The sequence below is a fragment of the Vigna umbellata genome, chromosome 9 (genome assembly GCF_029865625.1).
Source record: "Vigna umbellata cultivar VRB3 chromosome 9, Vumbellata_1.0, whole genome shotgun sequence".
Lineage (NCBI taxonomy): Eukaryota > Viridiplantae > Streptophyta > Magnoliopsida > Fabales > Fabaceae > Vigna > Vigna umbellata.
Window position 1 is genome coordinate 13,001,451 of NC_142173.1, and position 71,480 is coordinate 13,072,930.

Consider the following 71,480-nt stretch of genomic DNA (forward strand, 5'->3'; position numbering starts at 1 on the left):
TCACTTCACATCACAGATCTAACGAAACCACACCCAAACAGTGTCAATTAAGACAAAGAAAAGAAAATGCTAGAGAGAGATTCATACGCTTTCCGCCGCCTAGGACGGAGTGAACGGGCTTCTCCCTCCCGAAGAGACGGAAAACCTTATCCTTGATCGAGGAAGTATCCTTGATCGAGGAAGATTCCTTTTTGTCGGAATCGGAATCCGAAGAAGAGGAAGAGTCATGGCCATGGCCATGGAGCTTGTCGGCGATCTTGTCGAGCAACGATTCCCCAGTCGCCGGTGCTGCAGTGTGCTCCGATTCTTCCGCCATTGTCTTCGAAAAACCCTAAATCTTCGAACGCGGAACCGCTCTTAAAGGGATCGAAAGGTTTTCGCTTTAGGCTCGTGCCGATGACAAGTAACGTGCGAGGCGCTCGGTGTCCCTTCTTATAGTGTTGTGCAAAACGAGGTTCAGTGCCGAACCTCAGGTTCGGTACACATTTGAATCTGGCACCAGTAATAGAGAGAGGGAAACCGTAGGAATTGACGGCGTCTCTGTTCAAAATCACACTAGTGTTACTTTTCCCCCTAATAATCAGATTTTACTAACAGTCTAAAATGCATTAACTAAAAATAAAATTCTAGAACCGATTTTCTTATGTTACAGTAGCATTGATTAGCGGGTAAATTTATATTTAAATTTGAGTATTTTTTATTAAAATTAAAATTCTATTTTTCAAATACGTATAGTTAATGTTGATATTATTGGTAATACTGATTGTTTAAGTACAAAAAATACTAATTTTAATGAAAAATGTGCTTAAATTACATCAATTAATATATTAAACTTATGTTTTGTACGTTGTTTGATAAAAACAGTTATTTTCTGTATTTTACTTTATCTGTCTAATGTACACATTTCCGAAAATAATTAATCATATTCATTTTAAAATAGTACTGTTTTATTTTATTTTTGGTAATTTTTTTTAACTAAAATACATTTTTTTATAAATTAAAAAAAATGATAATAAAAATAACTGATTAAGGTATTTTAAAATGAATATCAGTAAACAAAGGTGTTACTAAAAATGTTTAATCTTTTGAATATTTAAAGTTAAAAAGATTTTAAAATTAGATTGTGTTATTATCTAATGACTTATTCTAGTTTAATATGAAAGGAATTTTGGTGCATAGTTTTAATTACTAATTTTTTGTTCATATATTTAAAAATAAACAAATTTGATACATAAATTAAATTTCTGAATTTTGATCTGTAGATTTAAAAAGTAATAATTTAAGGAAATTAGAAGAGCGTTTAAATGATTGAAATTAAGGAAATTTATTAGTAGACTATGAATTGAAAGAAAAAAAGAAAGTGGTTGTGCAAGAAAATGGTGACGTGTATGGCGGTGATACTTTAGAAAAGTGGTGACCGACAATATCAAAAGTTGTGGGACAGGTGTCCCTTATTGATTGGGACTCATGACTGCCGTTGGGTCATGGACGGTTACTCCTTTACGCAAGACACATTCTTACAAGCAAACGCCTACACTTTTTTATCATATATATATATATATATATATACATACTCATTTTCGTACATTCTTCATTATTTTGAAAAAAAAAATACAAATTATGATGTTAATAAATTTTAATCGAGAATATACATGATTAAATAATTAACTGTTAATTTTTTCTTTAAAATAATTAAAAAAGATAATTTAATTTAATATAAACTTATGGTTCGAATTTATGTAAGAAATTTTGTACTCAATCCATCTCAACAAAAATGTTAAATTCAAATTTATGAATGAAAAAATAATATTAAAATAAAATTTTCAACAATTAATTAAGTTTCAACCACTTCATATTAATATATACAGAAGTTAATATTCTAACATAGATAAATTTGTTTGGAAATTTTCTTTGATACTTTTAACTAAATGCAAGAATACCTCTGTTGTACAAGATACTTTTAACTAAATGCTACTTCTATAAATAAACGATGCTTAACCCAAAAAAAATAAAATAGAGAAAAAGGTGAAAATGCTTGTGCTTATAAAAACTATTCATTAAAATAAAAGTTATAAAAGTTTGGTGAGATGCTTAAAAATAATATGACATAAGGAATCCATGTAAAGCAATAGAAACTCAAATATAATATTTATAACAACCAACGTTAGAGATGATCTAAAGTAATATTACAATCACCAGAAACAAAAATAAATTTATCCATGTTTATAACTTGGACTTAAATTATGTTATTTAATTCCTTGAAAGTAACTAGTCCTTATATATTTTTTTGTCCTATAAAAATTAGTCACTCTTTCAATTTTAATACAATATGTAAATTTTAGTTTTAATTCCCATAAAACATTTTTCTTGAACTCTACCAATAAAATTTTGAAATTAATATTTGTAGTCCTTAATATAAATAAATAACACTTATCTTATGGATTTAAAATATTTTTTAACTCACTAAAGGTCGATATTATATTATAACACTAATATTAATTACTTAAAGCAGGCTTTTATGTTTTTATTCAACAGATAAGTAGTAAATTTTTGTCATATAATATCATTAATCCCATTTAATGACTTTTAGTGTTAAGTACGTAGACTAAATACAAATAAAAAAAAAAACTACGGAAACCAAAATCAAAGTTCATGTATTAAATGAATAGATTTGTATAAACAATACATAATATTGTCTTACTATATAATAAAATTGTGCTTGAAATCTATATATAAATTTATATGGTACATCAATATTTCTTCTGGAGCGTGAAGGATGAGTCCATATATATATATATTGTTAAATGGGGTTTCAGCAATATTTCTATAAGATGTCCAATGTAACAGAAAAAAGGTTGGTTTGAGCAACTACCATTCACAATAAGCTTAACATTCACATTTAACAGCAAAAGGTTATCTTGGTCGGTCGAAAATGTTGAAGTGAAGTTGGAGGAATCAACAATAGATGCAACATGTTTTGCTAAAGTGCAAAGACATATAACAGGGTCCATGTTCTCCAAATCAAGCGTTGCAGGTAAGCCACGACACGAAGCATCAGGACTAAGACTACCCTTTGCTTTACCTTAATTGGTGAGAAGAAATCCTAAACTTGTGAGATGAGAATGGATAACCTTATTTAGAATTCTTGAAGTAAAACCTAAGAGATATGTGTGAGATGAGAATGTTTATAATTTCTTTTACTAATTTAGGACTACAAAAATTAAAAAAAGAAAATTACCAAAAACAAAAAAAAATTTACCAAAAACATAATAGTCGATAATCACAAAAATTTCGATATATTAAAAATATTGGCATCAATAATAAAAAATTGTCAATAATTATTTTTAATTGGTCAAAATTCATTGATAATTACCAAAATCAAAATATGTTGATAAAATTTGTCGGTATTCGTGATTTATTGTTGTTGTTTTTCTTTTTTCTTCTCCTTCTCTACTACTAGGTGATTACTACTACTTGTTTCTTCTCTTTAGCTTCTTTTTATATTTCTCTTCCTTTGTTGTTGTTATTGCCATCATAGCCTCCGGTTTTTATCTTTGTGGTCTTCTTTTTTAATACAAGAATATTTGTAATTACCAATAGATTTTATCGACGGAAATATTGTTGGTAAACCCAAATTTACTATAGAATTTTATTGATGTATTTTAGAATTTAAATTAACAAGAAATATTTTTGTTGGTAATGTATTTGACGGTTAATTTCATCAGTAAATTCCATCGATAATTTGTAATTCCTATTATTAACAAATTAGTTTATCAGTAAAATCGTTGATTAAACGAGCATCAAATTTCCTGATGAAATATTTTATATATTAAGAGGAGACGGGTTAAAAATAGAAAAAAAAAAGAGAAAGAGAAAGGAGGAGGGGGAGGGGGAGGGGAAGAGGAGGCACAATTATGGTGGTGCCACAATGATGACTCGGCGATAGTGGCAATCAAAGTTGTAGGAAGAGGAAGAGAAAGAGAAAGAAGAATAGGAAGAGGAAAAGGTAGAGAAAGAGGAGGATGAGGTAGCGATAAGAAACGTAAAGGCGTGATAAGAAGGAGAGAAGAAAGGAAAAAGAAGAGGAAGAGAATGAGAAAGAAGAAGACCAAATTGTGACATTTATCAATGAATTTTACTAACGACCATATTTCGTTGGTAATTATCGAGGAATATTTACGTAAAATTTTCGATCATCAGTAATTATAAACAAATTTTGCTATCGTTGCTAACGTTTATTGATGACCATTTTATAGATGGATTTTTGTTGTTGTTGGTATTTTGTCTGTAAACTCGAATTACCGAAAAAAAATTTGCTATTAAATATGGATTGTGTTTGCCGGTAGTGAAATTTTCTTGTAGTATGTTGTTGTCGTGGCTTTCGTTGCTACCATTGTTCCCATCATCATTGTTGTTGTCGTCTCTACTACTACTATTGTCGTTGTCTCTACTGCTATTACCATCATCGCCTCTACTGCTACTACTGTTATCGTCTTCTCCTCCTCCTCTCCTTATCCTTTTCCTTTTCACCTATCTCCGATTAATTTATAACAAATATCTTGTAAGATTTAATGAAAATTTAACACCCAATTTATTAACAGATTTTATAGAGAAATAATTAAAATCTAAAATGGAAACTTTGACATCCATTTTATCAACAAAATTTAGCTTCAGAAATACTCATCACAATAAAAGTTTTAAATTCTCAACATATCTTAATTTGTAATAAAAATTATAATCTACTTGATGAGTCTATCACTAATGTATATTTTGTTAATGACTAAAATTCTAAAACCCATGGATAAAATTCATTTATCAATTTTATTTTAATGATAATTTTTTTCGGTCAATAAATTTATAATTTATTATTGTGTAGATTCATTATGTAATAATTAACATTTATTAATAAATACTTTTATTTTCTCAAAGACATGAAGTATAGTATAAGTTCATATTGAGCTTAGTACTCCACCTCCATTTGGTTTAAGCTATTCTTACAAAAAATTAATGTTCCTCTATCAAAATACAAATTGTGAGATTTTTAGAAATTTGAGTTAAATTTTGAGACGTGGACATTGGGTTATTGATGAAGATTAATGACATACTGATTCACAGAAAATCTTTTAATCCTTGTGCATATGAATATTAGTATATAAATTATTATGTATTTATAGGTTTTCAAACTCTTTTAAAAATTTAATAACCAAAAAGGAATAATTAATTATATAAATATTATACTGATGAAAAAAAATGTCATGATAAAAAAATAAGATAAAAACAATTAATACAAGAATATAACGTGAAAACTTCAAAATCAGAGAAAAAATCATGACTATTATCTAATGACAACTAGATAATAACATTGTGCGAAAATATTTATAATATATAGACCATTTTCTCATGTCGTTTGACTCTAAGTACATCCACACCTACTAAAGCAAGAATTTAACCAAATCTCATAACACTTTACTACAAGAGTATAAGAAAAGTCAAATAAAAACTTAAAGTGTTTTTGATTAGGGTCTCGAAACACTATGAACCTTAAGTTCATTATATAGGTACTATCACCCATTCAATTTCTTATCTTAGGTGACGTGGGACTTTTCAAAATGTGGTATTTTCAACAACCTAACCATCCTCACAATGATTAAAATAAACACATCTTCATTTTTAACCCTTGACAAAAAGTATACTCACTTAAAATTAAACCATTTTAAGAATTTTCTTTCACTGCACACTTGCATCAATGCTAACCAATGTCATGTATAATCACTACATCCTACACCAACATTAGCTAACCATATAACAACTAAGAATATCTATTGAACCATGAGCTCTTATACCACTTTAAAAAAACATCATGAAGAACAACATCTTTATCCTAAAAAATTACCCTACTAATAGAAAAATAAAATAAAACAATCAACCAAAAATGTAATGTGAAAACTCCAAAACTTAAAGAAAAAAACAATTGTTGTCTAGTGACAACATAAAAATAACATTATGTAAACTTTTTTACAATATATAAATCACTCTGGCATATCCTTTGACTCTAAGTACAATTTAATAAAATTATAAAAACATAAAATATAATATAAATTTAATTTAATTTAATTTTAATTAAATTTAATATAATAAAATATAAATTTAATTTTAATTTTGATCTATTATGAATAACGGATACTCACAAGTAGTATAATATCGACACTCAATTTTTTTATAAATATATATTAAATTATTTGTTACGCATTAACATGTGGATATCTATTTAAACAATCCATTTACTATCCGTAACACATTTTATTAGTCGATCTTACTATCATGAATATTTTTGTCATATTTAATCTATATAAAATTTTCTAATATGTATATTTTCATCAATCCAACAATATAGTTTATGTTTTATTTTAATAATTATTTAATGGTTAATTATGAATAAATAATCGTATATATAATTATCATTTGCTTATCTGAGTCATTTGCATGTGTAGTTAAATAGATAGACAAAAAGCATAATACACTGGTTTCAAACATAAGGAAAGACCCTAAAGAAGAATAATAATAAAAGTATAATGCGACAATGTGAATATACGATTAAGTCTAAAATAGAATGCAAGAAACGTAGTGAGAGTAAGATCTGTTGGAGAAGTACTTTGATTTATTTGGTTATGGCGTGATGAGGAAAAGAGAAAGAGGGAACCACGAAGGTTATGAAAAAAGGTTATGGGTTAAAAGTGAAAGCATGTGAGTGGGGACAGAAAAAGGGAGAAGCTGAAGACATCGTGTTTGGCTTGCAGGAGATTGAGTATCTCCAAAATGAAAAATGAATGAATAAAAAAAAAGTACTGGAATGTTTAAAATTAAAAGTGGAGAAGAACATGGAAGCAATGTTTACTATGAAAATTAATGACTTTAAGCATCTATTACTTGAAATTACTAAAGTTTCTAAAGAGAATGCTAATATTTGCATGTCCTTAGTATTTTATATTTTAACTTAAAATGTGAAATTATTTGTAATGTAATTATAATTACAAAATTTAAAATATTAAAAAACAAAAGTCTTACAACAAATTTAATTTAATTGTAATGTATTATAATTAAAAAAATTGAAAAATAAAAATAAACTATAATTACGTAATACTTGAATGAACATAAATTTGTTAAATTAATTTAGAAATAAAATTAATTTTCATTGGTTCATTTTCTTAGATATGTTTTATCATTTTAACTTGAATTTGTTGGTAAATGAACTCTTATGATGCAAATATATAATATTTACATAATTGCATCATTTTACTAATCACGCGTTAGATAGTTGATAACCAATGCTGAATTGATATTACAAGACTACAAATATAATGAAAAAAATTACTCATTCCACACCCTTGTCTTTGATTGTTGACATTGGGAAAAAATCTCTTTTTTCATTATGATGATGAGATTGTGAAACACATAAGTGTAGGACACTAAATATTGCATACTAAATACCTTATATTATGCATTGGATGTTATTTACCATAAATTGGATGAGAAGGTTGTTCATAAGAAGAACTAAATATCTTACATCAGACTGTGAATCCAATTTTATTTATTGTGTATATGTTTGAATAATAATAATAATATAAATTAAATAATCTTTTTTATTTTATTTTTTTATCTTTATTACACCAATATTAATTTACGATATTGTTTTATTTTCTGTATTTTTCTAAAGAAAAACAAATAACATTTTAATAATTTAAATAAAGATGTGTTAATTTATTTAATACAAAATGTCAAGTTTTTTAATTAAAAGTAAATTAAGGTTTTTCTAAAATTTAGCTTTATATTTAGTTAATGTTATATCAATACTTGTTTTTTTTTTCATTTATTTGGCTTCGTTCTTTCAAACCATTTATTAAAAAAATATAAAAAATAGTATTACTTATATTTTTTTTTTTCATTTTCTTTTTCTCTCTCTTGAAAGGATCCAAATACTACATCATGTTTGGTTATATACTTCATTATGATTGGTTATTTTCTGCATTCTTTTCTCTCCATTTTTATCCCTATTTTTTTATCATGTTTAAAAGGGAAGAAAAGTTTTGTTGTTTATAAAAAAAAGTGAGAGATTGTTGTTAAGATCGAACAGGAGAATCATTCGATCAGTATTTTAGTTTAGTTGTAAGATGATCGTTCAGTATAGGTCTTTTGTAAACCGTTTGGTCAGGAGTGAGTAATTGTACAATTTTAATTTTTTCGTTATTTTTCTTGTAAGACTGACATGTAATATTATTAGATGAGATTATTCTATTGTATGATTTTACACTGTATTTTTTTTGGATGTTACAGTTTCAATAATAATTAATAATATGTAATGTATCTTTTAATTTTATTAATGTGGTTTTATATTTACATATTTGTTATAAGTCTAATTATTTCCTTCTCTGTAATTAATAACTATTTTTAAAAAAAATGGTTATTCTAATTTTTAGAATACATTTATGACCAATAAAAACATAATACTTACCTATTTAAAAAATTCTTTAAACGGTAATATATAATTAGCTTTAATGATCTTACTTAATGTGATGTCGTTTGAATTTTGAAACCGCAATATATATTTATTAAATACATTATTTTCTACTTTAAGCTTATATACCATAAAAATATTTGTATTAAATAAAATAATAATATTTTATGGTTTAACATCCACCTATATGGGTATATATATATATATATATATATATATATATATATATATATATATATATATATATATATATATATATATATATATATATATATATATATATATATATATATATATATATGGGGTTTGCTAACGCGCGTACGCCTGTTTTTCAGTTGGTACATTTTAGCAATGTGTACCGGGTTTTAGTAGACAAAAATATCCTTATATATCATGGATTCTAAGTTTTAAGATTAAGGGTATTTTAATAATTTTCATTCTCAAAATTAAAAAAAAAAAAAAAGAAACCCCCCAAACCCTTACTCACCTCTCTCATTCCTCTCAACCCTTTCTCTTTCCTCTTTCTCACTCCAATCTTTTCTCTGGCATTCCTACTGTAGCCTCAATTGAAAAAATCAGAAACACTTGCTGTTAAACAATCTTACAAAAAAATGATTTTATAATGAGTTTTCATCTTATAATTTTTGTCTTATCTAATTTTATCCAATTTTCACAAGCATAAAGGAATTGGTAATTGACGTGGAAAAAATTCAGAAATACTCGCTGTTAGACAATTTCTTACAAAAAATGATTTTATAATGAGTTTTTATTTTATTATTTTTGTCTTATCTAATTTTATTTAATTTTCACAAGCATAATGACATCAAAGGAATTGGTAATTGGCCTGGAAAAAAATCAGAAACACTCAGTTGTTAAACAATTTCTTACAAAAAAATGACTTTATAATGAGTTTTCATTTTATAATTTTTGTCGTATATAATTTTATCTAATTTTCACAGCATAATGACATCAGAAAGAATTGGTAATTGGCCTGGAGGGCTTTTTTAGAGATGATGATTCAACAAATACAGATGATGAAATTAGAGAGGTTAGTGAAGATGGTGAAATTGAAGAGATCTTGAATGAACCTTTGCCTTGAAAGTGAATATGTCAATGACTCAATTCTTTACAAAAGAAAATTTTTTAAAGGCATGTGTTTCTGATTTTTTTCAATTGGGGCTACAGTAGGGATGACAGAGAAAAGGTTGGAGTGAGAGAGATGAAAGAGAAAGGATTGAGAGGAATGAGAGAGGTGAGTAAGGGTTTGGGGGTTTCTTTTTTTTTTTTTTAAGTTTTGAAAATGAAAATTATTAAAATACCCTTAACCTTAAAACTTGGAATCCATAATATATAAGGATATTTTTGTCTACTAAAATCCGGTACACATTGCTAAAATGTACCAACTGAAAAACAGGCGTACGCGCGTTAGCAAACCCATATATATATATATAAGATCTCTTCAATTTCATCATCTTTACTAATTTCTCTAATTTCATCATGCATATGTTGAATCATCATCTCTAAAAAAAACCCTCCAGGCCAATTACCAATTCTTTCAGATAAGACAAAAATTATAAAATAAAAACTCATTATAAAGTCAATTTTTGTAAGAAATTGTTTAACAACAAGTATTTCTGATTTTTTCCAGGTCAATTACCAATTCCTTTATGCTTGTGAAAATTGGATAAAATTAGATAAGACAAAAATTATAAGATCAAAACTCATTATAAAATCATTTTTTTGTAAGATTGTTTAACGGTTTCTGATTTTTTCAATTGGGACTATAGTAGGGTGTTTCTGATTTTTTCAATTGGGGCTACAGTAGGATGACAGAGAAAAGATTGGAGTGAGAAAGATGAAAGAGAAAGGGTTTACAGCAATGAGAGAGGTGAGTAAGGGTTTGGGGTTTCTTTTTTTTTTTTTTTAGTTTTGAGAATGAAAATTATTAAAATACCCTTAACCTTAAAACTTAGAATCCATGATATATAAGGATATTTTTGTCTACTAAAACCCGGTACACATTGCTAAAATGTACCAACTGAAAAACAGGCGTACGCGCGTTAGCAAACCCCTATATATATATATATATATATATACACACGTACTCTTTTCTCTTCTCTTACATATAGCTAAAGAAACTGAAAGAATGAGTAACAAGATGGTATTCTTTCAAATGTTTTGTATCGCTGTCTTATTATCTTCAGGTAATAAACTTATTTATGTTTTGTTTATCATGTTTTTTTAGTTGCAAGTTTTTTCATAACATTTTAGGAAAATGACACTTGAACAACCATTTTTGACAACATTTAGACACGCGCACACGTGTCAAAATCTGAGTGGTCCATTTTCATTTAATTTTTCCAACTGGACCACTCAGATTTTGACACGTGTGCGCGTGTCTAAATGTTGTCAAAAATGGTTGTTCAAGTATCATTTTCCAACATTTTATACGAATAAAATGAGATATACTATTAAATTACAGAAATTAAATTGTTAGATATGAGATGATATAAAAATAATAAGAAGAAAAAGGTTGATTAAGATAAAAATTGTAATTAGATATTGTATGGATTTCAGGTGAAAGCAGATTAACAGCAACAATTTCTGAGACACAGTGCGAATTTGGAGGAGGATTTTGTTTGAAAGTTGGGGGTTGCAATAAGCATTGTAAGTTCATTGGGTATAAGGGTGGTGAATGTAATTCTCCTGGTAACGACTATTGTTGCTGCTCAAGATAAAAGGTCTTACTCTTATGTAATACTTTCAAAATAAATTTTTTATTACTTTATCTGTATCATAACTTTCCTTCTCATGGAATATCAATAAACTCCTTTAATTTAAATTATTTCTATCATTATATATTTATACCTATATATATATATATATATATATATATATATATATATATATATATATATATATATATATAATAAATTTTAAAAATATGTAAAAAAATCAAAATTTAAAAAAGAAGTTGGAATGTCACCGAATTTTATAATGAGATGGGGAAAAATTTTCCAATTATTTTATTGTGACATAATTTTTTTTGGGTTAAATATGTTTTTAGTCCCTAAACTATTGGCGTTTCTGGTTTTCGTCCCTCTTTCAAAGTAAGGTACAATTTGGTCCTCATTCTTTTCGAAAACGTTCGTTTTAGTCCTCGAAAACTAACACCGTTTAAAAAGTTGGTCCTCATTTAGCAACAAAATGAGGACTAAAACCAAAGTTCCGAGGACTAAAACGAACGTTTCGAAAAGAATGAGGACCATTGTACCTTACTTTGAAAGAGGGACGAAAACCAGAAACGGCCAATAGTTTAGGGACTAAAAACATATTTAACCCTTTTTTTTTTCATTCCATTTTTATAAGTCTAACAGCTAACGAAATCAAAATGTGATTTTTCTCAGCATTTCCAAGGTTTTTCTATACACCTAAAATCTTTTTCTTAATGCTTAAATTATTTTTCTTATAAAAGTAATTTTTTTTTTCTTTTTTATATTACCCAACCCACCTACTATTAACTTTTAATCTTACTTTTTCTTAATCTAAACCTAACGTTACATCTCCTTTAAATAACGTTTCATTTGAATTCATCCACTTAATCTACCTTAAATATATTGTCTGAAACTAACAAACTATCTTGTGTTCGGGTATTCATGTCGGATCAATGTATAAAACTGAATCAATAAAATGCAATAATCGATTAGGGCAATCGGGTACGGAGACTGAATTACATTTTCGTGGGTATCCGACCCGTTTGAAATAATATTTTAATATTTATATGGTTGATATAAAACTAAAGTTTTATGAACCCTAAAGTGAGGTTACAAAGTGATTCAGGTGTCTTGCTATAAAGATACTTTCTATTAGATTGGATTAAACATAAAATTCAAATAATCGGATATAAATTTAAAAATATTAAATTCGAAATGTGATGGATTGATTAAGTTGGATTTGAATGCTATACAACCTTACTTTCTATTTCATTACTTAATAATACAAACAGATTATTAATATTATTTTGACCTATAACTGAAATTAGGCGGTTAGATATGACAGTTTATGATTTTTTTTTCTTTTTCACCTATACTCCTGTAATTTATACTATTATATGAAGATAATTTTTTTTGTTTATCATTTTTTCCTCTCGAGTTTCTTTAATCTAATCATTTTTAAAATTAAATAAATAAAAATTATCTGTAAAATAAATAATTATGTTTTGTTATTATAAAGAAGTGAACACATATATGAGTATATGTTTTCAGTAATCTATATTTATATATAAAAAAGTTTCTTTTTAGTATTTATATTTGTTTTCTAATTTTATCATTTAAATAAATATTTTTAATTAAAGTAATTATTTTATTAATTTTACTTTATAATTAATAATTTTTTAAAATTTAACTCTTCTTTCTTTTGACTATTTTTTTAAACTTAACATTTTTTAGTTATAAAACTCTTACAAAATAAATAAAAATTACTTACAATAAATTTGCAAAAATAATTTTAATTTTATAATAATGATAATAACAACAATAATAATTCTATTACTTTTCATTAACATGAAAAAATATTATATTACATATAATACATATGTTTTGACTGGTATTAAATAACGTAAATACAACAATTAATGTTAAAAGATCGTTTTATTATATGTTTATATAAGATAAACAGTTTAAAATTATAGTAGAAAATGTATGCATATTTTTAAAATAATGGGGAAATTATAAGGATTATTTATATTTAACAAAGTATTTGTAATGTATACTAAATCAAACAAAAATATAAGTTTTAATAGAAAAAATATATTTCGAAATCAATAATAATAAATATTTCTAATTTAGTGTTTCTTTTTTGGAATTTTAAAAAATATATCTGATGCATATTACGTATAAAAATTTAACATTTAATGTAATTTTAAATAACATTATTCTTTCTTAATATTCCCACTTTTATTATCAAGAATCCAGATAAATATTTTTTTTCTTTTTATTCTTGTTATATTTTAAAAATATTATGCAATAATGTTACTTAAGACAATTATGTAATATAATTAATATAAAAATTGATAAATGTTTCTCTTTATATATATTTAATATTTCTGTAACATCCCAAAAATACATTATAAAACCATATCATAAAATACTCACATATTAATAATATTACACTTCAGTTCGAAAAGAAAGAGTATATGGTTCGGCCTTAACCTTCACTTCTTCAAGAGCCTCTTCCAGCAACTTCTCCTTCTACTCACATCCACAGGATGATCATTGCAACAGAAAACAACAGGAAGGACAAAACAGACAAGACAAGAAATAGGGTAAGCTTATGTAATTTAATTAATTCAATACACATATAATTCAATCAATCCACTAATCATACATTAATGCATGCAATGAACGACCACTTGACTCTAACTGTCAGGACTGTATGAATTCTGTGTAGCTACGACGTTTTTGCACCCGGGTAATGTAGTAGCTGAGATGTCCTCAACAGCTGCCACCCGAGGTTAGTCTGTTCTTACATCGCCAATCTTAACCTTATGGACTAGGACCTCCTGCCATTCTCACCATGATTTACTCCTCTCTACTTGAGAATGAGTAATCATAGAATATCAAGATAAACGCCACCTTAGCATGACCACATTCATACTTTACCAATCCATAACAAATCTTGAGATATTCCTCCCTAGAATACTCTTTCACATCCATACCATTCAAATCACATCATACTTTAAAGTCATCATACTTCATTATCAATACAGTCAAACCAGACCAATAAAACCAGATTCCATCTTAAAACAGAGCTTAAAGAGATAACCTAAATTTTAGAAGTAAGACTGACATGAGAGAATATTGTTTAGATTATCATAACCGAACGCTTAGTGTAAGACCGAGCGACCTTTCACTTATCCATAGAACAAGACCCAACGGTCCATACGAGACAAGACTTATCATAAGCCTAACACTTATAATAATAAGAAACGTTTCTTTGATACTCAACCATTTTGACCGAAAGGTCTTTACTAACAAAACTCAAGGAATGTATGGAATACTATAGAATACATACAATTAAACCTGACTGAAGGTAAGTAAAGTTTTTATCAGAGACCTAAGAGTTTAAACCGAACACTACAAACTAAGGCCGAACACTTTGGAGTGATGCCAAACACTCTTAATACCCAAAGAAGATATATTATGGAATATATTGTATAACCGAGCACTTATTTCGAAGCTGAATACTACTGAGACCGAGCGCTTGATTTGTGACCAAGCACTACTAAGTTAGGTTTATGACCAAGCACTACTGAGATTATACAATGAAGGAATATATTCTAATTACAATTACATATGACTTATTTTCAACAAAGGATAAATATAATATTTAAGAATTTAGGTATTTTTGAATATCTTAACTAAGCTGATTTAAGAAGTACAAAGGAGAAACTATACTTAGATCAAATGCTCATTTACATATATAATAATATAAACCGATCGGTCATTAACTAAATTCTCTACAGAAGAATTCAGTTTGGACCGAACGTTCAAAGGAAAATCAAACGGTAATTAATGACTATCGGTGTCAAACACAGGATTATATAGAAAGCTGCAGATTGAAGATCAAACTCTATCTCAACCCAGTCTACCTCAATTATAAATCATCCACTCATAAAAACAACATACAGTAGCACCAATACTTCATATTCATCAAATAATCAAACAAACATACAACCATTCAGAACAAGAATCATAATCAAATTATATAAGCTTCCATTACCTCTTAAGCTTAGCCGTACGCTCCCAATTTATATAGGATAATCCACCACCAGAAATCTTACGCTCCTACGGTCACAATTTATGAACTTAAACCAAACAAAATACCAGCAGTGTGCTCAGAATGAGATGGCAAACTCATGCAACCAGAAACTCGGTTTACATGTGATAGAAAACAACAGTGCTGAGAGAGGGATGAACTTACCAGCTCAAACCATCAGTTTGATCGGTGCAAAGTGAAGCTCTCGGCACCAGGGAGACTCAGACGTGGTTTGATTGAAGATTGGAAGAAGAAAAGGGTAAGATTTTGTAGAGGGAAGAAGAAGGTTGTAGAGAGAAGGAGGAGAAATGAAGAGCTCAGAATATTTGGGAGAGAATGGTGTATGCAGAAAAGTGGCACAAATTTTGAAAACTTTAACTTATAAACTACCGTCAAAACCGATCGGCCACTCAGCTACTCACACTTGTCTTCCACTTTCTGATTTTCACTAACACCTGTCTTCCACTCACACAGGGTTTTTAAGGGTCCTGACACTCTTACTGTGCTCAAAAATTAAAATCAAGAGCTTAGACACATATTTATTTCTGTCTCAATTTTCTTACATGTTTTTTAAGAATAAAATTATGATATATCCATTGAGTTAAGCAAAAAGTAATTTTTAATTATGAGATGGAGTGTTGAAACACCATTATCTGTATGCATTATTGTTTGTTCAGATAGAGAGAACCAAGGTTGGTTTTAGAATTTTTTTTCGTTAGTTCTCAAACAACGACTTAACATTATATATATATATATATATATATATATATATATATATATATATATATATATAATATGAAGTAGTAGTCATTTAAAAATAATTAGACTCAATTATTTTAATATTAAAAAGTTTTAATATAAATAGTTATGTGAGAAATGAGTTTTATTATTTTAAAACACATAATCTCTTTATAAGGATAAAAACATAATTTCATTTTTTTAGTGGGTAACGGGTATCCGCGGGTTAGATAATATAATACCTGCATCCGACCCGTTTATAAGCGGGTATTAAAATACTCGTTACTTGTAGATTACTGCGGATACAAACTATCCACCGCAGATTTTATCTGCAAATATCTACAGACGCAAATTTTTTTGTCATCCCTAGTTGCATTTCTTATCTTAGTTTTCTATATGACTCTCTGTTAAACAGTGGTTCCAATGGCATACCTGATCATGATTCCATTGTTTGTAGGTGCAAATAATGTCCTTTGATCTATTGAAGTTATTTGAGATTTGATAGGATTGTTCGGTCATTTAGCAAGTAAGGAAAGCTAACTACTAGTTTTGATGTTGCTAATGTTTGAATCAATTGTGTTGCATGCTTGAATTGGTTTGAAATTGATAAATTGGTATATGGAATTGTTGAATGTGAGCTTGCTTAAATGTCGCTGTTTTGTAGTCTAATTTCATGTATTTGGAGTGAATATGTGTTTACGATATTGAAAGGACCCTGCATTGGTTTCTTGTTGAATGTACCTATTTCAGGTTGTTTGAATTGGTGGATTTGATGTTGTAATGAGTTAGGAATTTTTGTTGAACTGTAGTGCGGTAAAAGGATAGGGTTATGGTTGGTGTTTAGTCTAAAATGGAGTTTTGCTAGGTGAATTTCTAGAGGAGTTAGTTTGGGAAGGAACTTAAAACTAGTACAAAAAATGATTTTAACGTCTGTTATTTAGGGATTTTAACGTCTGATCCCGCACCGACGTCTTATTGGGAGACGTCAATGTAGACGTCATTTAGTATAAGTCAAACGTCTATATAGACATCGGATAGTACAGGTCAGACGTCTATATAGACGTCGCATAATACAAGTCAGTCGTCTGACTGTGGGCGGCCGACATTTAATGTCCTGGACGAATTTGGCTCTGTAGTCTATTAGACATCTGCATGTGCCCCGTTCAAAAACACAGTGGAGGGAAATGGAGGAGTGCACCATTCAAAAACGCAAGAATCGCCGGCTAAAAACGCTCAAAATCACCGGCCAAGGACACACACAAGAGGGGCCGACGTCTAAGACCTATTTAGACGTCGGTGTTGACTGACGGACGTCTAAGGACAATGGAACAGTCACTTTTTCAGGCAATTTGGCGTCCGGTGGGGGATGGGGGGCTGACATCTAAATAAGACTTTAAATGTCGGTGTGGCGGAATCAGACGTCTAAATGATAACTTTTGGAATTCTGACTACCTCATTGGTATCCAATGGTTGGCCCCGACGTTTAAATAGGTTTTAGACGTCAGACACTCTGAACCCAGACGTCTAAAGCCAATTAAAATATTAATACTTTTTATTCATTCGTCTATTTTTGGCGTCTAATTGCAGGGGCGAACATGTATTATTCTTTAGACGTCGGAGACCCCCCAGCCGACGTCTAAATAGTGATTTTAATTACAACAATGCTATCAATAATTTTTTACATTGGATATTCGGTGGTCAGACGTCTAAAGGGTGACATTAAAGGCCTTTTCTGTACTAGTGGAAGGATTGAAGTATGTTTTTTGGTCAATTAAGACTTATTTAGTCTTTTAGTTCAACAAAATATGATATGTATGGAGTGAAATGTAAGGTATGAGTTTTTCGGTTATAGGTTTGATCTGATGGACCTTGTTCTTGGCCAAATAAGCAAATTGGTATTCAATGTAAGTCATAAACATGTTTTTTAATCGATTCTAGCATCAAAAATACTAGTTTGGTAATTTGGATAGATTCTGAGTGCATTTAGATCAAGTTTAAAAGTTGTTATCATATGGTTTAACTTTGAGTAACACTTTGTGGCATTGAGCACAACAAAACTCGAGAACTACTAAACTCTAGGGTGTTGAGTGCTACAAAGCCAGAGAGTTCTTTGGTTTATTGGTGCTACGCGCCACTTTTTCACTCCAAGTTTTGACCTCATTGCTCCATAATTCGTTGGACAAGAGGTTATGATCGCTGGGCGAACGTGTTTATATGAACAATAACATTGGGTGGCAGGAGATGGGCGTTAAGCATGCCCTGATTTAGTTTTTGTTCAAGCTTTTTGTGTTGTTTTGGTTTGGTTATATTAAAATAAGTTCTTTTATATCCTATATGTGTACTATCATAATGATGATGTTACATGGACTGAAATATAATTGTTTCATAAATGACTATAATATAGTAGTTATATTTCAATATCTTCTAATTGTTGATTAATACTTATGTAACTTTTATTTGATAGTTTTTTTGCTATTAAGATAAAATGTTACAAACATAGACTAAAATATTACATAATACATATGTTTTCAAATGCTTTTATTTTCTAACTGTACTATACCCTGGTGACTAATCGGCGGAGGTGAATTCGGAGCCAAAACAGGCAACCAATCGACTGTCAGACAAAAGCTAACCAGAAAAGGTAAATATCATTAATGACCAATTAATACGTTTAATGGTCATATTAAGGACGAATATACGGTATTTATGAGTGATTGACAGATTATATTGCCAAAAAATATACTGCACTAATGGTTAATCAATGGACTTGGCTGTCACAAGTCCTATAAATATACAATTGGTATCCAGGTACAGAAATCTTAATCTATTATAATAAAATATAGACCTTTTTATGAAATATATCTGACTTGAGTCGTCAGCGTGTTTTGTGCAGGTCAACCCCTGATCGGTACCAGGAAAGGAGCAACAAGTTCGAAGCGGGGAAAGGAGGAGCGGAATATTGTTCTCGGTCTACTTTACCGAAACATTTTGGCGCCCACTGTGGGGCCGAGCGACATCCCCATGAAACCACGAGGAACCAGACGTGTAGACGTGCGCTCAGCCTCGACATTGCTATTTCGGATCAATACCAGGTTTTGCAACAAGAGTACAAAATTCCGTAATAATTTATAAAGGCATGTCTTTTGTTTGAGAACTTTTAGGAATGTTCAATCCTACCTACTTTCAACCTTGACAGGTTCCACTTTTGATTATAATTTATAAATTATAATATATTTGTTTAACTCATCTTTGTGAGTAAAAATATCCTGCAGAGGAAGGTTCAGTTCTACGTTCAACCTTGACAGGTTCCACTTTTGATTATAATTTATAAATTATAATATATTTATTTAACTCATATTTTTGTGAGTAAAAATATCCTGCACAGGAAGGTTCAGTTCTACGCTCAACTTTAAGAGGTTCAACTTTTGATTATAATTTATAAATTATAATATATTTGTTTAACTAATATTTTTGTGAGTAAAAATAGCCTGCACTAGAAGGTTCAGTCCTAAGTTCAACCTTGACACTTTTGATTATAATTTATAAATTATAATATATTTCTTTAACTCATATTTTTGTGAGTAAAAATATCGTGCACGGGAAGGTTCAGTCCTACGTTCAATCTTGGCAAGACTTACGTGTCTACACAGGAAGGTTTAGTCCTACGTTCGATCACAGGTTGCGAGGCGATGGCACAAAACCCAAGGAACGCTCTCCGAGAGCTCCTGGTCCTAAACTGAGCGATGAAGAGTGTTTGTGAACTCTCACTCTCGTCCACAAAACCCAGGGAACGCTCTCTGAGAGCTCCTGGTCCTAAACCGAGCGGTGAAGAGTGTTCACGAACTCTTACCCTCTTTCATAAAATCCAGGGAACGCTCTCCAAGAGCTCTTGCTCATAAACTGAGCGGTCACAAGTATTCGACCATTCGGTCTTAAACTACAACACATCGCCCGATGATTCAAAAAGGTAATCACTCTTTCCCACCACTTTAAATCCGTTCGACATATTTAAACCCCTTCGCACCTACAAACAACTGCTCAGGGTTTGGGGGGCTTAATGTACTATACCATGGTGACTGGTCGGCGGAGGAGAATTCAGAGCCAAAACAGGCAACCAATCGACTGTCAGGCAAGCGCTAACCAGGAAAGTAAATATCATTAATGACCAATTAATAAGTTTTAGTGGTCATATTAAGGACGAATATACGATATTTATGAGTGATTGGCAGATTATATTGCCCATAAATATACTGCACTAATGGTTAATCAATGGACTTCACTGCCACAAATGTTATACAATTGGTATACAGGTAAATTTTGATCTATGATAATAAAATATAGACCTCTTTATGAAACATATCTAACTTAAGCGTCGAAGTGTTTTGTGCAGGTCAATCCTCGAGTAACACGAAAGGAGCAACAAGTTCGAACCGAGGAAAGGAGGAACAAAATAGTGTTCTCGGTCTACTTTATCGAAACACTAACTAATTGGTTTCAATAATAATTAATACTATGTAATGTATTTTTTTAATTTTATTAATGTGGTTTTATATTACATATTTAGTATAAGTATAAATTTTACATCTTTATAATTAATAAATATTTAAAAACAAGTTGGTTATTCTAATATTTAAAATACACTTTATGACCAATAATAATATAATACTTATATTCTAATAATTTTAATTTATTTGACTAAAAATTTAATATATAATTAACTTTAATGATGTTATGTGATATATTTTAAATTTTAAAACCACTATATATTTATTAAACACATTATTTTCTACTTTAAGCTTACTTACAATAAAAATATTTTTATTAAATATAATAATATTATTTTAAGGTTCATGTACCTATATGTGTATATATATACATACTCTTTTTCTTCTCTTACATACATATACATACGTATAAGCCTTGAAAACTAAAGAAATTCAAAAGAATGAGTTACAAGATGCTATTTTTTCAAATTTTTTGTTTTGCTCTTCTATTATCTTCAGGTAATCAATTTATTTATGTTTTGTTTAATATGTTTTTTTAGTTGTAAGTTTTTTCATCCTAAACACTTTATATAAATAAAATGAGATATATATTATTAAATTATAGAAATTAAATTGTTAGATATGAGTTGATAAAAAAAAAGAAAGAAAGTTGATGTAGATATAATTTGTAATTAGATTTTGTATGGATTTCAGGTGAAAGCAGATCCACACCAACACCTCCTGGAATGGTATGCCAATATGGAGGAGGATTTTGTTCCAAACCTGATAGTTGTCACAAATTTTGTATGTTCTTTGGCCATAAAGGCGGTGTTTGCGCTTTACGTGGTCAGATATGTTGTTGCAAAAATTAAAGGATGTTTCTGTTATGTAATACTTTTAAAATAAGTTTTTTGTTACTTTATTTCTGAGACAACTTTCTACATGAAAATATCAATAAACTCTCTTAATTTAAATTACTTCTATCATTATATATTTATATTCATGACTTTTTTTATTTATTTTACAATTTTATTATTTAAATGATTTTTTAATTTAGAATAATTATTTTACTAATTTATCCTTTTAAATGACTTTTTTTAAATTTAAATATTATTTTAATTTAACCACTTTTTAAAAACCTTACATACTTTTTAATTAAAAATTACTTACAAAATAAGTAGAAGCTATTTATAATAATATTTTTTATATTTAATTTTATGAATATAATAATAATAATAATAATAATAATAATAATAATAATAATAACTTTATTATTTTTTACTACTTAAAAGAATAAAGTAAACTCACGTGCACATACGATAGTGTTTTCAGTATTATATATATATATATATATATATATATATATATATATATATATATATATATATATATATATATATATATTAGTATCATAACTTAGATCTATAATACATATAAATTAAATTTTATTTATTAAATATAAATAATAATTTTAATTTATTTGATAAAAAATATTAACTGATTAACTAAAATTTTTAAAAAAATTATAAAATTAAATATATAAAATAAGTTTTAAAAGTATAAAAAATAAGTTTTAAAAGTATAAAAAATAAATTTAAAAAAGAAGTTGGAATGTCAGCCAATTTTATAATGAGACAGGTTAAAATTTTCCAACAACTTTATTGTGACAGATAAATTTGTTCCATTCAATTTTTGATAAGCCAACAGCCAACGAAATAGAAATAGATTAAGCTAACTCTTTTGTCAATCTCTAATCTTAAAAGAAAGAAGCTAGGTATGAACAATAATATAAGTGTTATATTATTCCTATGAAACTTAAAATTATAAAAGACAAAATATAATAAAAAAAAGGTAAAATGTAAACTTTATATTGAAAAATATAATTAACAATTTAAAAGTAATGAATAGTTTACTATGATTTTTTATTTTATTTTAGTATTATGACATTTTTAGCATAATAAAAAATTATAAATGATAACTAGAACATTCAAAATATCTGGGAAGTGCCCAATATAAATTCTATCTGCATTGAGAATCACACACATAATTTACTATTTTGAATTGCTCATGCTTCCTAGTTTGAATGACTTATATGGATTATGGCACTTACAAGAGACTTCATTATTGAAACTTTTGTAGCATTATGGAGGCCGAGATGGTGAATTATAGCAACAGAATTTATCCTAAAAGTAAAGAGATCATCATAAACAATGTCTATTTTTTCTGTCACTGAGTTTCATCCATGGATGAGTATCATAGACATTGTAAACAATATACAACAGACTAGGGAAGACATGAGAGGGAAAAAATAATAGCAAAATCAATGAGGTAAAGTTGGAGCAAATTTTCCAGAGAGACAGAGAAGTATATTCAACCATGAAGCTTCTTATTGACATATATGATTTAAGGAAAATGTCTTTTTAATTACTTTTTTTCACAACTTTTTTACAATAATCTACGTGATAGTTTGTGATTAGTCTATTTCAAATATATGGACCAATAAATTAGTGACACATAATCTGTTGTAAAATAGTTGTTAAAAAAAGTTGTTAAAATATCATAGTACATGGTTTAAAAACAGTCATTTCTAGAAATACATGAACACAAAGCACAAGACAACTGTGCAACATTCAGAAGTAAGGAGTCTCAAATATGAACCTAAAAAATGGTTGGAACTGCATAGGTAAGAAGATAACACTATAATGGAAGATCACCTGAATGGCCTGGGAGGCTTCTCTAAAACAGCAGAAAAGAACATTTCTTGATTATCTTTATCAAGCTTTGGAGCAACCACCCATTTGAGTTTCTTATATCTCAGCATTTTGAAGGCCTTCAAGTAATCATATAAATCTTCCTTCAAGCAGAAAAAACTGTCAATCCAAAGCAAACCCCCTGGCCTCAGAACTCTGTCCCAGTCATACAATATGAACTCAAGGAGCACAAAATCAATCCATCCATCAAGAAACCTGGTTGTGTGAATCAAATCCAGGGTGTTGTCAAAAAATGGAAGCCTCTGATTAATAGTCAAGTAGAGAGGAACAAGTCCTCTGAGAGCTATCATTTCATTGAAGGGTGCTCCAAAATTGATTGTGGCAGAAACTATTGTCACATTGAATTCCCTCATCCTAGCAGCAAAAGTCCCAGTTCCAACACTGAAGTCCAATCCCATTCTGATCTCTCCTGGCTTCATTGCAAGAACATCTGATATAAGGAAATCTGCTGTCTGGTTTGAATCAGATTCCAGGCTCATCCATCTAGGCATCTCATGGCTGGTGAGGTTGAAGCAGTGTGCACACTTGAAGAATCCCTTACCAGTGGTGTTGCCAGCGAGACAAGCAAAGTTCTTGCACCGGTATTGACTCCATCTAACATTTCTATCATCAGGGAGCTTCCACAATGATTCAGTGATGGGAAATGGTTGGTTGTATAGCTTAGGGGCCCTTGAAAAGCACCTTCTCCTTGGTAAAGGATCACAGCCATGAACCATGAGCTTTTGAGCCAGTTTCCAGTCATCATTGCAGATCTCTCCAACGTCATAATCCATGTATTCTTCAAGCTCTTCCTTCATGGCAAAGCACGCATGGCCTATGCTGGTAAAGCTTGCATTAGCACCCATAAAATTTTGTTTTCCTAATCTGTTAGGCTTGATCCTGACATACTTGCGAATCTCTTCTCGCAGAAAGTAATCTGCTGGTTCATCTGATCGGTTCTTTCTTCTCACCAGAGGATGATTGGTGAAGCTATCATTTTGCTGATTATTCCCTTCATTGTGTTGATGAGACGTCGCTGCTGATTCAAGAAGTCCTAATATATCAGCAAGAAATGAAGCTTGCTGGAATGCAAACGATGATGATGATGGATCCTGTTTTGTTTCCCTCAGTTTTTCCATCTGCTCTTCAATTTTCTGAATCACAATTTCAACAGTTATCATCATCACTTCATTTTCATTCCCCTCAGGATTCAGATTTGAGTATAAAGACTCCGTACCGAGAAATGACTTGAAAGAGAGGAACTTGGACATGGCCGCAACAGAGAGGAGAAGAGCAAGAGCACCAGGTATAAAGATAAAATAGTAAACACTTCTCCACTTTTTTAACTTAGTATTAACATTCTGTTTTGTCATTCCCTTATCTTCAGGACTGTGAATACCAAAAGATTTCATGCTCTCAAACCGCACACACCTTGAAGTCGATATATGCAGTTTCAGATTAACAAATAACTAAATATTTGGAGCTCAAACACAAGATACTCATACAACCTTAGCATAAAAACTGACGTTGAAATAAGAACAGAAAAACAAATCATGAAATTACCTTCAAGTTGATTACTTTGAAGCTGAGAGTATGTTCTCATAATTTATAGAAACAACATGATAAACCAGAATGAACAACTGGATGCAAAGGATACTGAGATAGATTTTTCCATATTCTACGTACATTAATAAATAGAGTTTGGCACTTCTGGTGCATTATCCAAGCACTCTTTTATTGATTGCTTAACAAGTACTTAATTTCAATAAGCCAAAAGGGATTGTCAACCCACAAACCTATCTTGCATTTCAGGTAATCACAACTTGCTGAAAATAATATTAACAATGTGTGGTGATTATTCAACTCTAGCACAGATATAGAGGAATGCCAATAGCAAGAAACCAGAAAATACTACCGAGGATACACAGCCATAGTTAATGCCACAGCTTCAAGAACAAGCTGGCGCCACATGCATCACCACGTTTAGATCATGTAATGTTCTCAAATGTGCAGTGCAACTTAAGTAAGGCTAAAATACAATTCACTACTTCTTGTTTGCACAAAACTAGATAAACATCTCACGATTGGAATACGACAACGTGAATATTGGCCAAAAACAAAGAAAAGAAATAGGCAAAAAACCTTGTTTGTCCCGGGAATGAATGAGCTCGAAATGAAAGCTGTCTAGTAATGACGACAACCCCATATGGGTCCATCATTCGAAAACCGGAAAACATAAAGTGTACCACAAGTTCAGAACCAATTTCTTAGCCAAATTAGAGAAAGTTAATAAATAAATAAAAATTTAAAACCCCACAAAAGTGAAAGAAAAAGTGTAATATTCTCGCCAAGAGATTCCACACTACTAGGTCAAAGAAACAAAGCTAGAACAAGTAGTACCCGTTATCCAATGTCAAATCGTTACCAAATCATGGTACTAACAAAACGCGATCGCGGATAATTTTCCCTAAAAAAGTAACATTTGGTACAAAGTCGGTCCTTTACCAATAATTCTACACATGTTCCCACCCCCACCTCTTCATTTTCATCTCAATTTTTTTTTTGAAATAAAAAAACCCACCATCTCCCTTTTACAGGGAAGATTTACATTTTGCATAAAGTTTTGATACAATTTTTCTGAAACGATTTCAGGGACCCAGTCTGATCAAAATTGTAGTTTTATCTCGTCGAGGCCTAAAAAACGAAACTTTTTTTTATTACAATCAAGATAAAACTGCAATTTTGAAAAGAAAACATTACTGGATCTTTTTAATCTAACTTTCCCAGTGAAACCAAAACCCCGTAAGAAAATTCACCTCCTCCCCCTAGCATCGGCGGCGTACTGCGAGAGCGGCACGACCTCCTGAAGCGGCGTGGACAGCGGCGTGGGCATGGGGGAGTTCCGGCACACGGGGCAGGAGCCGTTGAGCTTGAGCCAGGGGTCGAGACAGCAGAGGTGAAAGTAGTGTCGACACTCGGGCATCATTCTCAGCATCTCCGAATCCTTGTACTCGCAGAGACAGATGGAGCACGTGGTGTCGTAGCCGCCGTCTTTCGCGAAGGGAAACTTGGGGTAGGAGTTTATGACGGACTGTTCGAGGCCGGAGACAGCGTCGTTCTGTCGGGCGCCGTCGTCGTCGTCCTCGGCGACGAAGATAACGCGCGGGAGGACGATGCCATCAGGGGCGTGGGGGTTGTGGCGGCGACGGCGGTGGTTGTTGTTGCGGTGGCGGAGGGTGCGGCAGCAGAGGTAGGAGGAGAGGATGAGGGTGGAGATGAGGAAGAGGACTCCGAGGGCGATGGCGATGGAGTAGCCGAAGCCGAGGTTGGTGAAGTAAGGGGTGGGGGGTGGAGGGGAGAAGGAGTTGAGGGAGGACATTGAAGAGAAGAAGATGAAAAAGAAAAAGAAATAAAAGAAGAAGAAGAAGAAGAAGGATGAGTTGGGAAATTCTCCATTTGTGAAAGGAGAGGGGAGAGAATAGTGTAAGTGTATTATGTGTTTGTTGTGAGGGCCAAAGGAGGTGGGTGGGGGTATTAGCTGCTGCATTTAATACTCTCTATTATGCTTTCAGGAGCCACTCTACTTCCACACCCCATTTAATTCCTTCGCTGGATTCACCATAACGTGGATCAAACACAAGCACCACACTCTCTGCTTTTATCTCTGTCAACCAAGTCTTTTTCGTTCTTCAACTTTCCACTGTTTTTTTTTTAATTTCATTATCAGTTTTTTGTACATTCTTATATTAAAAATAAGGTATGCAAATTTGTTACTTGCAGTTACTAAGAGACAGTTTGGTTTGGATGGCCTTTTGTTGATGGGGGAGGTGAAAATTTTGAACTTGGGCGTGGCTCGGATGAAAAGGATGTGTGGTGGAGCGAAAGGGAGTGTTTGACAAATCATACAACACTTCCGAGGTAACTGGAGCTGTATGTGTACACGCAATCTATTCTACGGATTGCTTGTTTTGTTGAAATTAACGTTAGTTGGACTTCTCAACATAGGTTTTAAACTCACTCTCGCTACCGTTGGTTCGGTTGGGTTGGATCCTCAACTTTGTTACTGATTCTATTATGAACTGCACAAAAGAAGAGAGCTGAGTTGGTAACAAATTATTAGTCCATGATTTAAATTAACTGTCCATTAAGTTATTAATACAGACTTAACCCATAAGAAAAGAAAGAAAAGTCATACCAAACGGTTAGAAATTTGAGGAGGTTTCAAACTGAGCTCTGATATCAGTAATTTATTTTGTTCCGTTTCTATTTATTACACAGGAGTTGGTAACCTCTTATCCTTTATCTTCAAGCATTATGCCATTACTTAATTTCCACCCTGGTGCAGGACTGAAGGCATTGTTCCATTCCATCCTTGGTACCCTTATTCATGTGAACAATTTATCATTTGTAACATTGTCAATCAATACCTTCAAATTAAGGACAAGTTCTTTTTCAAACTTATTACTGGCTATCTTATAGTAAATCTGTTCTACTCACAGTTGGCTATATTGGGAAGAGAACATGTATGTATCAGGTTCAAGGCTTAAAGCCATGTTTTGAGGTTTGGTCAGTTTAAAAACAAAATTTAAATGGTAAGAAATTCTTATTGCGAAAACTGTATATAAAATAATATCAGTAATTTCTGTCAAATTCTAATAGTTCTTTATTTTCTTTTCTTTTCTTTTTCTGTTAAGGAGGAGAATGGCTTGCTGACAAGTAGCTTTGCAGTCTTATTCTGGTTAGTGACTTCTTATGAACTCAGATAGTGATTTGCATGTCCTTGAGAGAAACCTTTTAAATACTAATTGCTTAACCGGTCAAGCAATCACATACAGACACACAATTGTTGGAAGTTCGTAGAAATATTCTTTGAATAATACAGCTCAACTGATTCATAAATTCTCTCATTTTCTATTCCACTCCCTTTGCCACAGTTGGAGCAGAGACTTGCTCAAAATAGCATTGAACCTTTCCACACACAAACTATGTTCAGTATAATATGAAGTTTGCACTCTTCAACAATTAATTAGGAGTACCAAACTGAAGAGGAAATCATCACATGATCCGAAATTATATAATCTTGATCGGTTTTCCCCAAAATTGTTACCACATTCCATAAACTATTACATGGAGATTGCTAGTGCTTCATGATCTCTGATTATATAAAGCAATTCAAGAACAATTTGACTTTTACTGATGTTAAAACACTCACCTGGCCATTAATTACTTATATATTTCAGTCCTTATGCTTACCAGAAGTTCCAAAACAGCAATACTATTTTCAATGAGGAGAGAAAGAAAGAAAAACAAACATCCCCACAATTTCAAAACCGAAAACCAGAACAACATAGAAAACATCTCATTATTTTTGCTATAAGAGTTACACAAATATATTCAAGGAAACTAAACTAAATCAACACATGGACCACTAAAGTTTAACCTTCCGTACACAACTCTGCTCCTTAATAGCCTGTGTTGAAATATTAAATGTGGTGGAGCAGTTCATTTTTACAACAACATGTCTCTTGAACAAGTTCAAGATCTTCACCTGCCCCGGAACTCTGGAGAAGCTACTCATAGTCATCAACCCCGAAACCAGATCCGTCGTAAAATCCGGGCTAGAAACCACCCGATCCGTGATAACATCAATCGTTACATTCATCCGTATTGTTCTTCTAGCCTTTGCCCTCCCAGGTGGTCCTCTTGCCTCCCCCACCATGAGACCACGATAGTACAAACTCGTGGTCGTGTTGCTATACCTAAACGATGCAACGTTGGGGTTTTTCACTGACACATCTGCCACTAGGGACATGTTGGCCCTGGTTTGAAGGGTCATGGTGTTGGAAAGTTCGAGCTTTGTGATCCTGACCCCGTTCATGGTGATCACAGGGTCCTTGACACGAAATACTGTGAAGATCAAAACTATGATCAGTATTGCTAGGAGAAGCAGAGAGATCAATGGGCAAGCACATCGTTTGATGAGTTTTTTGTGAGCTTGTCTTTTGGGGTGAAGAGAGGAGTCATCTTCTTCACTGCTTGGTCGCTCTATTGCTGGGGCCAAGGGTCTTGCTTGCTCCCTATCTACCATGGCTGGCTTAATTGGAAAATGGAGTTTGGGTTAATGTCGGAAAACAAAAGTTGTGTTTGTTGTGTTATTTGTGGTGTCGTGTTATTTATGATGTTTAAAGACTTAATGTGTGACCATGTAGGTGGCAGTGTGGGTGGGGCCCATGTTTCATAAAATCGGTTGACTTTGTTAGCAATGAGTCCACGAAGTCGTTTCTGGTTGTGCAGAAATTTCACCGCTTTGACTAATCAGTTTCCCCAACCTCCCACACAGAGTACCATATGTGTTAGAATTGGATGATTAATTTTACCTATTTTTTAATAACTTTTAATTAGTAATAAAATATATTTAAAAGAGTGGTATTAGTGTTTTTATTATTGTGAAATTATGAGTATAGAGCTCAATTTAAGACGTAAATTTTGGAAATTTTTATACGTTTTGGTTAGAAATAAAGAACGTATATTGAAAATGAAGATACGACAAAAACATTTCTTAACATTTTTCTATATTTGTACATTTTGTTTTTTGTGGGAGTAATCCTCATATCAGTGGAAGAAAACTTCGAGCCCAGCAATCTTGTGTTTTAGTTTATTGCTTACTTACAAAGAAGGTATTTAGGCTTTTTTTTTTCTTTTCAATATCAGTGTAATTTTATTTCATAATGTTTTATTTAATTTAATAAACAATTAAATTCTATCTTTAATGTAGCATCGAAAATTAAAAAAAAAAAGTTTATCTTTGTGAGATTAATTAGGTTCTATGTATTATTGGTTATTCTCTCTCTATATATATTATAACTTAATCGCTTGAAATCTCCAATATCATAAAATATGAATAGACTTTAACCAATCTTAAAAGTGATGATTTTTCAATATTAAAAAAATTTAATTTCTATCAAAATGAAAATTACATTAGTAAAAGATTGTTCTATATTAAAATGACTTGTCATTTGTTCAAATTGAAGCATTTTGGGACTTTATAGCCAAATGAAGTATTTCGTTTGTCTCAAAATAATTATTATAATTTAAGATTTGTTTTATAAAATTAAGATTAATAAATAAATTATTTTTTAAAAACAGTTTTATTAAAATATATTAATTTTCAATAAGAACGTTACTTTTATTCTCTATTAAAAAACAAAAACTTTTAAGAATTATTTAGCAGTAAATTAGAGAAAAAAAATATTTTTATTAAAAGGATTATATATGTTTTTATTCTTTAATTTTAATTAAAGGTTCGAAATTAGTTTCGAAATTTTGGTTCAATTTAATTTTTAATTCTAAAAAATTTGAATTTAAAATTTTAAATCAAATTTTATTAAATTTATTTATCGTTTTAAATTTTAATATAATATTTAAATTATTTACATATTTTTACCCTAATATTAATTTAAAAGTATATTAAATAAATTTAACAAAAAAATGGTTAAAAAAATTAAATTTGTACTTTTTAAAATAGGAAAGTAAATTAATTTAAAATTTTGAAAGTTAAGGAATAAGACATATTTAATTTTTATTAAAATTATAAGAATATTAATTTATGTTTCCTTTCTAAACGATAAATTCTTATAAATAGTTAAGTGAAGTAGGTTTCCCATTTGTGATACTACAAGTTTGGTGAAGTGTGTAATAATTCTAATTGCTTACCTTGTGCTTGGGGAAAGCGAATACTCTTTCATTGACCACTTTTAATTTGGTTTTGCCATCTTCCTCTTAAATGACGTATATACACTATTTTCATCAGAAGAAAATCATATATTTCGAAACCAGGAAATTTAATGATTAAAAATCAATTAACGATATTTTTCGTCGTAATTACAATAAATAAAATTAAAATATCGTAATAATTATATATTTAATATTTAAGTTTTATTTCAAGAATAGTTATTAGTATGACCGTTGTTGTTTGGAGGAGACATGATGCTTCAACCAACTTAATGACCTAACCAGTTTTCACAAAAATAAATTATTATTATTTATTTAATTTAATCTCATTATTAATAAAATATTCAACAAAATTTAATCATTTTTAAAAACGTGACCACTTTTTACTTAGTTAACAATAAATTTTTAACACAAAAATGTTAATTATTTTAATACGTGTAAGGTTTTGTTTTATACAAATATTGTATCTTAGGTATCACTATTTATTTTAATATGTCTAAGGTAGTTAATTAATAATTATTTTTTTATGTAAGGTAATTTTATGTAAGGTACTTTATAGCCAATATAATGATATTTTTTAAAATTAATGACATTAGTTTTAAGATATAAAAAGAGACATAAGCAACATGTTAAAAAAATTTCTAAATCAAACAACTTAAACATTTTATTAATTAAGATAATCAATCAGTAAACTAACATTGAACATGGGCAATGCATTAGTAGTGGTGATCCCAGAATCTTGCTTTGTCGTGTTTTTTCTTGTGGCTATCATTAATTTGAAGCGTAGATATTTAAACAAAGCGCAGGCAGAAACTAGCAAACGCCGCTTCGATTCTCTCTCACTGTGTGTGTTGTGCCATGGCATTAACAGTCTTTTCTTCAATCAACACGACTCATCATAGCACTTTCATGTTTCCTCTGAAACAACATCATCAGAACCTTAGAATTCACAGGTTGCGATGCAGTGGAACTAACCCCAATGAAGAGTCGCAGCAACCACAGAACAATGCCCTTCTCAAACTTGCATGGTATAGTTCTGAGCTTCTTGGCATTGCAGCCTCTGTTTTCCGTTCACCTACTACTGAGGAACCTCCTCCTCAGCGGCTTCTTCAGACCATTCATCGTGCTGCAGTTGTGGACACCATCAAAGGAGACTTCCAAAGATCCTATTTTGTCACAGGTTTTCCCTCACCCACTTGCTTAATTTCTCTGGGTTATTTCCAATTTCTTTCCTTTCGTTCTTTAGAGATGAATTTGATACACGAACGATGTACGGTTTCCTCTCTCACAACTCTGCATTACATTTGAGTTCCCGACATGTTTGATTGGCAGATCTTCTACCTGAAGTTTTAAGACTGATAAGCACTTTTTTTTAGATTCTAAATGATTATTGCACATTTAATCTGATTAATCTCCCTCTGGTAGTGGTTGATCGGTTGATAAGCTGTATGAAACTGGTACAGTACTTCATTTTCTTGAATGTAAATTGTTTGTTTGGAGTCCCAAGTTAAATAGAATGAACAATTTGATGTGATACTTAGCTTTGAGTTGAACTTTCCTCTTATTAAGTTTTAACATTGTTCAAGCCCTCCTTTTAAAACTTCAACTCTTATGTGTAACCTTGGCTTCTATTTATGCATCTTCAGGGTTTGATGGCTAATATATTTTATTGCAAGCTTCACTGAAGCAACTTCATTACTAGTATATTTAGAACTTCTCCATAAGCGATTCTAGGAGAACATAATAAAGAAAAAGGAAGTGAAGTGAGGTTTAACTTTGATAAATTCTTATTCTTTTAGTTTGTGTATAAGCTAATTCTCCAAATCATTGCTTTTCATACAATGACCACTTGACAAGAATAAAACCACACTGATGTTACTAGCAAGTAATTTCACTGTATATCAGACAGTTCACATGGTGAATCTGCTCTTCTCAACCATCAGGAGATCTGACACTAAATGCTTACGAAGAGGATTGTGAATTTGCCGATCCAGCAGGGTCATTTAAAGGGCTTCAGCGTTTCAAAAGGAACTGCACTAATTTTGGATCTCTTCTGGAGATGTCAAACATGAAGCTTATGAAGTGGGAAGATTTTGAAGTGAGAACAACTTTTCATTCATTTTCCCACAATTTTAGTTTTACAAGTCTTGTTCGTAGTCAAGAGCATATTGTGTTCATTGCATTTGCTTTCTACTACACATGGATTTAGAAACTGAAGTAAAACATGTTTCTTATTACCTGTTTACCATTTCTTCAAATGCTGATACTGCTACATTTATACACATGTTTTCATGACAGGATAAGGGAATTGGCCACTGGCGATTCAGCTGTATATTGTCCTTTCCTTGGAGGCCTATTCTTTCTGGTATATATCGAACTTTATCTGCGTACACTATCATAATAATTCATACTAAAAGCAATGAAATTTGACCATGTTGATATATGCTGCAGCAACTGGATACACAGAATACTATTTTGATGCACAATCTGGAAAAGTATGCAGGTGATAGAAACTGTCATTTTTTAAGGTACATGTTTCTACCTTTCTGTTTTGATCAATCATCTAAATATCTATGAAAATTTTCAGGCATGTGGAGCATTGGAACGTTCCCAAAAAGGCATTGTTCAAGCAAATTCTAAAGCCTAGCCGTGGATTTGGCTTAAAAGATTATGTGAATAGGTGGCTGAAAATGGTGCAGATGAAGCTTTAAGTTACAATAGTTCTGCATATTACTATGAAATATTGGGTTCTTTATGTAACCGGATGAAGGTCTCTATCTGCATATACATAGAAGAATTAAGGATCAACTTGGATACTCCTTGTATATTTTTTAACCAAAAAGGATAAACAGATAGAAGAGATGTAACTTATAACATTTTTCCTTTTATATTTTTGTCCATACATAACAATACAGTGAATACCGTATGTATTTTTAGTTATGCTTACTGCAATAACTGAGTATTAACCTAGAAAAGTTAGAAAACACCTACGTTTGCTCAATAATAATAACAAATAAATGAAATATGGGAAAGAGAAAACAATCCATTCCTAAAATTTATGACAAGATTGTAAAATGTTATTTAAATTTAAATTTATTTGATTTGAAATAAGTATGTTGTGTTAATGAGAAATCAATTATCGTTACTATAATTTTTTATAAACAACTGAATTGAATTACAAAGTACTTTGATTTTGACCAAAATTAACTTTCATTCAAAAGTTGATTATAGAAAAATTATCTGAATTGACATATAAAATATAAAAAATGATAATTGATATCTTCAGAAACAAAAGTATACACTTAGTAACATAAACCTATGTTAATAATATGTGTGTATAAATATATATATATATATTAAGTTAAAAAATAAAAAAACATAATTAAACATTCATATTTTGAATTATTAAATGAGTATATTTATTTAATTGAGTGTCAAAATATCATCATTCATAGAATATTTTGGATTTGTTAAAAAGTAATTATGGTTCCTTAAATTTATCATAAATTGTATAAATTGGATTATAAAGTACCGCGTTAGTATAATTTCTTTAGCGTTTGTTAGAAAAGGTAAGAGATTTAATATAAATAACTATTTTTGTAAGGAGTAAGGAAACGGACTTGCATTTTTAGTCACTAAAAGTATATCTAAATATAAACATATAAATAAGATTACTATATATACAAAAATTGACATTTATACACATCCTCTCCCTGGAGATATGGAGTTAGTGCATTTACACAGGGTTATATGTTTTCTTTCAGGATTCATTAATTTTTAAATTCATGACAAATTTGAATATTTTTAATTAAGTTTTTTATTTAGTTATTTCTTAGTTTATTGACTATATAAAATTTAAGTATTTTTCTTAATTTTTAATACACGAAGACAAGAAAAGGAGACGATAAAAAATAACAATCATATCACTCACATAATAGAAAAAAAATAACCCACTAAAAGCAATATAGGATAAAAAAAATCATCTAGTTGAACAGGGTTTGCTCCATTAAACTGCTTCAAAACAGAGGTTTATTGTAGAAATTCCATATGATATTGGACAACAAAAAATAAAGTTTGTGAAACATAAAGACATTTTGCATTGACCTTGATCAACAAAAGGATAAAAAGAAAAAACAAAGTAATTTAAATGCTTTAATTTTGTCATCTAAGCCGTATCCATTTTCTGAACTGCTTCAGATGCTGCGGACGCTGCCTTGTCCAAACCTAACTTCTGCAACTCACTTGAAAAAACATCTGCATCTGTCTTGCTTATTTTGTAGGGGCTATGGTGAACATCAGGAAACGAACCATTTGTAACATCTTCCTTATACTCCAGTAAAGCTTTATTGATGACGTCTCCTACACGTGCATACTGCTTACAGAATTTTGGAGTGACCTAAAAAAATCATCACCTCAAAATTAGCAAGGAATCCAATAATGTCTGAAAGAAAAACAAGGTTACAAGATGCTAGAAATACCTTTGCATGGTGGGGGTGTTGTAGCATACCAAGCAGATCATGGTAAACCAGCACCTGCGTGAACAATGAAACTAAATTATAAATCCTCTGTTTTCCATTTACTGGGAAAGGTTTCTTTTGTTTCTTCCCAAGAAAAGCAAATATAAAATTGAAACTCAAACAATGCCCTGTTCAGTTATCTGAAAATGACTAAGGGATAATCAAACTTCTAGCCAAGAACTTATGATACTCGTTAAACTAACACATTTAATATTTAGTCAATTATTTTATAGGTAAGCTCAGTTAACACCAGATTGTTTTAGTCAATTTTTGATAGTTAAACTTCGTTAACATGCTACCATCCGAGTCAATTTAACTATTGAAATTGATTAAGAATGACAGCCTTAGGTGTTTCCACAAAATGAAAATCAAGATGTCACAAGAATGTATCTGCATAACACCGCCATCAAAATTCTATCATTTTTATTGACTATTATTTTGTTTAAAATAGATATTAATAGGAAATTATTTAAATCTTACTAGTATAATTTTTTTTAAATAAAAAAAGAAATATCATAATTTTTCTTGATCGTAATAAAATAATTAAAAGACTTTTATTTTATAATTGTTTAATTCCACTTTATAATAACTAAATATTAAATGAAGAGGACAAACATAAATGAAAAAAATAATACATCGTTGTTGTTTTGTTTAAGAACAGAAACAAAAATCTACCCATAAAATTTATTTATTTTATTGAAATATTAGTCATTTGAAATTAGAAATATCACCAAAATTTTTATAATTTACTGCTAACCTGGACGTAAAAGAAATCAATTATTAGCATTAACCAGAAAAATGGATGCGTAGTAGAAGAACAGTCATGAAAAAAAGGTGTAATTGCATATTTTGGTTAAATACATGAAAACGTGTAAATGCACAATTTTTAATCAAAGGGAAATAACAACACAAATTACAGTAATCTTATCTGTAGTTATAGATGGTGGATATACTCAAAACCAATTTAAACATATTAAAGCCCAACACAGCAAGATGACGAAACAGCAAACGCCTTCAAATAAAGCAAAGATAGGCAAAAAAAATTAGTTACTATGTAAGCCGCACTCATCTTTCACTCAAAGAAAAATAGAAAGAACATCTCAATAACAGAACACTAGCAAAACGAAGGGAAATCAATCCAACTGACCTGTCCACTGCAAAAGGGTCCAGCACCAATTCCAATTGTGGGAATTTGAAGGGCTGCCGTTGCTGCGGCGGCAACGGGCGGAGGCACACATTCCAGAACAACAGAAAAACACCCTGCTTCTTGCAAAGCCAATGCAGTCTCTACAACCTACACAAACACATTCCTTTCAGTTTCAGAACAACAATAGAATCAATCAATTCCCAAATAGATGGACAAGAGAGAACCTTAACAGCACTGGCAACATTTCTTCCTTGAGGTCTAAACCCCCCTAAAACACTAATGGCCTGAGGAGTAAGACCCACATGGCCCATCACAGCAATTCCAGCCTCAACAATAGCCTTCGCTGCAACAATTCTGGAAGGAGACCCTCCTTCAAGTTTTATCGCATCCATTCCCCCTTCCTTCAGAATCCTAACCGCTGTATCCACCGCCTGCAACACTCAAAAACATTCAACCATGGCTGAAACAATTAAACAAACACCACATGCGCACGAACAGCACCTGATTGGGATCGGACTCGTAGGTTCCGAAAGGCAAGTCCCCGACGAGGAGCGGCGTCTTGGCGCCACGTGCCACGGCGCGGCAGTGGACAAGCATCTCGTCGAGCGTGATGGGAAGCGTGGTGTCGTGGCCGTGGACCACCATGGCAGCGGAGTCGCCTACGAGACAGATGTCGACGGCGGCGGTGTCGAGGTGGACGGCGGCGGGGTAATCGTATGCGGTGACCATGGTGATAGGTTGGGATGATTTGTACTTCTCTCTCAAATGCCTGAGCGTGACTCGCTTGTTCGGGGTCTGCGCCGTGGGACCCGAATAGACGGTGTTCTCGGGAACGTTGCTGAAGCTCCGCAGAAGACTAGCCATAGAGCCACGAGAACCGTTTCTCGCTCGCAATAAAGACGCCATTGTGCAGTGAAGAATGAAGGGAAGGGGAAACACAAATTGGATTCACCAACTACTTTCAAATCTTGTGATCATCACTACTGTATGTTGACTCGTAAAAAAAAAGAAAGTATCTCTGTTTCTGCTATTGTTCAGGTTTTAATTCAAAAAAATGGAGATGCGGGGTATCGATCCCCGTACCTCTCGCATGCTAAGCGAGCGCTCTACCATCTGAGCTACATCCCCATTCAATTACCTATTGCAATCTATATATAATTAATATACACTAGAATATGAATTATTGCATAAGAAAGTTATTAATAGTATATATTTATAGCATTATCTTTCAGAAAAAGATTTATAAAACAACAAGTAATACATTCAGTCCCATAAAAAAGTCATACAACTAATACTTAGTGGCATAAAAGAAAGATGAACATACGTTTATGAAGTTGACAGCCATACATATGAAGAGTGGCTTTATTATAAGGCCATGTACATATATAGTTTGATGAAGATGCAAAAGGGTGGAAAGATACATATAAAAGGAAAGGAAATGATGGTGTTGGAAGGAAGGCTTAGGCAAACATGGTAGAGAGGGTTGGAAGCTTGATCTCTCCGCTGTGAGAGAGAGGAATGGTGAAGTTGCCAATGACAGGAAGGTCAATAATGAGACGAATGTCGAGTTGATAGTCGATGTCCCAGTCGGCACCAATGTCCCTTGCTAAGGACATTAATATGCTGTATGGAACCTTAACTGGCACATCCACCATGGTCGTGTCCTTTGACTTCAAAGATCCTGGGTCTGGAATTGTCCCTGATGCTATCTCCCTTCACCACACAACACAAAAACATAAAAAAAAAACCTTGTTTACAATATTATTGAGAATGCATTTATCAACTGCTGATGCATTTCTGTTTTCGTTGATTGAATAAAAGTCTTAAATAAAAGATTTAATTAAATTTGAGTACTTCATAAACTCAATGGTGTTGATATTTTTAATTGAGTTTTTGTTATTTTTTTTTATTAAATGTTCAAAATTTTATATATTTTTAATTAAATACCTATTTTTCGTAATTATTATTTTGAATAATTTTATTCTTTTATTAAAAAAAGTGTTGTCGTTTAAAATATTTAAATCTTAAAGATATTTTAAGAGTAGTTTTCTTTAATAAATCAGATTTTTAATTTTAGTACATGTAAAATTAAGCCGACAGCTCTTCTGTTCTCATAAGATTCGGAATTTTAAGGTTATAATAAACTTTTATTTTTACAAATATTCTTTAATTAACGCAGTTTTACTCAATTAAGTAAGAATTGTTGGTTGTTTTTAATTATGGTTTAAGGTCTAGGAATTATGATAATTTTAATTGGATAAACAATAAGTTTAGTGTAATAAATGTTTTTATATATATTTTTTTATTTTACTTTTAGTAAAATAAGATTTTTTTAATTGAATCCACTTTTAGACTTAGCAAAATTTAATTAAAGGTTAATTAATTATTAAAATTAATTGTCCTTCTAATTAAATATTAAAAAGTGACAAACAGTGAATTAATGAAATTGAAATTGTGAATTAATGAAATTAAAGTTGTGAATTAAAATTATGATTGATGAAGTTTAAATAAAATTAATAAAATCAATATTAAAATTGTATCTATTTACCCATTTTAATTTGATTTGTATATACTTGCAGTTTATCATGACTGTTTTCTAACTAAGTTCATAATTTATTTATTCTTTTTATTTTGCAGAAAGTAAATTTCTTTTTTCATATATACTTTACTTCCTTGTTAGTTAATTTGAGAATTGAAATAGAGTGTAATTTATGTAACAGTGAGAAAGGGTACCTTGACGCGCTTTTGAAAGAGTATCTGATCTCACATATGGGTATGGGAGTTGAATAAGGGTTACGAACAGCTACCTTCACCAAGTACTCCATGCTATCTTTGCTCACGCGCTTGAAGTCCACATCGCTCACACTCGCCTCAGGCTTCGCCATCTCGTTTACCTTCTCCGACACGAAGTTCTTCGCTTTATTCAACAACTGCGACATTTTTTACTTTGCAACAATACTCTTAATACTGGAACTCTGAAGAACGTAACTGATGCATAACCAATTTATATAAGAACACCTAAGTGAAATCCCTGTCCTAGTATGCCAGTACGAGGATCTGCTACTGACACGTGTGTTTCTTACCAGTACGTGTCGCACGTGTCCCACTTTGGGCAATGATCATCATCGAGGTGTCGAAAATACCAGAAGTAAGAAGAGTATTTAATGGTATTTTTAATTATGAATAACAAACTAATATTTAAATTATGCACATCATATAAATAACATATTTATACTTATGATAAAATAATAAATGGGAATTTAGTATAAAATATATTATAATTTCTTTCCATACTAAATAATATTTTTAAGTGTAAAATTTATATTTCAATTTATAATTCATAATGTAAAAATTTATGGTATAAAATTATTTTTAACTATCTAAAACTTTTGAAAATATATTAAACCATAAAATATAAATAATTTAAAAGATCAATATAAGTGGCCAAATAGACATTGAAAAAGACACACAACCATTTAGAATGCCAAATATACTGTTGTAAATTCTTTATAGAACGTTAAATTTAGCGAATGTTATTATTTTTGGTACGAGTGGATTTGAGGTAAAAATATATGTATAAATAGATTTTTTTTAATGATTTTGGTTAGTAAAGATTATGAGACGTATTATAATTCTGATTTTGTTTCATTTGTGTGATCTATTTTCTTGTAACAAAGATTTAGAATTTAAAAATTTAATATTAATACTCTGATTTATAATATAAAATATATATGATTTTAAAGTTTAATTATATTAATAATGTAAAATTTTATATTCTACATTATAATCATAAATTATCATACATGGTGTAGCGATTTGAGTCCTTAAATTAAGCTTTACACATAGTCGTAAAGATCATTAAATTTTAATAATAATTATATTTAAAATGTTCATAAAATGATATATTAATTAATTAATTAATAAGATAGTATGAACTACTAATATAAAAATGACCATCAAATTGAAAGCATATTGTGTCACGCACTTTAACTTTTTAACGGCATAAGTAGATACAACTACCTAGCTAGTTTCAATAAATTCCTTGGACCGGCATATAGGAGCTTTCTTGATATTATGAAATTTCTTACTTTGTAATCTTATGATTTCTTTAATATATTTTACCAATATGAGTAGGGATTAATAAACCATGTATTTAAATATGTATCAATTTTATATATATCGGCATAACATTAGCTACTCCTGGATTAGGTGAATACATTTGACTAAATCCATCACAATCTCATCGTAATATGCTCAACTTAATTAGCTTTGAAAGGTATTATAGTAAATATATGATTGGCAATATCAATCCATATATGATTCTTGGGAACTACATCGTACATCTCAATTACAGCAATTAGTTAATTGAAAATCAAATTAAGATACTAAATACAGGTAATGAAACTAGGGTTCTTGATGGATGAAGGTTTTGTTTTTTTTATATAGATGGAATTACATCACATGTATGTGTAAATACATATACACACATACGCATGCATGTTGTGGCTATAGCAGAGAAGCAGGAGAAGTGTTGTTATTGGAACCTAAGCTAGAGAGAAACTGCATTTGCTTGAGAAGAGGTGTTAGGGTTTCCATGAGTTTTTCGCATGGATGATTGTGAATACCCTCGTAAGTGGTCACCACGATGCTTGTGTCTTTAGACAACCTTTGCACCTGTTTCTTCACATTACATGTATGATGCGTGCACCGGTAGTAGCTTCTTTATTTTCCAATGCACCATCAATCCAACAATATCAGTGCTCTCACCAGAAGAATTAAATGGTAATTTAATATCAGATATCAGATATATATATTCAAACAAGTTATTTGTTGTAAAAGTTTAGACATTTTTTGCTAAATAACGTTAATCCACTCATCTTAGATAATGGGATGTAATTTTGTTTGGAATGGAAGGATCTGTCCTATGATTGCTTATAGTTAGAGTTATTAGTAATATAAAATCCTTTTCTCTAATTAAATCATATATATTTTGTGTTGATTAAGAACTTAAGAAGTCGTTTGGTTCGAGAAGATAATTTTATTTTATTCTTTTATTAGCTGTATTTTATAAAAAGAATATAAATAAGCTATTTTTACTAGTTTTTGTTTTACAAATTTTTAAATTAGTAAAATGAAAAAAGTCTCACCCGAAACTATTTTTAATAAATAAATTGTTAAAAATACTCTAAACACTGACAAAATTTAATAGCAATGAGTCATGGAAAAATCAATATAAAAAACTATGAGCGAGTTCTAAATCAAAACTTTTAAGACAATAATTTTGTAGACTTTCTTTTTTATATACTATTATTAATATGAAACATAAACTTAAACTTAAAAGTATATTTTTTTAAATCAATATATATTATTTTATTGATAAAATGAAGTTGTTAAACAAGTATTTTTTTTTATCAAGATGTCAAAATATATTTTTTCTTTTCATATTTGTCCAATGATCTTAATTATTAATAGTAGTTTACATAAATTGTAGATTAGTAAGTTAAATAGGCATTAAATGTACTCAATAACTATAAGCCAGTCATTAACAAAATCACAAGTGAAAAAACACCCCTTATATATTATTTTTACTATTAATATAAGTTATGTTGCTGACCACATTTATAATTTTTTAAGATTATTTTCCCATAGTAAATATTTTACATATATGTTTCTCGTACACCTTAATTTTCACTATTATTTTCATCTCCGTATTTCTTTCGTTCCAAATCCAAGTATACATGTATACTATAACCAATGGTGATATTAAGATCCCTTTTGTAATTTTTAAGTTCAAATTAATTGGTGTTGCAGCACATGCATGCAACTCGGTAAGCTTCGGAGAATTTACTGCTCAGGTATAATTTTTCCTAGATGATCGGAATAGATAAATTGTTAAAAATATATAAAATTGGATAAGTCTAGTTTCAAAAACACTATTTTGTCTTGAATAAGTCGTATTCTATAAATACAAGTTTAACCTTTTATTTCTCACAACAAAAAGTTATGTTTAAGATACGCAGTTTTATTTCATATAAATTTTATATTGAAGTCATGTTTGATAAATATAAAATATGTTTATTAAGTATAATTTTAATAAAAAAAATAAAAATAAAAATTATAGTTACCAAATATGATTTCAATAAAAAAATAAAATGCAATTTTAATAAAAAAGATTAAAACTATGTTTACAAAACACAATACAAAAAAGATATAAAACAAAATTCGTGTGTATTAAACAAGATTTTTTATTATTAAAATAAAAAGTTGAACATGTTTTCAGAATAAGGCTTCTTGAATTGAAAATCATTATTTTTTCAAGTAAATTTACATAATTTTATGACTTTTTTTAATACAATTTATGTAGTAATTTTTTCAAAAAATTACCTTAATGGTTAAGTGCAGCTTGTTTATATACGTAGATAACTCTTCATATATTCATGATGTTGATTACTTTTTCAGTATATAATATAACACTAATTAACATCACTTCATCAAGAAATTAAATACCATTCTCTTCCTTTGAGAGTAAACTACATAAACACAACCATGCATGAATGCAAAGTGAAAGAAAGCTAATTTTTGGTTTATCACAAACCTGGGATGCATGTTGTTCTTCACAGCTTTCTGCCCATACTTCCTCCAGCGATAACCATCATCCAGAATATCATCTGCACTTCTAGTCTGAAACGCAAATCTGGGTCGTGTTGTCTTCTTCACTCTGCTTCCTTTCCTTTTTTCTTTATCATTCTTTTCATCCACGTGAGCACCGTTTTCTGCGATCAAAGCACACGACAAGGATGATGAAGACGAGGAAGATGAAGACGAAGAAGAAGCGTATTCCATCGTGGGCTTGGCATTCCCAAGGAAACTGTTTTGGCTAGAGAAAAGGCTAACCCAGTCTATGTCATCATGCAAGCCTTGAGGCTCCAAAGGGTTTTGCATCATTGACGTGGGAGTAAAAACGAAGGAATAAGGGTTTGGAGGGTCTTGGCTTTCCATCGGTGAACAAAAAATGAGATTGTTTCGAGGTTGAAATTTATAACGCAGAAAGATGGTGGAAAGTAGAAGAGGTTGGACAGCCACTCGTATACTCGTATGTGTATGAAGAAACTGAGAACATGCATTGGTGATAACGAAAGATATGCATGTTGGTCACGTCTTCTAAATTTGTGTCACAGCATGCATGTACTTGAATTACAGAGCAGTTGAACAAAAGTAGTTGAAATTTAGTTGAGTTTAGCATTGTGTGTAACATAGGTCACTGAACTGAATTAACCAGAATAAGGGTTTTGTTTCTATCTCAATGTTTTAACCATATTCCTACACATGTTGAAATCATGCGCTGTTTACCAACCCCAGATTTGACCACTTTGGGTCCTCTTTTGACACTTTTCGATGCTTCAATTTTAAAATAAATACATGATGTTCTGATGTCATACGAGGAAAAACCAATATACATTTTAAATACTCCACTACATTCAATAAAAACTCAAGAAAGGAACTTTTAAACGTATATACACGGATTGAATAAAAAAAATGATAAACGTTGTAGAAAGAAAAATACTATATATATATATATATATATATATATATGTGTGTGTGTGTGTGTGTGTGGTGTGTGGTGTGTGTGTGTTAAATTTTATAAAAATGAAAACTAAAAGATACTAAAATTGAAAAAGCTTGATGATAACCATCATTGATTTGATTGCTTGGAAAGGAAATAGGAATATATATATATATAGAAAAGAATATTGTTCATAGTAAATGGTCTATCTTGTGTCATTTTAAGGTCAATGGTGATTTGTAATTTACTAATATTCAATTGGACAATAAAATCTATCTTTTATGTTTAGTTTGAGAGTTTGTTTGTGAAAAAATGACTTGGACTAAATTCATGCATATTCAATTTCTTTTAAATTCAAGTATAAGAAATACATGTTCTTTAAATCGATATCACTTGACATGATATTAAGGATGCATATGATATTGTCCTTGAAAATACTTTTTGGACATTAGGCAAGGGTGATTATATTAATCTTTGAAATGATCGTTGGTGTTTTGACATTTGCATATCTAAACTAGCTAGAATTCCTTTTCGTTAGAGTAAGCTTATATTCTGTTGTTAGTTCGGTTTGGATAAGTATTCACTAGAACCTTTTTTCTTTTGTTTCCCGTTTATGTGATTTTTCTTCTTTAATGGTTAATGAGGATGAGGATATGACTAATTACATTTTGGATGATACTATGTGTTATCGATTATTTACAAGTGAATCAAATCCTATAAATAATAAAATGGATAAGTCCATATATAATTTTTCCACATAGACTTGTGTTGTTTAGAAAAACTATGCTTATTTATTGATTTAGGTTAAAGAAATAACTTTTGAATAATGAAAAGAATTAAATTTTACCATAATTCTTCTAAGATTTAGAATGCAATTAAATGTATGAAAGTACTTATGCGATAAAGGCTTCACTATGGTTAGTGTTGATAGGGGGAGCTATGTATAGCTGAACCCATATCTCACATATGTGTTTTTGATGATGACAACATAAATGTTATATAGTATCTTGCACAAATGGCAAAACTGTTGTTTGATTATATCATTGATTGTGCTTGGAATATATGTATGTGTATTTATTGTTTAAAAATGAATAATTGGATAAAACACTTTGCACATTGCATATCTGCATGAATTAATCGATTATTATGATTGTATAATATGTTACAATTCATCAAATTTCAATATATGCTTAACAGTGGCAAAACACCAAGTTTTAACTGATTAGATTATGGGTATAATTAAAACTCGTGGTTATGCCTGCACATGTTTACTGAGTGCATTGATGTGTTTTAAATGAAAAGGTTTTCAAATTTGCTTAAGTATGGAACTTAACCGATTATGTTAATTTCCTAATTGGTTAAAATGCCTTTTGTATGAAAACCTTTTTCATGGATAGCCTTAACTGTCATAATGGTCATATTTTTAAATGTTGTCAGTTATATGTTTTAATTAATTGATTACATGCACTTTTTAATTTGTTAAATGTTGTGAAATGTAAATTTGTTAGTGCTGAAGGAATTACTTAACCGATTACATTATATGCATAATCGATTAAATTGCGTTAGACTTGAGAAAACTATAAATAGACGCATTGCTCTCTATATTCAACAACTTTATGATTCACATCTTTAATATCAGATTTGTTTGTTGAGATCTTAATTGTCGGAGCATCCTGAAACTCTCCAAGAATCAAGATTACTACATTTGTAAGAAATTCTCAAAGATTCTTGAAGAATTAAAGTGTTGTCATAGGTTGATCATATATGCACTTTGAGGTGTATTTTCTGGAGATCATATTTATTTGCAATCAAGGTTGATTGTGTTCCTTGTTGCTGCGGCCAGGAAGAGGACTTGGTGAAGTTCGTTGACTTAGAGTGTGGTATCTCTAAGGGTGACAGATTGAGGGTGTCCTTTCTGGGTTACTATAGTTGATTTAGAGTTAAGAAGATCAAGAGGAGTGATCTCTCTATGTCTTGCTTGTAAGAACTCAATCGATATAGTGGAATCCTTTCAATCTAAGGTTGATTGAAAGAAAATTGGACGTAGGTAGTTTGGCCGAACCAGATAAACATTAGTGTGAATCTCTTTTTCCCTACAATTTTACATTGTCTTTCATTTTTTACTGATTGCATTCCAAGAAAGCTTTAAAGATTTCAAAAAGATTTTTAAAAGAACAATTTTTAAAGGGAAACCAATTCATCGCCCTCTTGGTTGAGACACTTAGCCTACTTTTTTCTACAGTTAGATTTCATGCACTAAATTAATATGAAAACAGAAAACATTATTCTTCTAATTTCTACTTGATAATTAACATTATATCATTGTTTTCATTTTATTTATTTTTATCTTTTATTGAGATTTTTGTTATTACTTTTAAACAATTAAAGTTTTTATTTATTAAATTGGGAAATAGAAATATTTAGTTCTTATTTGTGAAAATATTATGCAGATAAGTGAAAATCACTAAACTTTGAGTATATATCAACAAATTCAATTATCTTACTTCAATTATAAAAATAAAATAAATGAGAATCACTTTAGATTGATGAATATCTCAATAAAATCAGTTGTAAACAAACTTGGTTACTTTAATTACAAAAATCAAGTACAAATTTCAGACCCAATAGTTATGAAAGTCTTTAAATAAAAGACTTCATAGAGTTAAAAATTAACCCCTTTTGAGGGAACAGGGAACTAACCCTAAAGGGTGGAGACTCATTCTATAGGCTGGAGACATCATTTCTTTATTCATTTCTAAAGTTCATAATGTATAAGAGTAATTAACTCCCTTATTCACAGGGTTGGACGTAATATATCTTCAATCTTTGTGATTTATACTATTTAATATATATATTTTCCATTATTATCATTCTTAACTGTATGAATTGATTGATTTCATATCTTTGGGTATCTGATTATTCGACACGGTGTAGGAACCTAAACTAGAATAAAACAACTAATTGATTAAGCATCTAGACATATAGTTTATCGTTGGTCATTTATAACATTTGAATTTAATGCTTATAATGTGAAATTTTAATGAGAAAAGGTTTAAGACATTAGGGTTCTTATTAATAAGTTTAGACTTGGCTCTAAAACATTAATAATGAATGGTATGAATGCTAGAGTAAGAATTTGAAGTATATTGTTTAAATTTTTTTATATTGATTTGATGCATGAAATCTGACCCTAGTGAAGTCTTTACCGTATAGTAATTTCATAAAGTTTATTGTTTTCTCAGTTTTAGATTTATTTCATACAAACTACTACAAAAATCGCGTACAACGTTGAATATTTTGGACTTTTAACGACTAATTCGTGAACGACGTCATATCAGGACACATTAAATTTACGTTGTTTTTTTTAAATTCGACGTCAAATTATCGTCGAATTTTGTAAATATATGACGTTAACTTAACGTCGAATTTTGTTAATATACGACGTTAATCAAGTTTTTTTTTTGTTTTTTTTAATTAATTGTGATCCTTTTTCGCAACTCTATGCAGACCTGAAAAGTAGAAAAACAACAAATTTCAGTTTTTGATATTTTATAAAGCAGGAACTATGAACATAGTATCAACAACAAACAACAATAACCAACAATAAACAAGTTCAATCAAATCATATCAACAAACAAGTTCAACCAAACAACAACAAACAAGTTCAACAAAAAAACCAAAACAATTTCAACAAATAAGTTCTTCAAAACGAAAATGAACACTAACCTTCAAAAGGTTTGTTTTTGTCGGAATAAAGTGTCGTCACCGGTGACAGAGAAAGAAGAATGCGCCTATGAAGAACAAAAGCACGAAAATAATCGGTCAAAACAAACGAAAATCATAAATAAAATGCATTTGTATCAAATGAAAGAAAAGTACATGTGAATGGTCGTCAAACTTCGTTCTAGAAAAGTTTGAGAAGAGAGAAGAGGGTCTCGCGCGCTGAGATAAAGTGAATGAATTTTCAATCTTCCGCTCAAATTTTTATTGAATTCACAAACCTTTTGACGTCTAACGTTGGATTCGACGTTTTATATCATTTTACGTCGAATTACAATTCTAAATGACGTTTAATAATTGCATTTATTTACAAAAATGCCACCGGTCATTTTTAACGTTGGTTATTCAGTGAAACGCGTGACGTTATACGCTATTTTTGCACTAATGTTTATGTGAGAAATGATATATGGATTTATCAACTTTATTACTTGTACAATTTGGTACACTTGCCAATTCTGTAATACTACTCTTGCATTTACCCACTATTTAAGAAGTCTTAATTTCTTATAGACAAGTCTAATGTCTTAGATCTTTTTATTAAAAGTCCACAAAATCATTAAGTTCAGATGTTTAGAGTGACCAACACAATCAGGTAACTATTTTATCGTTCTAATATCATGTCCAATAATCATATACCTACAAATATGCAATCAATAAATTATCACGCAATTAAGAACGAAAAATAGAATACAAGAGTAATGGAAAAGAAAAATATTGAATAACAAGAATAATAAAGAGTTGAGATACATCACGTCCAATCTAGTGAATAAGAGAGTTAGTTACTACTACATTTTGAACACTAGAAAAAGAATAATGATGAATGTCTCCAACCTTTAGAACCTAAGAAATATTAATTTCAACTATATAAGGCCTTCTATTTATAGTTTTCCAAAACACATAGCTCATTGGACTATACTTGAAATTTGTACTTGATATTTGTATTTCCCAAATTATTAAATAAAAACCTTAATTCTCTAAAAGGTAATAATAAAAATACCAATAAAAGATAAAAATAAACAAAATAAAAACAATGATAATTCCAATATCACATCCTTCGAGCGAGACTTTTAGAAGCCTTGATTGGAGAGTGATTCTTCTTGAGTTTGTCATTGTGTTTTGGACCAACTAGTGGTTCCTTGGAGTTTTAGAGGGTGATGGTGATGATGTTGATGCTTACATTTTTGTAAGCATATATAGTTCAAAGTTTCTCACTTTTATCGTGAGATAAATCATTGTGCTAATAAGTTAATTAATTTAACTTTGATTGATGGAGAACAATATAATGGTTTAATGTTTTATCTCCATGTGTTTATATATATATATATATATATATATATATATATATATATATATATATTTCATAATAGGTATAATTTACCTTCATGTTTATCGATGTAGTCTCTCCAAGTTTTGTATTCTTTTATTTTTCTTTATAACAAATTTTTATGTAATAGTAAATGATTGATATACTTTGGATGTTAACATAGTTGAGATATCAAAATTCTTAATTGTACTTAACATGATTTTATTTTGAAATGTTTTACCTCTATATTTATTTAGTTTTTATTTTCATAGTAGGTATGGTTTTTTCGTGTAATTTTTGTCATGTGTCAAGTTTAATTCTCCAAATTTTTATTTATTTTCTTAATAAATCTTCATATGATATGAAAAATGATTTATAAGTTTTAGGAAGACATCATGATTAACATGTCAAAGTTCCATATTACTTTATTGAGAAAACACCTCTACTAATGCGTGTTTTTTTTGTGATAATTATTATTATATTTATGCAATTAAATATAAATATTTTTTATAACTTTACACTAAGTAACTTTTATTTATTTTATAGGTAGTTTTATATTTTATTAAAAGTTAAATTAAAATAAATTATTAAATTTAAATAAATGATAAAATTGATAAAGTAATTATTTTAATTTTAAAAACTTTTATTTAAATGTAAATTTGAAAAATAAATGTGAATGCTAGAAGGAAGAACCCTTATATATATATATATATATATATATGTATATATTACGAGTAATATAGTAGCTAAATATTTGGTATTAAAAGTCTAATATTCTTTGTATCCGTAGAAAATATAATGTTTTTCAAGCAACTGAATTAATCTGAGTAGTCCCCATGGCAAATACAACTCCGTAATATTCTTAAAATCAATAGATTCGAAAAAGTTTTACGCCGACTATTTTATTCGGTTGACAAATAATTCTTAATCCACATATTGCAACTTCTATTTTCTGTAAAAGTGACCATTTTCCTGTGATCGAAGCAAGTTTATTAGTGTATAGTACCGTATTTAAACGTAAAAACCCATGAACAAGTCAACTTATGCTTTCAGGACCAAAGATACGACGAAGTTTCCTGTCAAGAAGAAAAAAAGGTGTTGATTTTGACTCCAAAACAATACGAGTTGGTGAGCTAATAATAAGAATAAAAACATGAATATTCAAACAGAAACTACAACAAAATCGGAAACATTCAAAACGTAACTATCATCACGGTAACTTGTTTATAACAGTATGACTGCAAGAAAACATAAAAAAAAAAAAATAAAAGGAAAAAAATGAAAGAGTAATTTCCGGTTAGTTATCAACAAATTTATATAAGAAATTAAAATATTTTTAATTCAAAATTTTATTACCAGGGTTGAATATATATAAATGATATAACATATAAATTATCTCATTGCATTTTTCTATATATAAGTTTAAATTGTTATGGTTATTATTGAAATATTGATTATATATAAGATGAATTTTTAACATATTAGTGAGCGTAAATTTTATATTACAAATCAGTTTTATAATATTGAGTTTAACTTAAAATCTAGACTTAATTACTCGTTTGGATTTTATTTTGGTGTGAAAGTTTTAAGTTGGTTTTTACTCTTAAAAAGTTTTAATTGTTTCTTAATTTTGAAAAAAATGTCTAAATTCGGTTTTTTAAATAAAAATTACTAATAATATTAAGCAGGTGTCATATGTCAATTTGTGAGTTTTTTTATTTTTAAAATTTTAATTTTTTTATAAAAATTGTTATTATCACGTGTCAGGTTTTTAGAGTAACCCAGTGTCACAGAATAATGCTACATATTAGTGTCAATCTTGATTTAAATTTAGTGTGTATATATATATATATATATATATATATATATATATATATATATATATATATATATATATATATATATTATTTTTTTTTGGTAACTTGACGGGACAAAAAATATTGTGTGATAAAATGGATATAAAGTCGACTTTTTGTGTAAAGCAATTAGATGACAAGGATGCTTTGATGTTGTTTAAAAAGTTGGTTGGAATACATAATAAAATGTCTCACTATAAACAAGAAATTGATAAGAAGTACTGTGCAGGGTTACCGTAGTTGCAAAGGCACTACGAAGCAAAAGTGAGTCAGTATAGGAAGCTACACTAGAGCAGCTTAAAAAGCAAGAATTAGTGAAAATGAGGAGATAAAGTCCATTTTCTTACTTTGTGCTTGAAGGGGTCTCTTCAATTTGGGAAGCTTAGGACAGAATGAAGACATCAGTCCAAAAGGTAAAACATTCAGGCTTACTGTTGGATGTAAGTTCTAATAATCATTTCAATATGCATGATTTGGTTCAAGATGCTGGTTTGTCAATAGCTAACAAAGATAAAAATGTTTTTACTCTAAGAAAAGGAAAACTAGATGATTCTGCACTTCTATTTCTATAAGAAAGAGCTTGATCATAACATTGGTGGAAGGAGAAAGAAACCAAGGTCAAATTTTGTTTCTTTCTAAACTAAAAGATTTGCTTAAACATCCCGCTTGTTTCTGTTTTACCCAATCACTTGTTCTTTGATAGGTTAACAGATTACAAGATTGTGATTAGAGGCTTGGAAGTGTTTTCTGTTGGAGACTTTAGAATGCTTGATAAGTATGAAACATGTAGAGTTTCAGCATTACAACTTAATGATGCCATTGACATTCAATCCCGTGAAGGCATAAAAATATAGTTTAAAATAGTATAATGTTTGTTGTTGGGAAAGATGTGGATGTTCAAATTGTTGTTAATGAGTTGAAAGGTATTAGAAAGATATCTTGAATTTCATCTTACAATTTTTTTTCAATGATAAGGTACTCACTCACTTACTCATTTACAAATCAATGATAATTTTATTTATATAACACTTTTACTATTACGTACGTTTTTTTTCTTTCTCTCTTCATATCATATCATATGATCTATAAACCTATTATTTTTATTTTGTTTCTGAATGTATATTAAATATATTAAGTGTTAATATATGTCAATGTCTATAACCACATCAGCTTCTTCTTTTTGCCTGCTTCTACTGGTCAGTTTCACATACAGTGAGATCTACTGCTTGATATATAATGATAGTGGATTTGTTATAGAGCTTTTTTGGCGTGGTAGTCAGTGGCTGAACGAAAATAGGTTTGGGTATTTGAAGAGGTAGGATGCACGGGGATGTGATAGTGTAGTGCATGTAATTCCATCTCATTTGCTTTCCTTCTTTCACAGTTTGGAAGAGTTGAGTGTATGGAATTGTAATGATGCAATACATTTATAAAAATGGGATAGTTTATTCAATAAATTATAAAAATGGAGTAGTTGATTTAAAATTTATAATTCAAGAATAAGTCATACAGAGTCTTGACGATTTTCAATTTGAAGTTATTATTTCGAACTAAAGTTATCTTCTATTGTAAAACTAAGTTTGATGATATTCTCCTCTTCTCGACAACAGAGGAAACGCTTGTCAAGTTTGACAATAAAGAATAAGTTTGTCAAACTAGGTAATTTTCACACCTTTTTATGACCATTCAAAACTAGTATACATATTATTCATGCTAATGGGAAGTATCTATCGTTTCACTTATTTATTTCAATTTTATAGAATATAAATTTATTTCTATTAATAGTTTGATTAACAAAGAAAAAATGTATTATTTAGATAGAAAAAAGTTATTTAAGCAACAGAGAATATACGTGGATAGAAAATATACAAAAATTACAAACAAATACTCCCATATTTTGTGCTTGCATGTCCCTGTTGAACCTAGTTTTATGTAATGATGATTTGGCTTAATTATATTTGGTAATTAATGAGCATATTATAACGAGCGACATGGAATTAGGCTCAACTGCCATTTTAAAAAATAAATAAATTAACAGGTGTCAATAATCCCAGTTGAGGATATTCGAGCAAACTTAATAGCAAATTATTATTATAAATGTTAGATGACAAAAAACCCAGAAAAAATATCTCACAATATCAAGATGGGTATTAAAAGAAAAACAAAAATTGGAAATGACTTGAAAACCATCTATTTGGACAGCTGTTAAGAAATTAAGTCTGGGTAATTGGGTCTTATTATCCCTATCAGTTTGTTATTTTAATTTTTATATTAGATGATGTATTACTCATAAGATAATCTCGAAGATGCGCAAGATCATACGCATCTGGATGAAAAAAATAAACTCAAGACTGATAACTCATGTCTTATTTGAAGATGAATTTTGGCGAAGTGATTATTGGAGAAAGAGGATTTACAAATAACAAGAGAACAAACTTCGATGTAAATCGAGAAAGTTATGAGAATTTTGTATTTCTTAAAACGTTAATTGTCATTTGAATTTTATAAATTGATGATAAAGTAAGTACTCGTAAGGGTAATAATATAATTATAAAATACTAGCTTGTGTATAAAATTTCTTTTTAATATAGTGCACTGAGTTTCTTTGATAAAAATTAATTCTTGATAAAATTAGTAATTCTTTTATTTGTAAAACAATGACTTAAAAATCTTACTGACTTTTGAAATAATTAATTAATGTTTTTATTTATTTGTGAATTTCGTGTATATTTGACATCTTAATCACGAGAAATAAACTTTGAGGATACTAATTGCTTAAAAGCGTCTAGACATATAATTTAATCAATCATCTTAATAAATCTTAAAATAAACTAACAATAAACCTAATAATTAATCAAACATCTAAAATATTTCTTATCTAAATATATATTTTAAAATTCACATAAAACTAAATTTGATATTATAAATATTTTAAAAATTTAAATGAAACAAAAGAAAGCTAAAAAAACCTACTAAAAAATGTTGGTAAAAAATACTTTAATGAAACATAACCAAAATCACATACGTTCAAGAGATAAAGTGTAAGGTATATGAAAACTAAATTACCCTTTTATTCAACCAACAAAACGCATGGAGCCTTCAAAATACATTCTTTACATGAAAATTATGGGCCAAGACATAGAATGAAATCTCAATTAGGATAACGAAACAACTTGTATTTGAGTTAAATGAACCAAAACTCACCTAAGTTTATAGTTGTTGTCACTTTGTTTGTTGGAAGTCCCATATGACTAAAGATAAGACAAATTTATAATATATAACTGGGTGCAAATCGCACCTTACAAACCGGTTTTGTGGGGTTAAGTTAGGTTTAAAGCTCACTTTAATATGGTATCAGAGTTATGGTTAAAGCCTATAAGTAGGTGCAAACCTCATCTTACATGCCGGTTTTGTGGGATTGAGTTAGGTTTAAAGTCCATTTCTTAATATTGTTGTCATTGTTGTAGTTGCTAGTTCACCTTTGACATTTCTTACATGGGACGACATCAATTTTAACATTTTAATTACAAAAATACCACAAGTTGTTTTTTACATTACATTTTTTTTAGTCTAGCATCGAATATGTGACATTATAAGTCATTTTTACGTTAAAAGTGAAATGTGAAAAATTTAGTGTGAAAGAATGTGAAGAATTGATGACTACGATGGATGATGACTAAGATAATTTTTTTGTGATTTCTAAAGCTACTAATATTTCTATTATATTGAGTTATGCTTCAACATCTTCTACTACTGATGTTTTTTGTAATGATGTTTTATGTCATGGACATATTCTAAGTGGTTTCTTGGATAATATTTATAAAGATAGTTTGTCCTAACAAAACTATTATTGAGTTATGGGAAACATTTGAACTGAATAAGGATATATAGAAAGACTTATCTAGATATTCTTGTGAAAAAATAATCGATATTATGGTTGATAATAAACCTATTTTTATGAGATTCATGAATTTTTATGTTTACTATAGTTCTTTATAAAGATTGTGATAAAACTTCTTATGAGTTATGGAAGAAAAAAGATAACCTTTTTTAAAATATTTTAAAGTGTGAAAATGCTTGGCAAAGGTTAGTGTACTTCTTTATAAGAAAAGAAAAATAAGAGTTACAACATTTGATTATGTTTTAAGGTTATTCCTTGCATAACATTACTTAGTTATGAAGTGAGTGAAATTTCTAACAATACTACTATGGAATCTAAAGGTGTTGTTTTTAAGAAAATATTTTTATTTTAAAAGATAAATTGACTAAAACTTTGTGTGATACATCTAATATTGGTTTGCCTTCTAGTGATAATGTTATTTGTGATGCTTTTAGTTTTGTTTTTCTAAAACGAAAAAGAAAGGCTAAAGATTTAGGTCTTGACTTTTATTCTTTTTTACTTGAGGATGATTCTAAAACTTATGGTGAAACTATAAGATCTATTGATGCTTCATTTTGGAAAGAAGCTATTAATAATAAAATGAATTCTCAGTAAATAAGACTTGGTTTTTAACTGATCTTGCTCCTGGTAGTAAAATTATTGGATGTAAACGGACTTTTAGAAAAAAAAAAACTAATTAGGCAAGACTTCTTTGATTGCTCTTGTATTACAAATTTATGGATAGATTTTAAAACTACTTCTTTAAATGGTGATTTAAAAGGAAAATATATATGAAACAACATGAGGACTTTATAAAGCTAAGAAAATAAAATAAAGTATGTAAACCTGTTAAGTCTTTATTAAAACAAACATCAAAGTAAAGACATGGAAAATTTGATCGTATTATTCTTTCGTATGGTTTTCATATTAATAATAGTGATAAATATGTGAATGAAAAACAATATGATGATGGTGTTTTTTTTCTATTTTTAAAGGATGAAAAATATTTGTTATCTAATGATATGATGAATGACCTCAGTCTTGTAGATGTTATTATGGGTATTAGGTTATAAAGAAAGATGATGATATTATTTTAACATAATCTCAGGTAGAAAAACTGTTGAAGAAATTGAATTATTTTGATGTTAAACTAGTTTTAACGTACCCATTTATTAAATTAAAGAAAAACTTAAGGGAAGATATTTCTTCTCATAAATATTCTGAAATTATTGGTTGTTTATTACATTTGATAAATTTATCTAGACCTGTTATTGTTTTTGCATATATTAGAAAAATATGAGACTTCGTTGCAAAACTCGAGCTAAAAACCTTGCAATGTTTTTCTAAATTAGTTATTTGTATAGCTTTGTAATTTAATTCAATAATAAAATTTGTATTAAATGTTACACGGTCGTCCAATTCACTTGAACATGACTATTTCACGCATCAATATATTACAACAATGCACTTGAACACCCATTTCCGCTCTTAGTTTAGGCTTAATTTCTTCATGACTTTTTCAGAATTTATCAATAATATACACCTATTGTCTCTTGTACCTCCTTTTCGTTTCTACTTCACTTCCTTCTTATCTTTTTCTCTTTCGTCATGCTCTTTTTTACCTGGTACCACTTTCTCTCCCTTTTTTATTTCGTTTTTAATTTGGTGTCGACTTCCCAATACACCCCAGCAAGGGATGCATCTTTGACATATCCAGAATTGAGAGAATAGGCTTTTTGTCAAAGCATCTTCATTGGATGTCAAAGAAACCCTCAAAAGGTCTAGTGCCTGACCAAAATAGATACAATGAATGTCAATAATGAATTGAAAAGGAAGAAATGTTGTACGCAGTTTACTATAGCCATTTATTTTATTAGATTAATTAAAACCATAAATATTGTGGTTGAACAAGTATAAAGAGTTGATTGAAAATATTACCTCATGTGACTTTCTGACTTTAATAAAATGTTCCTCCAAATCATTCAACTTCAGAATCCCAAGCTCTTTCAAATGCGAAATGCTAGAAGCATTTGTCATTGGTTTCACTTCCAGATCATCGCTCACAACAAACAGACATGGCCTCTTCATAAATCCCACAGGAGGTTCTCTTGCTCCATCAGAACATCTTGGGTCAAAAAGTTTCACTTTTTTTGGATCTCGTAACAACTCTTTTCTCTTTGAAATCATTGTACGCCCCTCATTCTCTTTCTCCACTACAGGGCCATACCAATATTCAGGAGAATCGTCCTCTTCTAATGGATTGCTCTTACAACCAAAATGAGGAGCAACCTTTATATTCTTTAAAGATTCGTTAGATGATCTTACAAACCATGATGGATTGAGACGCTTCACACTTTTGTACAAGTTACGAATGCTTCCCAAGCACAATTTTCCTTTCATAAGCTTCACAATAGATCCAATAGGTGTTGTCAGGAAGCTGGCTAGAAGGTCAACAAAATCTCCATCTACTTCAGCAAATAAAATCTTGTTCTCTGATTTGCTCACCATTACTTTGACTTTTACATGACCTTTGGAATGAATGGGACCAGTATATTGTGAGGAATATTTGGAGATTTGGAGATTTGGAGATTTGGAGATTTCTTCATTTTTCAATAATACATCACTCAGAGGAGATTTGGAGATTAAGGATTGCTTTAGTATGCTCAATATCTGAAAATACAACCAAAACCATGCTAATTAAGGAAGTCTAGGAAGGTTATCAGTTGAGCAAATCATAAAAATGTCTTCAACCGAAAATATAACTTTAGACCACAAAATAATCATTTCAATATCCAAAGTATTTTCTCCATCCACATATCAAATCGTATTTCTTTCCCTGATACATATTCGTGCTCAATATTTTAAGGGCACGCGACTGAAACATACTCTTCAAAAAAATACGAAGGGTTAAACTCCACAGATTTTACCTTATTTTTTTACAAGTTTGATTAGAAATGTATTAAAAACAATTACCTCCTTGATGCCAACATTTTGAGGTACTTCTCTGAGGTTGCTGATGTCTTTGTGTCGATGCTTGAGAAACGTTTGAACAGAGTCACCAACAGAGCTTCGGAGGACTCTCAAGTCATCCAAGATCAAGAACATGGCATCTGATTTAACAAAAGCACCATTGTCCCTACCTAGCTCTTCCTTGGATTCTTCCAGCAACTTCGTTTCTTTTCTCATCAATTTTCCACAATGGCACCTTGCACCATCAAAGGTACTCAGCAACAGATCCTTTTCCTTTGAACAGCTGTAACACACGAAATACTTAGTGGGTTCTGTATCATCCACTTTCACTTTCAGTCTTTGGCAAGAGCTCTCTAACGGGTTGCGCGGAGAATGCAACATTTTCTTGCAGACGTTGTTCCAGAAATCATTAGATTTCAAATTATCAACACTCTCGTACAGCTTATTGATGCAACCAAGCTCTATATGTTGATCCAATTTGTTTCCAAGCCTAATAATAGTTCCCAATGGAAGGGTGAGGAAACTGAAGAGAACATCTACCAAGTCCCCACTTGCTTCTGCCACAATTACACGCTTTTTGTAATCGTCCACCCAATATTTCAAAGGGATTGTTACCTCTTTGTTGGAAGACATAACTGAAACATAAAACTAAAGAACATTAACGAATTAATCAAACAAAACATGTACGATTTTTGTGAAATTTCTTATACCTCAACTCAATCGTTGCTTGGGTTGTGTTCCCTACGCGATATTTTTAAGAATTATACTTCTTAGTGTATTTTTAAGAGATAAGCTAACATGATGAGAGGGTTATGTATGCTCTTGGTATTAAGGAAGCTGCGAAGAAAAAGGTATAGTTTGGTTCTTCCAAAGATGCTTTTCAATTTAAAGTTCGAAAATTTGTTAAAGTAAGTTCCGTTTTCAGATCCAATTTCTTTTGAATTATAATTAGATTTTTTTAAAGTTTTTCTAAATTAGGAGATAAATCGAGTCAACTAATTCTACCCTCTCTCCCATGAACTCACTCAACATTGAAGAAATATAAATACTTAAAATTAGTAACATTAAAACTAAATCACTCAAGAAAAAAGAAAAAAAAAATTGAGTTTTACAAGATTCCTCAATGTGTTTTACAGAATAAGGAAAGTTTGGTATGAAGTATTGATCTATAAGAATAAGTATGCTAAAGTCGTTGAAGAAACTGTTTTCTCCCAAGGACACGGAAAGAATTCAGCACATATCATTGAGAGTTTAGAACTTTGAAACGGATATTGACCTAAAGCCCCATAGAGATGAGTAAAACTTCCAAAGTAGACTGTAAAATGCTTTACAGTTATACACTCCAGATCCTGATAGATATTTAATTAATCTTTTAGGACAACATGTTTTAACCCAAAAAATATTCTCTCAGCTGCATTACGTTTAATTTTTCAACTTAATGGCAGAAGCGGATATAATAATGTATAAACAATGGCAATAATGATTACAAAGTTAACACATTATTGGTTGGCTGATACTAGACCTCATAGCAAGAAGTAATTTGTAATTAAAGATATATAGGTGTCAATATTCAAGTAACAAACGATAAAAGTAGAATCACATAGCTTGTCACCATACAGTTTTAGAGCAATTGTTTCACTTTTTTATTCTTTATTTTGCTCTTCCTCTTGCTCATGACTTTACTCAGAAAAAGAAAAAAAGTTTGGCAACTAGTTTAGGATACCTTTAAATTATAGCCTTCCATTATAATATGTTTTTTTTTTTATGTCCAACACTCTTTTCGGTAACGTTTGTCCGAAGGTCGGTCGTCCTTTCTTACTATGTTCCGATCGACCAACTCTTCAAGTATTTCTTCCCGATTGGTGGTTGACCTGCAGAAGACACTCCGATGCTCAAGTGAGATATGTTTCATAAAGAGGTGTATATTTCATTAGGATAGAAGAATATGATTGTACCTGACATCAATTGTATTATTTATAGAGTTTGTGACAGTCAATTCCATTGATTAGTTATCAGTGCAGTATAATTTTAAGGAACAAAACTCAATAATCAATAATTAACACCGTATATTTGTAGAGCGTAAGGTAATCTGACCTATTAATACCTGATAATTGCCCATGAATGACCATTAACTCCGATCAGTATATTTCATATAGTACATAAGCCCCCCAAGTCCGACCAAGCTCTTTATTAAAAGAGGTGCATATGGATTATTATGAGCCTTAAAAGAGGTCTTTAGAAAGTCTATCTTCGATGCTTTAAGTCTTCATTGCTCTATGTACCGAGCGACGAACTCTAGGAGTTCTCTTTGGACCTGTTCCTTAGACTGAACAGAAAATACTAAGAGTTCTCTTTGACACTTTTTCCTCTACAAGAGATTTTCACTCCAAAAAAAATATGCTTTTAAAGTAAACGCTTCAATATTTGTTTTTATAATGAAAAGGCATTGGAACATGACAAAGTTGAACATGTTGAGTAGTTGATTGATAAGAGTTCTTTTTCGAAGTTCCTGCGTTGAACGAGGATTTCTGAAGCCATTTTTGTGACTTCCCCAGAGCGGCTTGAGGCAGTAGTCATTTTTCTGACTTCCTTCGTTGAGTGAGAGTTTTTGAAGTATTTTTTTGACTTTCCCCAAAGTGGCTTGAGGCAGGATTCATTTTTCTGACTTCCTGCGTTGAGCGGGTATTTCTAAAGCTATTTTCCCGACTTCCCCGAGCGACTTGAGGTAGGAGTCATTTTTCTGACTTCCTACATTGAGCCTTAAGCCATTTCCCCCGAACGGCCGTTTGGAGAATCATATTGGAATGTGTCATGAACGAAATGTAAGTGCTTTAATGCCTGCAAGATCTACAACATCAAAAATATAATTTATATAAAAATATTCATTTAACCACCGTTGATAAGTAATGATTGGCGGACTGCGTGGGAATTCTCGATGTCGGACGACTCTTCTAGGAGTTTCCAGTTTCCACTGTAGCAGCATGCCCATGATAACTGTAATGGAAGCACTATGGTTTTTTGAGCATTATGTGAACAAAGATGCTCTTTTACCGAGCCCCTTTTTTTTGAAATAACTAAATCACATAATAGGATCTTAAATTAAGATATAAATTAAATTATTCAGCTAAGAATAATAGAATAAATTTAGAATAATTATATAGAAAGTAATTATCAAAATATGTGTATGAGTGAGCAAAGTCAAGAGCTCTCAAGTGCAGAAGCTAGTTAATGTTGGTAGTGAGACTTTTTGTCGTCACCGATCGAGGCTAACAGACGGCGCCGCATTCGTCGCAGGCGTTGTGGACGACGGAGTCCGCAAGAAGGCTTGCTTATCTAATTGCAGACCTTAACGCATTTGCGGTGATGCTAGGGAAACCTCACACGGTTTCGAATCTTCTGAGGATCATCTTTTCGCATCAGCCTCGACACTCTGGAAATGCTGAGACTAGAAACATCTTCTCGGAAATCTTTTTCATCTATTTCAGAATCTTTTCTACCATTATAGTAATACTGTTTTTGTTTCACCAAACAATTATCGTTAAACAATAACAATAACGATAAAACCCCATTTTATCATCACATATGATGTGTTACCTTATTCTGCATGATGTTAATGGTCCATCAGTAGCCAAATCAGTAATATAAAGAATAGAGGTTTTCTGGGCGAATTCTTGTATTGTATACAAAATGTAACGCTTGAATCATATCAGGTATACACACTGGAAATAAATATTTTGAAATATTTGAATGAACCATACGCAGTGGAAATAAATATTTTGAAATATTCGAACGAACCATACACAGTGGAAATAAATATTTTGAAATATTTGAATGAACCGTGGAAATATTTAATGTGAAAACATTGCCCTGTGCTATTAAAGTCAAATTTTGTATTAAGCCCTCAGATTCCATGTAATTCCCATTACCAACCATTACTTTGAATGAAGGAGTCATCACCACGGGAAGTTTCAAAAATTTTGCAACCCTTGGTTGTAAGAAATTATCAGAACTACCTCCATCAATCAATACTTTGACTGACAGAGAATTTCTCATCACAGAAATAACATAGACCCTTCTCTCTTTGTAATTGCATTTCTGTTGGGCTTATTCTTTTGACATTGGGGTTTCTTAATGGTGGTCCTGGAGGGTTAGGTAACAACGGAGGTAAGGAAGATTTGGAAGCTGGTAGGATGGTCCTTGTGGTGTTTTGAACCCCGGACGTAGTTACTTTCGGAGAAGTTGTGTATCGAATGGTGTAATTAAGAGTAGGCTTGGTTCCTGGCATATATTTCTCTTCATACAGTTTAGCTAATGCTACTGCTCATAATAGGTTTGTTGGAGTCAAGGCAATCACATCTCTTCTAATATCAACATTTAAACCACTCATAAAGCAATTTAAAATAGCTTACTCGGTTAAACCCTCACAGCGATTTGCAAGCGACATAAATTTCATAAAGTAATCTAATACTGAGCCTTGCTGTTGGAGCTTAAACAGTTCTGCCATTGGACAATCAAAGGAAGAGGGCCCAAATTGAGATTCCAAAGCACGCTTCAACGCTTTCCAGGTTGTGACCACTTCAATCTTCTGCAACATTTGGAACCATGGCACCACGTCGTTCTCAAAATGCATAGAAGCTATTTCAACCCGCTCAGCATCAGGTGTGTTGTGGTAGTTGAAGAACTTATCTGCTTTAAAAATCCATTCTAAAATTGGGGTGAAGCCATTGAAGTGCGGAAAACCGAGAGAAATGTCTTTTACCGGGTTCGTAGAATGTAGTGGATGAACTCTGACTGTGGAATTTGAGTTCGAAGGACTTCCAAATGTCTAGTGGAATTTTGCAATAGTTGTTGTAAGACGAGTTTGATTTCATCCATCGTCGAGTCTTGATTTCGATTTCTCTCATCTGTCGTGCTCTGCAGCTTTTCCACCATTGCTGTTAGACGAAGCAGATCATTAGTCGTTGTGCGGATCTCGGTTTGGAGCTCTTTTAATCTTGTGTTCTCATCCATGGAAGTCAATGAAAGCACCAATGTAACAGTGCTAAATGAGGTATGTATAAAAACCGAACAAAGCAATGGAATTTTATTGAGAAATAAAGCTGTCTCAGTACAAGTAATACATGGCTAACAATGAAAATGACAAATACAGAAAATAAAACTGTATGAGTCACAGCTGAACCATGATGTGTTCCATTTCTGTAAAAGAATAAAGGAAAGGAACTTAGAGAATTATCCGCACTAAAATCAGAGAAGAAGAATATGAAGAAAGAGTGATTGCAGAAAGAGGGACCATACCACCGATTGACTATCCCTGAATGAAATCCCTCCATTTAGTATTTCCTCTCCTCTCACGTGTCCCTCTACGCACTCCCATGCCTTCATCTTTGTTTGACACGTGGCCACTAGGTGTAACCGTTTCTCCCTCCTTAATACTGTCATGCTTTATGCACGTGACAGTCTTTGTAGCTAATTACACCGAACTTAGAACATCTGACAGTGGGTGAAGATGAATTGAAGATGATTGCTGTTTCGGCAGGATTTAGAACCCTAATCCAAAACATTCAAAGTTGTCTACTCCGATGTCCAGTTGTGCTGTCTTCTCTCTTCTCCTTGTCCGAGCCGCGGGGGAAGGTGCCTGCAAAAGAAACTTCGACGCTCAAGTCAGTGACTTTGCGTAATAATCTTGTAATCAAGATTTTGTTATCAGAGCTCTAAGTTTCAGTTCAAGTTCAAGTTACCTGTACCCTTGGCCAGACAAATATTTATAAATTATAATGAGCTTATCGTTAGGTCTGACTTATTAACCACCAATGAATGACAATATTAATTGTCAATAAATGACAATTATTTTCATTAACTCCCCGACAATTATTATTATTAATTACCTTAACGACTAATTTAACCGATCGGTTCACTGACCTAAGAGGTATCATCGGTCGGGCTGATTTTACCGATCGGTTTATTGACCTGAGAGGTATCATCGGTCGGACGACTCTTCTGCACTTTTACCGTTCGGTTGGCTATGAGCCCATAGTAACATAAGCCTCCCAAGCCCTAAGAAAACTTTTGATGTTGGGTTGGGTTTATAAAGTTATATCGATCGGTAGAGGAGTTTTACCTGAGTTTCAATTCATACTAGCATACGTTCTTTATCGTCCGAGCGGGTTTTGCGCTAAGGGTTCCTTTGAAATGTTCCCAGACCAAGACGAGAGTTCATGAAAGAGCTTGCTTTGCCGCTTGGTTTAGGTCTTAGGAGCTCTCTAGAAGCGTGCCCTAAGACCAAGGTGAGAGTTCACGAAAGAAATCTGCCTCACCCGCTCGGTTTAGGTCTTAGGAGCTCTCTAGAAGCGTGCCCTAAGACCAAGGTGGGAGCTCACAAAGAGTTTGCCTCATCGAGTTGAAAAAATGTTCCCTACCGATCGGTTGCTCAAAGTTGGCCAGGTAGTTTGCATGCAGAGCCTTGTCATCTGCACTTAAGAAAAATAATTCGATTTGGAATGGTCAGGAAAAAATATACACAATATAAGGCCGGACGGCCAAACAAGTAAGACCGCTTTGTGTGAAATCCATATTATGAGTTGTAAGTGCTTTTACTGTCCTGCAAAATAGATAACAAGGTGACCGTAATAACATTAATGTCACATCTGTTTGGACTTTGGCCACGTATGAAGGGCTCGGCAGGAGTTGAAAAACATTCACTGCTAGTCGGTTGCTCAAAGTTGGCCAAGTGCTCGGTATGCTGTATTTTGCACGAGTAGTAAGCTCTCATTTGCTAAATAGCTTGTATGCAGGGTCGCGTCCTTTGCACTGAAGAATAATAATTCTTTAAACGATCAGAAAACATGTTAGACAATTATACTAACACATTTATGACTTTAATTAATAATAATGTATTTTGCGGTAAGACTGGACGACTATGCAAGTGAGACCGATCAGTCTTGAAGAAGGTTTGAAGACCAAAATGGAAAGACGATGATGTGTTCACAGGTACGTTGTAGGTACGTTCAACAATTTTAATGAAATCCAACGTCGGCCGCCTCTGATTGGAATTATATGAGAACCACTTTGTAAACTCTCGGATGAGGTTTTTCCTGCTTCACTTCCCCGAAGCCTCATTTGGTCATGCTCCAAAATAGGATTACTCTAAAAGCCGAATGAGTTGATATGGGAATGATGTTGACCAGGAATATCACTTGAAAATACCATCCTCTGATCCGTTTCCGGTTCCGGAAGGGAATTGACATGAGCCTATCCTTAATTGATAAACTTCCTTCACCATGAATTCTAATTTTACCACATAGACCACTGGGGTGTCCATCATTTGTGTTTGGTTTGTAATATCCACTATAGCAAACTGAGCAGCCCTTCCTTGCTTAATATCACCTTTCTGATTTCAAGTATTCGGTTCTGGACGATGGTCTCCCAGAGAGCTACGGTTCCACCCTAGAAGCATCTTTTCTCACATCGCAACAAATTAATTATGCACGTGATGTACGAACATGGGCAAGTTTGGGATAATCATCGATCCCGACAAAGATGACATCAGTGGCGACAGCAGAAGCAGCTGTGGTGGTGGAGGAAGGAGAGGAACCCGCCGCAGGCGCCGTTTAGCAAGGAGACGACGGTGGAGGGGCTGTCGTCAGTGAGAATCGGGTTGGAAGGCCCCTCATCGTCGTTCTCCTCTCTTTTCGCGATGCCCCTCCAACGTCCAGTAGCCCCCCACCTACTCGTAAGTTTATTCGCCATCACCATTGATATGGCAGGGTCCAAACCGATGTCTGGCGGTGATTAGTATCCTCCACTTGAAGTCATTTGAGAGAAAGAAGACCCAAGAAGCTCAACAGCGATTGGGCTCAACTCCACCAATCTCCACACTGGACGAGAATGGCGATCACCATGGCGGCGTCGAAGACGTAGTCATAGACTTGGTCGCGGCTCGCGCATAGAAAAGCCTGGCACAGTCGATGTCGGCGGCCATCTGGTGATGCTGCCAGAGGCAACGACCTTGACGGAATATGCAACGGGGAAAATGTTGGCGCGGACGTTCTCCAAAGGAAGAATGAGGGAGCGTGCCTTGAGGGCGCGAAACATGCAGAGGTTCCTAGGCACGCCGTCGGCGTGAGTGAGTTGGAAGATGAGGCAGCGGCGACCAACACAGAGCTTCCACGTATTCGTCGGAGGATCTGAACCACCGGGGAGTTCCTCACCGGCGTTCGAGGCCGACAAGGCGCCGCAGGTAAACGTGGCGACGATGGATGTTGAGAATGGAGAAGATCCAAGGGCACACGACGGAGACGGTGGAAGTGGTGGAGAGTAGAACCCTTATGGATGTTGTATTCGGCGAGGGTGCAGCTGTCCTCGAGGCGAGTATGAGACGTTGCTGACCCGGGAGATGTCGTCCTTGTTCCGGATCTTGGCCTTGACATTATCAATGGTGTCAGAAGATTCCCCCTCAAGGGTGATGGTTTCCCTCGTAATAGTTTTCACGAATATTTGCCTTACAACTGCTAGGTTTCCAATGAATGAAGGTATAATCTCTAAATTCCAAATGAATCGAAATCGAGGAAGAAACGAAGCTATAAGAGCAGTAAAAGAAAAAATTGAAGTCATGATATTAGTTCATATTTCATTGCTCCTTATGTTTTCATTCTGGCGAAAAGGAAAAGTCGAGATTGCTGCCACTTAATTCTCGTGAAGACCTATTGTCGCCAATAACAATCCGAAGAACGGCTGTAGAGAAAAATCTTTGCCAAGATCTTGATCCTGTTCAACAATAAATCCAAGAAAATATCGGATGCTCTTTTGTTCCTGAATAACGTCACTTTATTAGATAAAATAATTAAGTTATTCAATAGAAAACAAATTTAAGATAAATATAAAAAATAACTATCAAAATATATGAATTTTTGACCAACGCAAATGCACACTGGTGTTGGTGCTGGAATTATTTTGATGTTGTCGGTGAGTAATGAATCAATCTTGAATATCATGATATTCAATTATTCAGTAATAGTAAAATAAACTTATGATGGTCCTGGATGAAACAAAATAAATCTTGCCTTAATACTTATATGTTAATTCAGTAATCTAGTTAATTATGGAGTTTATTTATAATATAATAAAGTTGAAATATTGGTGAAAAGATTGTCGCAGGTGTTTCTGACACTTTGCATGTTAAATTGATGGGCACTGGTATATTAAATAGTTGTAATATCTAATATATATTTGGATGTTACTCTTGTTCGTCGTAAAACTCGAACAATGCTTCAAGCTAATTCACGAGCAGATTTTTTATTATATATTTTATTTTCATATTGAAAATACTCATATTTCAAAAATACTTACCTCTCTTGGTAGAAATTCCACGCGCCGATATGATAATCTATGTTGTATACCTTTCACTTTGCTTTGAAGTAAGGATGTCGAGACCGAGCGCCTATCTTGGTTCCTTACAGTTTTCAACGGGATGTCGTTCGGTCTCACAGTGGGCACTAAAATGTTTCGGCACGATTTAGAACCATAATCCAAAACATTGAAAGTTGTCTGTTCCGATATCCAGTTGTGCAGTCTTCTCTCTTCTCCTTGTTTGAGCCGCGGGGGAGGGTGCCTGCAAAAGACACTCTGACGCTCAAGTCAGTGACTTTGCGTAATAATCTTGTAATCAAGATTTTGTTATCAGAGCTCTAAGTTTCAGTTCAAGTTCAAGTTACCTGTACCCCTTTACCACACAAATATTTATAAATTATAATGAGCTTACCGTTAGGTCTGACTCATTCCACCAATGAATGAGAATATTAATTGTCAATAAATGACAATTATTTTCATTAACTCCCCGACGATTATTATTATTAATTACCTTAACGGTTGATTTAACCGATCGGTTCACTGAACTAAGAGGTATCATCGGTCGGACTGATTTTATCGATAGGTTCATTGACCTGAGAGGCATCATCGGTCGAACGACTCTTCTTCACTTTTACCGTTCGGTCGACTATGAACCCATAGTAACAATTGCCAATGGGAAATTTCAGAGAAACCTTTTACACAAGATAAAAGTTCTCGGTCTGTGCTTTGATATTGAGTGTGATGAATTTCCGCAGTATGGATTTCTAACACCGTTGCCAAATGTAATAAAGCTTGTGGTGTGTGACAGTTCCTTCAAAGTGATTTTCTGGGATCAGAGACCTAATAATAGTGAATTTTTCTTTACAATTGAAAGAATTACGAATGGAGTCCCTTCAAGAGAGCTAGTTTCCATTGGGTTAGAAAACTCATGGACTGTAACCTTTGTCAGAAATCTAGAAACCTTTGAAGTCATTAAGTGTTCCAATTTAAAAAACTTGATAACATGCAGAGTGTCTTTCTCGAATCTGATATGTTTAAAAGTTGAAAACTGCGATAGCTTGTCGTATTTGTTTATATCTTCAACAGTCAAAAGTTTGGCTAAACTTGAAAAAATGGAAATAAGAAAAGTGTGAATCAATTGAAGAAATAGTGTCTAAAGAAGGGGAGGAATCAGATGAGGATGAAATAATATTTCCGAAGCTCAATTGTTTGAGTCTTAAATCTCTGAAAAATCTTCAAAGGTTTTACAAAGGGAGTTTAAGTTTTCCATTGTTGGAGGAACTGTCAATAAGAGATTGCGACGAGATGGTAACTTTATGTCCAGGTACTCTAGAGGCAAGTAAGTTGTCTCAAGTAAAACTTGAAGGATCAAACACTACATTGAAAACTGATCTCAACTCTACTATGAAGAAGGAATTTCTGGAAACGGTACGTCGTTAATATTTCTTTTTATTGAACATTGTTACGATTCTTGTCTATATAAAAAATACACCCTCTGAGTGCTCATTGGTTATATATCTATATTCACAATTTCTATAACTTCTAATTCACACTGTGTCTACAATTTAAACTCAAAATTATAATACTTATTTACAAATTTAATTAATAACTAAAACGAAATTTATGAAAAAATTTAAAAGTACTATACTAAAATATTTCAAAATAAACAAAACATAAAAAATAAAGAGTTCGTGATATATATTATTTGTCATTAAAAATAATAAATATGAAGAAGAAGGAAAAAGAACATTGTTTAAAATAATTTTAAATTGTATTATTCATAACAACAATATTTATATATTTATTTACATGTCTCAAACATACGGTAACGGTAACAAATTTTTAACTATATGATAACTAAATAAAATTATAAATCTCAATTCTTAACTTGGTTTTGCAAGTCTTGATGTCAAGTAATGTGAATTAGAAAACGTGATTCAGTAGATAAGGAGGGGGATGAATTAGATGAGAATGTGAGGGATTGATGGCAATTGTTGTGGATGAATCTAAGGAGGGGGATGAATTAGATGAGAATGGGATAATATTTCCTCGGCTCAGTTATTTGAAGGTAGAAAGTTGCAATAGTCTGCCATATTTGTTCACATCTTCGACAGCAAAAGGTTTGGCTGAACTCAAAAGAGTGAAGATAAAAGAATGTAAAGCAATTGAAGAGATTGTGTCGAAGGAGGGGGAAGAATATGATGAGGACGAAGAAATAATATTTAAGCAGCTCGAGGATTTGTATCTTGAAAAGTTAGATGAGCTAGGGTGCTTTTATTCTGGCAATTTAACTTTAACTTTACCCTCCTTGGAGGAAGTCCACGTCATCAAGTGCAGCTCTATGAAAACTTTCAGTGCAGTAAACAAAATAAATCATCCCAAAAAATGGTACTGTTCAGTAGGGCTGGGCATAGTTAATTAAAAAAACTTAAACTATAGTTAATTTGTACTGTTTTAAACTTAAAAAACTTAAACTAATTTTACTTAAAACTAATTATACTTATTAATAGTTTAGTTTAAAAATACTGAACTGTTTTTATTCTAGTACAGTTAACAGTTAACTGTTTCAGTTTCCCAATTCTTTTTCTCAATCACAATTTCTCTCAAAATTAGGTTTTCTTTTCCCTTTCTCCATCACAGTTTTCGCTTGTCGCCATTGAAGTTCGTTGCCGACTTGCTGCTCGTCGTCCTCTCGTTACTTCCCGTTCGTCAAAGGTTCGCTCGTCACTTGCTGCACTCTGCCCTCGTCAAAGGTGAGTTTTCTTTTCCCTTTCTCCATCACAGTTTTCGCTTGCCGCCATTGAAGTTCGTTGCGGACTTGCTGCTCGCCGTCCTCTCGTTACTAATGCTGCTTTGACTTTGTAATTAAAAATTTACATCTGATCATCTTTTTCTCTCACTATGCATATGTGTATGTGTTTGGCCATTGTTCGTGTATTGTACCCTACTGCATGGCAATAGTGGTCTAAATAACATTAGGCTTTTTGATGGGGTGGTTTTAGGAAAATTTTTGTTATCAAATGTTGTTTATTTGGTGGAAATTTCCCCTTTATTAATTTTTTTGTCCTAATTTATACCCCTGCTAACCTTTTTCCTCTCAATAAATTACCATTTGCTGTACCTCTTTTTGCAGGCATCTGAATGTCTTTACAAGGATAAATCATTGGTCGGTAAGAGAATAAAGGTCTGGTGGCCAAAAGATAAGACGTAAGTATTTTGGTGGCATCTCTACGCTAGTCTGTTACCAATTTCTAACCAAGTATACTATAAACTCAGATTCATTAGGCCCTCTGATGTTACAGTGAGAAGAGAATAGAAAAACACTATCCATGTCTTGCTAACTCATTCAGTAGGCTCATAAGATAATTGCATGTACTTCTGAAAATAGGGTGGAGGCACTTATGGTCATCTACTATCTCTTTTCTTTAGGGTGGCCCATTGGACTGTGTTGGAACACTTGAATTAAGAAATATGCTATGTGATTTAGATAAATGATTCAAATCAGTTTTTTTTTTCTGACTTTAGCTTCAGAGTTAAATGCTTTGTTCTGGAAGTTTTTCCTTGAGAGATATTGGTCAGTTGTTATATAAGATCTTTCCTAAGCATAATAAGTATTTAACTTGTTTCATGTGTGCGTGCTGTTGTTGCTTACTTTATATTTTTCTGTAATTTTAGTTTGTTTAATTCTTCACTACAGGTTTTATGAAGGTGTTATCGAATCTTATGATCCTATCAAAGGAAAGCACAAGGTGAGATGTTAGTCACTGATGCTAATCTTTATGCTTTTTATCTCTAGAATTCAATAATGAATCTCTGCCTATGTAAGCTTTCTATATTGCCACTTATTTGGAATGCATTATGTATGCTATTCTTTATCACAAAACCATGTTACATGCTGATTGAAGATATTCCAGTCCTTTTTTTCAACTAAATGTTTTCACTATTAACTACAAAATGCTTCTTTGTCTTCACTTTCTTGTTTCAAAGATTTGTATAGGAAATAAAAATAGTGAACATGTTGTCAAACACAATGGATCTTTTGATGACTTCCCATATTTAGTTCTGATTTTCTATGTAGATGTAAATA

The 71,480-nt window shown here is 31.3% G+C and overlaps 8 protein-coding genes, 2 long non-coding RNA genes, 1 other non-coding gene and 1 pseudogene across 15 annotated transcripts in view; 3 read left to right on the forward strand and 9 right to left on the reverse strand.

The window, feature by feature from the left end:
• LOC148192611 (reticulon-like protein B1) overlaps positions 1-447 on the reverse strand; it is a 2,308-nt gene extending 1,861 nt beyond the window's left edge. The window contains exon 1 of the mRNA XM_088099563.1: positions 88-447. Coding sequence (XP_087955689.1) covers positions 88-316 — 229 coding nt within the window. The 5' untranslated portion in view covers positions 317-447. The remainder of the gene's footprint in view (positions 1-87) is intronic.
• A 22,633-nt stretch (positions 448-23,080) lies between these two features.
• LOC148192612 (putative methyltransferase At1g29790) lies at positions 23,081-25,537 on the reverse strand. Of its 3 annotated transcripts, none has more exons than XM_088098601.1 (2): positions 25,443-25,537; positions 23,081-24,731 (listed from the first exon to the last, which is right to left on the reverse strand). In XM_088098601.1, exons 1-2 carry the CDS (start codon positions 25,535-25,537, stop codon positions 23,261-23,263), a joined length of 1,566 nt encoding a protein of 521 aa, XP_087954727.1. In that variant the 3' UTR covers positions 23,081-23,260. The 3 variants fall into 3 exon arrangements, with proteins under 3 accessions (XP_087954727.1, XP_087954725.1, XP_087954726.1); XM_088098599.1 differs by lacking the exon at positions 25,443-25,537 and adding an exon at positions 24,864-25,370; XM_088098600.1 differs by lacking the exon at positions 25,443-25,537 and having other exon boundaries at positions 23,081-24,454; positions 24,538-24,663.
• Positions 25,538-25,622: 85 nt separating this feature from the next.
• Positions 25,623-26,792, reverse strand: LOC148192613 (RING-H2 finger protein ATL67 pseudogene; annotated as a pseudogene).
• A 48-nt stretch (positions 26,793-26,840) lies between these two features.
• On the forward strand, positions 26,841-28,505 carry LOC148192614 (uncharacterized). The gene is made up of 3 exons (XR_015782125.1): positions 26,841-26,975; positions 27,081-27,892; positions 27,995-28,505. It is a non-coding gene; the product is annotated as an uncharacterized LOC148192614 (long non-coding RNA).
• A 117-nt stretch (positions 28,506-28,622) lies between these two features.
• Positions 28,623-29,681, reverse strand: LOC148192615 (late embryogenesis abundant protein At1g64065-like). Its single transcript, XM_088098602.1, has one exon. It carries the CDS (start codon positions 29,386-29,388, stop codon positions 28,729-28,731), a length of 660 nt encoding a protein of 219 aa, XP_087954728.1. The 5' UTR covers positions 29,389-29,681; the 3' UTR covers positions 28,623-28,728.
• Positions 29,682-31,832: 2,151 nt separating this feature from the next.
• On the forward strand, positions 31,833-33,971 carry LOC148192616 (uncharacterized). The gene is made up of 5 exons (XM_088098327.1): positions 31,833-32,211; positions 32,975-33,129; positions 33,330-33,396; positions 33,483-33,534; positions 33,619-33,971. Exons 1-5 carry the CDS (start codon positions 31,890-31,892, stop codon positions 33,740-33,742), a joined length of 720 nt encoding a protein of 239 aa, XP_087954453.1. The 5' UTR covers positions 31,833-31,889; the 3' UTR covers positions 33,743-33,971.
• Positions 33,972-34,996: 1,025 nt separating this feature from the next.
• Positions 34,997-37,692, reverse strand: LOC148192617 (3-methyl-2-oxobutanoate hydroxymethyltransferase 1, mitochondrial-like). Its single transcript, XM_088099044.1, has 5 exons — positions 37,197-37,692; positions 36,920-37,126; positions 36,696-36,842; positions 35,510-35,563; positions 34,997-35,427 (listed from the first exon to the last, which is right to left on the reverse strand). The coding sequence occupies exons 1-5, from the start codon at positions 37,599-37,601 to the stop codon at positions 35,197-35,199; spliced, it is 1,044 nt and encodes a 347-aa protein (XP_087955170.1). The 5' UTR covers positions 37,602-37,692; the 3' UTR covers positions 34,997-35,196.
• Positions 37,693-37,750: 58 nt separating this feature from the next.
• Positions 37,751-37,823, reverse strand: TRNAA-AGC (transfer RNA alanine (anticodon AGC)). The gene has a single exon. It is a non-coding gene; the product is annotated as a tRNA-Ala (tRNA).
• A 155-nt stretch (positions 37,824-37,978) lies between these two features.
• LOC148192619 (desiccation protectant protein Lea14 homolog) lies at positions 37,979-39,667 on the reverse strand. The gene is made up of 2 exons (XM_088099014.1): positions 39,429-39,667; positions 37,979-38,408 (listed from the first exon to the last, which is right to left on the reverse strand). Exons 1-2 carry the CDS (start codon positions 39,632-39,634, stop codon positions 38,156-38,158), a joined length of 459 nt encoding a protein of 152 aa, XP_087955140.1. The 5' UTR covers positions 39,635-39,667; the 3' UTR covers positions 37,979-38,155.
• A 1,356-nt stretch (positions 39,668-41,023) lies between these two features.
• On the reverse strand, positions 41,024-43,694 carry LOC148192620 (putative WRKY transcription factor 24). The gene is made up of 2 exons (XM_088099630.1): positions 43,291-43,694; positions 41,024-41,415 (listed from the first exon to the last, which is right to left on the reverse strand). Exons 1-2 carry the CDS (start codon positions 43,692-43,694, stop codon positions 41,202-41,204), a joined length of 618 nt encoding a protein of 205 aa, XP_087955756.1. The 3' UTR covers positions 41,024-41,201.
• A 12,744-nt stretch (positions 43,695-56,438) lies between these two features.
• Positions 56,439-58,740, reverse strand: LOC148192621 (uncharacterized). The gene is made up of 3 exons (XM_088099126.1): positions 58,052-58,740; positions 57,017-57,748; positions 56,439-56,866 (listed from the first exon to the last, which is right to left on the reverse strand). Exons 1-3 carry the CDS (start codon positions 58,679-58,681, stop codon positions 56,651-56,653), a joined length of 1,578 nt encoding a protein of 525 aa, XP_087955252.1. The 5' UTR covers positions 58,682-58,740; the 3' UTR covers positions 56,439-56,650.
• Positions 58,741-69,943: 11,203 nt separating this feature from the next.
• The window catches only part of LOC148192622 (uncharacterized), a 6,423-nt gene continuing 4,886 nt past the window's right edge, over positions 69,944-71,480 (forward strand). For all 3 annotated transcript variants that reach the window (XR_015781873.1, XR_015781874.1, XR_015781872.1), the window contains exons 1-3: positions 69,944-70,146; positions 70,527-70,600; positions 71,091-71,142. This is a non-coding gene — a long non-coding RNA (uncharacterized LOC148192622). The remainder of the gene's footprint in view (positions 70,147-70,526; positions 70,601-71,090; positions 71,143-71,480) is intronic.

Excerpts from the sequence above, each read along its gene's own strand:
- LOC148192621 (XM_088099126.1), bottom strand. The coding sequence starts at position 58,681 with ATGTCTTCCAACAAAGAGGTAACAATCCCTTTGAAATATTGGGTGGAC. Across the intron at positions 57,749-58,051 it reads AAAATGTTGGCATCAAGGAG|ATATTGAGCATACTAAAGCA; the intron begins GTAATTGTTTTT and ends TTGTATTTTCAG. Across the intron at positions 56,867-57,016 it reads AAGTCAGAAAGTCACATGAG|GCACTAGACCTTTTGAGGGT; the intron begins GTAATATTTTCA and ends TATTTTGGTCAG.
- LOC148192615 (XM_088098602.1), bottom strand. The coding sequence starts at position 29,388 with ATGGTAGATAGGGAGCAAGCAAGACCCTTGGCCCCAGCAATAGAGCGA.
- LOC148192620 (XM_088099630.1), bottom strand. The coding sequence starts at position 43,694 with ATGGAAAGCCAAGACCCTCCAAACCCTTATTCCTTCGTTTTTACTCCC. Across the intron at positions 41,416-43,290 it reads AAGAACAACATGCATCCCAG|AAGCTACTACCGGTGCACGC; the intron begins GTTTGTGATAAA and ends TGGAAAATAAAG.
- LOC148192617 (XM_088099044.1), bottom strand. The coding sequence starts at position 37,601 with ATGGCGTCTTTATTGCGAGCGAGAAACGGTTCTCGTGGCTCTATGGCT. Across the intron at positions 35,564-36,695 it reads GACCCTTTTGCAGTGGACAG|GTGCTGGTTTACCATGATCT; the intron begins GTCAGTTGGATT and ends TTGTTCACGCAG. Across the intron at positions 35,428-35,509 it reads AACACCCCCACCATGCAAAG|GTCACTCCAAAATTCTGTAA; the intron begins GTATTTCTAGCA and ends TGATTTTTTTAG.
- LOC148192616 (XM_088098327.1), top strand. The coding sequence starts at position 31,890 with ATGGCATTAACAGTCTTTTCTTCAATCAACACGACTCATCATAGCACT. Across the intron at positions 33,397-33,482 it reads TTGGAGGCCTATTCTTTCTG|CAACTGGATACACAGAATAC; the intron begins GTATATATCGAA and ends TATATGCTGCAG. Across the intron at positions 33,535-33,618 it reads CAATCTGGAAAAGTATGCAG|GCATGTGGAGCATTGGAACG; the intron begins GTGATAGAAACT and ends GAAAATTTTCAG.
- LOC148192619 (XM_088099014.1), bottom strand. The coding sequence starts at position 39,634 with ATGTCGCAGTTGTTGAATAAAGCGAAGAACTTCGTGTCGGAGAAGGTA. Across the intron at positions 38,409-39,428 it reads TCTTTCAAAAGCGCGTCAAG|GGAGATAGCATCAGGGACAA; the intron begins GTACCCTTTCTC and ends TGTGTGGTGAAG.
- LOC148192612 (XM_088098601.1), bottom strand. The coding sequence starts at position 25,537 with ATGTTTTCCGGTTTTCGAATGATGGACCCATATGGGGTTGTCGTCATT. Across the intron at positions 24,732-25,442 it reads TCATTCCCGGGACAAACAAG|GTGTGTGCGGTTTGAGAGCA; the intron begins GTTTTTTGCCTA and ends ATCGACTTCAAG.